Genomic DNA, 72,089 nt, shown 5'->3' with positions numbered 1-72,089 from the left:
TAGCTGCATCAGTTATGAAAGAGAGACATTCTTTACACATGGAATACTACCTGCATCAGTTATGAAAGAGAGACATTTTTTACACATGGAATACTAGCTGCATCAGTTATGAAAGACAGCCACTCTTTACACCTGGAATACTAGCTGCATCAGTTATGAAAGAGAGACATTCTTTACACATGGAATACTAGCTGCATCAGTTATGAAAGAGAGACATTCTTTACACATGGAATACTAGCTGCATCAGTTATGAAAGAGAGACACTCTTTACACCTGGAATACTAGCTGCATCAGTTATGAAAGAGAGACACTCTTTACACATGGAATACTAGCTGCATCAGTTATGAAAGAGAGACACTCTTTACACATGGAATACTAGCTGCATCAGTTATGAAAGAGAGACACTCTTTACACATGGAATACTAGCTGCATCAGTTATGAAAGAGAGACACTCTTTACACATGGAATACTAGCTGCATCAGTTATGAAAGAGAGACATTCTTTACACATGGAATACTAGCTGCATCAGTTATGAAAGAGAGACATTCTTTACACATGGAATACTAGCTGCATCGGTTATGAAAGACAGCCACTCTTTACACCTGGAATACTAGCTGCATCAGTTATGAAAGAGAGACATTCTTTACACATGGAATACTAGCTGCATCGGTTATGAAAGAGAGACATTCTTTACACATGGAATACTAGCTGCATCGGTTATGAAAGACAGCCACTCTTTACACCTGGAATACTAGCTGCATCAGTTATGAAAGAGAGACACTCTTTACACATGGAATACTAGCTGCATCGGTTATGAAAGAGAGACACTCTTTACACATGGAATACTAGCTGCATCGGTTATGAAAGAGAGACACTCTTTACACATGGAATACTAGCTGCATCAGTTATGAAAGAGAGCCACTCTTTACACATGGAATACTAGCTGCATCAGTTATGAAAGAGAGACACTCTTTACACATGGAATACTAGCTGCATCAGTTATGAAAGAGAGACACTCTTTACACATGGAATACTAGCTGCATCAGTTATGAAAGAGAGACACTCTTTACACATGGAATACTAGCTGCATCAGTTATGAAAGAGAGACATTCTTTACACATGGAATACTAGCTGCATCAGTTATGAAAGAGAGACATTCTTTACACATGGAATACTAGCTGCATCAGTTATGAAAGAGAGACATTCTTTACACATGGAATACTAGCTGCATCAGTTATGAAAGAGAGACATTCTTTACACATGGAATACTAGCTGCATCAGTTATGAAAGAAAGACATTCTTTACACATGGAATACTAGCTGCATCAGTTATGAAAGAGAGACATTCTTTACACATGGAATACTAGCTGCATCAGTTATGAAAGAGAGACATTCTTTACACATGGAATACTAGCTGCATCAGTTATGAAAGAGAGACATTCTTTACACATGGAATACTAGCTGCATCAGTTATGAAAGACAGCCACTCTTTACACCTGGAATACTAGCTGCATCAGTTATGAAAGAGAGACATTCTTTACACATGGAATACTAGCTGCATCAGTTATGAAAGAGAGACATTCTTTACACATGGAATACTAGCTGCACCAGTTATGAAAGAGAGACACTCTTTACACCTGGAATACTAGCTGCATCAGTTATGAAAGAGAGACACTCTTTACACATGGAATACTAGCTGCATCAGTTATGAAAGAGAGACACTCTTTACACATGGAATACTAGCTGCATCAGTTATGAAAGAGAGACACTCTTTACACATGGAATACTAGCTGCATCAGTTATGAAAGAGAGACATTCTTTACACATGGAATACTAGCTGCATCAGTTATGAAAGACAGCCACTCTTTACACCTGGAATACTAGCTGCATCAGTTATGAAAGAGAGACACTCTTTACACATGGAATACTAGCTGCATCAGTTATGAAAGACAGCCACTCTTTACACCTGGAATACTAGCTGCATCAGTTATGAAAGAGAGACACTCTTTACACATGGAATACTAGCTGCATCGGTTATGAAAGAGAGACACTCTTTACACATGGAATACTAGCTGCATCGGTTATGAAAGAGAGACACTCTTTACACATGGAATACTAGCTGCATCAGTTATGAAAGAGAGACACTCTTTACACATGGAATACTAGCTGCATCAGTTATGAAAGAGAGACACTCTTTACACATGGAATACTAGCTGCATCAGTTATGAAAGAGAGACATTCTTTACACATGGAATACTAGCTGCATCAGTTATGAAATAGAGACATTCTTTACACATGGAATACTAGCTGCATCAGTTATGAAAGAGAGACATTCTTTACACATGGAATACTAGCTGCATCAGCTATGAAAGAGAGACATTCTTTACACATGGAATACTAGCTGCATCCGTTATGAAAGAGAGACATTCTTTACACCTGGAATACTAGCTGCATCAGTTATGAAAGAGAGACATTCTTTACACATGGAATACTAGCTGCATCAGTTATGAAAGAGAGACATTCTTTACACATGGAATACCAGCTGCATCAGTTATGAAAGACAGCCACTCTTTACACCTGGAATACTAGCTGCATCAGTTATGAAAGAGAGACATTCTTTACACATGGAATACTAGCTGCATCAGTTATGAAAGAGAGACATTCTTTACACATGGAATACTAGCTGCATCAGTTATGAAAGAGAGACACTCTTTACACCTGGAATACTAGCTGCATCAGTTATGAAAGAGAGACACTCTTTACACATGGAATACTAGCTGCATCAGTTATGAAAGAGAGACACTCTTTACACATGGAATACTAGCTGCATCAGTTATGAAAGAGAGACACTCTTTACACATGGAATACTAGCTGCATCAGTTATGAAAGAGAGACACTCTTTACACATGGAATACTAGCTGCATCAGTTATGAAAGAGAGACATTCTTTACACATGGAATACTAGCTGCATCAGTTATGAAAGAGAGACACTCTTTACACATGGAATACTAGCTGCATCAGTTATGAAAGAGAGACACTCTTTACACATGGAATACTAGCTGCATCAGTTATGAAAGAGAGACATTCTTTACACATGGAATACTAGCTGCATCAGTTATGAAAGACAGCCACTCTTTACACCTGGAATACTAGCTGCATCAGTTATGAAAGAGAGACATTCTTTACACATGGAATACTAGCTGCATCGGTTATGAAAGAGAGACATTCTTTACACATGGAATACTAGCTGCATCGGTTATGAAAGACAGCCACTCTTTACACCTGGAATACTAGCTGCATCAGTTATGAAAGAGAGACACTCTTTACACATGGAATACTAGCTGCATCGGTTATGAAAGAGAGACATTCTTTACACATGGAATACTAGCTGCATCGGTTATGAAAGACAGCCACTCTTTACACCTGGAATACTAGCTGCATCGGTTATGAAAGAGAGACACTCTTTACACATGGAATACTAGCTGCATCGGTTATGAAAGAGAGACACTCTTTACACATGGAATACTAGCTGCATCGGTTATGAAAGAGAGACACTCTTTACACATGGAATACTAGCTGCATCAGTTATGAAAGAGAGCCACTCTTTACACATGGAATACTAGCTGCATCAGTTATGAAAGAGAGACACTCTTTACACATGGAATACTAGCTGCATCAGTTATGAAAGAGAGACATTCTTTACACATGGAATACTAGCTGCATCAGTTATGAAAGAGAGACATTCTTTACACATGGAATACTAGCTGCATCAGTTATGAAAGAGAGACATTCTTTACACATGGAATACTAGCTGCATCAGCTATGAAAGAGAGACATTCTTTACACATGGAATACTACCTGCATCAGTTATGAAAGAGAGACATTCTTTACACCTGGAATACTAGCTGCATCAGTTATGAAAGAGAGACATTCTTTACACATGGAATACTAGCTGCATCAGTTATGAAAGAGAGACATTCTTTACACATGGAATACTAGCTGCATCAGTTATGAAAGACAGCCACTCTTTACACCTGGAATACTAGCTGCATCAGTTATGAAAGAGAGACATTCTTTACACATGGAATACTAGCTGCATCAGTTATGAAAGAGAGACATTCTTTACACATGGAATACTAGCTGCATCAGTTATGAAAGAGAGACACTCTTTACACCTGGAATACTAGCTGCATCAGTTATGAAAGAGAGACACTCTTTACACATGGAATACTAGCTGCATCAGTTATGAAAGAGAGACACTCTTTACACATGGAATACTAGCTGCATCAGTTATGAAAGAGAGACACTCTTTACACATGGAATACTAGCTGCATCAGTTATGAAAGAGAGACACTCTTTACACATGGAATACTAGCTGCATCAGTTATGAAAGAGAGACATTCTTTACACATGGAATACTAGCTGCATCAGTTATGAAAGAGAGACATTCTTTACACATGGAATACTAGCTGCATCGGTTATGAAAGACAGCCACTCTTTACACCTGGAATACTAGCTGCATCAGTTATGAAAGAGAGACATTCTTTACACATGGAATACTAGCTGCATCGGTTATGAAAGAGAGACATTCTTTACACATGGAATACTAGCTGCATCGGTTATGAAAGACAGCCACTCTTTACACCTGGAATACTAGCTGCATCAGTTATGAAAGAGAGACACTCTTTACACATGGAATACTAGCTGCATCGGTTATGAAAGAGAGACACTCTTTACACATGGAATACTAGCTGCATCGGTTATGAAAGAGAGACACTCTTTACACATGGAATACTAGCTGCATCAGTTATGAAAGAGAGCCACTCTTTACACATGGAATACTAGCTGCATCAGTTATGAAAGAGAGCCACTCTTTACACATGGAATACTAGCTGCATCAGTTATGAAAGAGAGCCACTCTTTACACATGGAATACTAGCTGCATCAGTTATGAAAGAGAGACACTCTTTACACATGGAATACTAGCTGCATCAGTTATGAAAGAGAGACATTCTTTACACATGGAATACTAGCTGCATCAGTTATGAAAGAGAGACATTCTTTACACATGGAATACTAGCTGCATCAGTTATGAAAGAGAGACATTCTTTACACATGGAATACTAGCTGCATCAGTTATGAAAGAGAGACATTCTTTACACATGGAATACTAGCTGCATCAGTTATGAAAGAAAGACATTCTTTACACATGGAATACTAGCTGCATCAGTTATGAAAGAGAGACATTCTTTACACATGGAATACTAGCTGCATCAGTTATGAAAGAGAGACATTCTTTACACATGGAATACTAGCTGCATCAGTTATGAAAGAGAGACATTCTTTACACATGGAATACTAGCTGCATCAGTTATGAAAGACAGCCACTCTTTACACCTGGAATACTAGCTGCATCAGTTATGAAAGAGAGACATTCTTTACACATGGAATACTAGCTGCATCAGTTATGAAAGAGAGATATTCTTTACACATGGAATACTAGCTGCACCAGTTATGAAAGAGAGACACTCTTTACACCTGGAATACTAGCTGCATCAGTTATGAAAGAGAGACACTCTTTACACATGGAATACTAGCTGCATCAGTTATGAAAGAGAGACACTCTTTACACATGGAATACTAGCTGCATCAGTTATGAAAGAGAGACACTCTTTACACATGGAATACTAGCTGCATCAGTTATGAAAGAGAGACATTCTTTACACATGGAATACTAGCTGCATCAGTTATGAAAGACAGCCACTCTTTACACCTGGAATACTAGCTGCATCAGTTATGAAAGAGAGACACTCTTTACACATGGAATACTAGCTGCATCAGTTATGAAAGACAGCCACTCTTTACACCTGGAATACTAGCTGCATCAGTTATGAAAGAGAGACACTCTTTACACATGGAATACTAGCTGCATCAGTTATGAAAGAGAGACACTCTTTACACATGGAATACTAGCTGCATCAGTTATGAAAGAGAGACACTCTTTACACATGGAATACTAGCTGCATCAGTTATGAAAGAGAGACATTCTTTACACATGGAATACTAGCTGCATCGGTTATGAAAGAGAGACACTCTTTACACATGGAATACTAGCTGCATCGGTTATGAAAGACAGCCACTCTTTACACCTGGAATACTAGCTGCATCGGTTATGAAAGAGAGACATTCTTTACACATGGAATACTAGCTGCATCAGTTATGAAAGAGAGACACTCTTTACACATGGAATACTAGCTGCATCGGTTATGAAAGAGAGACATTCTTTACACATGGAATACTAGCTGCATCGGTTATGAAAGAGAGACACTCTTTACACATGGAATACTAGCTGCATCGGTTATGAAAGACAGACACTCTTTACACATGGAATACTAGCTGCATCGGTTATGAAAGAGAGACACTCTTTACACATGGAATACTAGCTGCATCGGTTATGAAAGAGAGACACTCTTTACACATGGAATACTAGCTGCATCGGTTATGAAAGAGAGACACTCTTTACACATGGAATACGAGCTGCATCAGTTATGAAAGAGAGACACTCTTTACACCTGGAATACTAGCTGCATCAGTTATGAAAGAGAGACACTCTTTACACATGGAATACTAGCTGCATCAGTTATGAAAGAGAGCCACTCTTTACACATGGAATACTAGCTGCATCAGTTATGAAAGAGAGCCACTCTTTACACATGGAATACTAGCTGCATCAGTTATGAAAGAGAGACACTCTTTACACATGGAATACTAGCTGCATCAGTTATGAAAGAGAGACATTCTTTACACATGGAATACTAGCTGCATCAGTTATGAAAGAGAGACACTCTTTACACCTGGAATACTAGCTGCATCAGTTATGAAAGAGAGACACTCTTTACACATGGAATACTAGCTGCATCAGTTATGAAAGAGAGACACTCTTTACACATGGAATACTAGCTGCATCAGTTATGAAAGAGAGACATTCTTTACACATGGAATACTAGCTGCATCAGTTATGAAAGACAGCCACTCTTTACACATGGAATACTAGCTGCATCAGTTATGAAAGAGAGACATTCTTTACACATGGAATACTAGCTGCATCAGTTATGAAAGAGAGACATTCTTTACACATGGAATACTAGCTGCATCGGTTATGAAAGACAGCCACTCTTTACACCTGGAATACTAGCTGCATCAGTTATGAAAGAGAGACACTCTTTACACATGGAATACTAGCTGCATCGGTTATGAAAGAGAGACATTCTTTACACATGGAATACTAGCTGCATCGGTTATGAAAGAGAGACACTCTTTACACATGGAATACTAGCTGCATCAGTTATGAAAGAGAGACACTCTTTACACCTGGAATACTAGCTGCATCAGTTATGAAAGAGAGACACTCTTTACACATGGAATACTAGCTGCATCAGTTATGAAAGAGAGCCACTCTTTACACATGGAATACTAGCTGCATCAGTTATGAAAGAGAGCAACTCTTTACACATGGAATACTAGCTGCATCAGTTATGAAAGAGAGACATTCTTTACACATGGAATACTAGCTGCATCAGTTATGAAAGAGAGACACTCTTTACGCATGGAATACTAGCTGCATCAGTTATGAAAGAGAGACACTCTTTACACATGGAATACTAGCTGCATCAGTTATGAAAGAGAGACACTCTTTACACATGGAATACTAGCTGCATCAGTTATGAAAGACAGCCACTCTTTACACATGGAATACTAGCTGCATCAGTTATGAAAGAGAGACACTCTTTACACATGGAATACTAGCTGCATCGGTTATGAAAGAGAGACACTCTTTACACATGGAATACTAGCTGCATCGGTTATGAAAGAGAGACACTCTTTACACATGGAATACTAGCTGCATCAGTTATGAAAGAGAGACACTCTTTACACATGGAATACTAGCTGCATCAGTTATGAAAGAGAGACACTCTTTACACATGGAATACTAGCTGCATCAGTTATGAAAGAGAGACATTCTTTACACATGGAATACTAGCTGCATCGGTTATGAAAGAGAGACATTCTTTACACATGGAATACTAGCTGCATCGGTTATGAAAGACAGCCGCTCTTTACACATGGAATACTAGCTGCATCAGTTATGAAAGAGAGACACTCTTTACACATGGAATACTAGCTGCATCAGTTATGAAAGAGAGACATTCTTTACACATGGAATACTAGCTGCATCGGTTATGAAAGACAGCCACTCTTTACACCTGGAATACTAGCTGCATCAGTTATGAAAGAGAGACACTCTTTACACATGGAATACTAGCTGCATCGGTTATGAAAGAGAGACACTCTTTACACATGGAATACTAGCTGCATCGGTTATGAAAGAGAGACACTCTTTACACATGGAATACTAGCTGCATCAGTTATGAAAGAGAGCCACTCTTTACACATGGAATACTAGCTGCATCAGTTATGAAAGAGAGACACTCTTTACACATGGAATACTAGCTGCATCAGTTATGAAAGAGAGACATTCTTTACACATGGAATACTAGCTGCATCAGTTATGAAAGAGAGACATTCTTTACACATGGAATACTAGCTGCATCAGTTATGAAAGAGAGACATTCTTTACACATGGAATACTAGCTGCATCAGCTATGAAAGAGAGACATTCTTTACACATGGAATACTACCTGCATCAGTTATGAAAGAGAGACATTCTTTACACCTGGAATACTAGCTGCATCAGTTATGAAAGAGAGACATTCTTTACACCTGGAATACTAGCTGCATCAGTTATGAAAGAGAGACATTCTTTACACATGGAATACTAGCTGCATCAGTTATGAAAGACAGCCACTCTTTACACCTGGAATACTAGCTGCATCAGTTATGAAAGAGAGACATTCTTTACACATGGAATACTAGCTGCATCAGTTATGAAAGAGAGACATTCTTTACACATGGAATACTAGCTGCATCAGTTATGAAAGAGAGACACTCTTTACACCTGGAATACTAGCTGCATCAGTTATGAAAGAGAGACACTCTTTACACATGGAATACTAGCTGCATCAGTTATGAAAGAGAGACACTCTTTACACATGGAATACTAGCGGCATCAGTTATGAAAGAGAGACACTCTTTACACATGGAATACTAGCTGCATCAGTTATGAAAGAGAGACACTCTTTACACATGGAATACTAGCTGCATCAGTTATGAAAGAGAGACATTCTTTACACATGGAATACTAGCTGCATCAGTTATGAAAGAGAGACATTCTTTACACATGGAATACTAGCTGCATCGGTTATGAAAGACAGCCACTCTTTACACCTGGAATACTAGCTGCATCAGTTATGAAAGAGAGACATTCTTTACACATGGAATACTAGCTGCATCGGTTATGAAAGAGAGACATTCTTTACACATGGAATACTAGCTGCATCGGTTATGAAAGACAGCCACTCTTTACACCTGGAATACTAGCTGCATCAGTTATGAAAGAGAGACACTCTTTACACATGGAATACTAGCTGCATCGGTTATGAAAGAGAGACATTCTTTACACATGGAATACTAGCTGCATCGGTTATGAAAGAGAGACACTCTTTACACATGGAATACTAGCTGCATCAGTTATGAAAGAGAGACACTCTTTACACCTGGAATACTAGCTGCATCAGTTATGAAAGAGAGACACTCTTTACACATGGAATACTAGCTGCATCAGTTATGAAAGAGAGCCACTCTTTACACATGGAATACTAGCTGCATCAGTTATGAAAGAGAGCAACTCTTTACACATGGAATACTAGCTGCATCAGTTATGAAAGAGAGACATTCTTTACGCATGGAATACTAGCTGCATCAGTTATGAAAGAGAGACACTCTTTACGCATGGAATACTAGCTGCATCAGTTATGAAAGAGAGACACTCTTTACACATGGAATACTAGCTGCATCAGTTATGAAAGAGAGACACTCTTTACACATGGAATACTAGCTGCATCAGTTATGAAAGACAGCCACTCTTTACACATGGAATACTAGCTGCATCGGTTATGAAAGAGAGACACTCTTTACACATGGAATACTAGCTGCATCGGTTATGAAAGAGAGACACTCTTTACACATGGAATACTAGCTGCATCGGTTATGAAAGAGAGACACTCTTTACACATGGAATACTAGCTGCATCAGTTATGAAAGAGAGACACTCTTTACACATGGAATACTAGCTGCATCAGTTATGAAAGAGAGACACTCTTTACACATGGAATACTAGCTGCATCAGTTATGAAAGAGAGACATTCTTTACACATGGAATACTAGCTGCATCGGTTATGAAAGAGAGACATTCTTTACACATGGAATACTAGCTGCATCGGTTATGAAAGACAGCCGCTCTTTACACATGGAATACTAGCTGCATCAGTTATGAAAGAGAGACACTCTTTACACATGGAATACTAGCTGCATCAGTTATGAAAGAGAGACATTCTTTACACATGGAATACTAGCTGCATCGGTTATGAAAGACAGCCACTCTTTACACCTGGAATACTAGCTGCATCAGTTATGAAAGAGAGACACTCTTTACACATGGAATACTAGCTGCATCGGTTATGAAAGAGAGACACTCTTTACACATGGAATACTAGCTGCATCGGTTATGAAAGAGAGACACTCTTTACACATGGAATACTAGCTGCATCAGTTATGAAAGAGAGCCACTCTTTACACATGGAATACTAGCTGCATCAGTTATGAAAGAGAGACACTCTTTACACATGGAATACTAGCTGCATCAGTTATGAAAGAGAGACATTCTTTACACATGGAATACTAGCTGCATCAGTTATGAAAGAGAGACATTCTTTACACATGGAATACTAGCTGCATCAGTTATGAAAGAGAGACATTCTTTACACATGGAATACTAGCTGCATCAGCTATGAAAGAGAGACATTCTTTACACATGGAATACTACCTGCATCAGTTATGAAAGAGAGACATTCTTTACACCTGGAATACTAGCTGCATCAGTTATGAAAGAGAGACATTCTTTACACATGGAATACTAGCTGCATCAGTTATGAAAGAGAGACATTCTTTACACATGGAATACTAGCTGCATCAGTTATGAAAGACAGCCACTCTTTACACCTGGAATACTAGCTGCATCAGTTATGAAAGAGAGACATTCTTTACACATGGAATACTAGCTGCATCAGTTATGAAAGAGAGACATTCTTTACACATGGAATACTAGCTGCATCAGTTATGAAAGAGAGACACTCTTTACACCTGGAATACTAGCTGCATCAGTTATGAAAGAGAGACACTCTTTACACATGGAATACTAGCTGCATCAGTTATGAAAGAGAGACACTCTTTACACATGGAATACTAGCGGCATCAGTTATGAAAGAGAGACACTCTTTACACATGGAATACTAGCTGCATCAGTTATGAAAGAGAGACACTCTTTACACATGGAATACTAGCTGCATCAGTTATGAAAGAGAGACATTCTTTACACATGGAATACTAGCTGCATCAGTTATGAAAGAGAGACATTCTTTACACATGGAATACTAGCTGCATCGGTTATGAAAGACAGCCACTCTTTACACCTGGAATACTAGCTGCATCAGTTATGAAAGAGAGACATTCTTTACACATGGAATACTAGCTGCATCGGTTATGAAAGAGAGACATTCTTTACACATGGAATACTAGCTGCATCGGTTATGAAAGACAGCCACTCTTTACACCTGGAATACTAGCTGCATCAGTTATGAAAGAGAGACACTCTTTACACATGGAATACTAGCTGCATCGGTTATGAAAGAGAGACACTCTTTACACATGGAATACTAGCTGCATCGGTTATGAAAGAGAGACCCTCTTTACAAATGGAATACTAGCTGCATCAGTTATGAAAGAGAGCCACTCTTTACACATGGAATACTAGCTGCATCAGTTATGAAAGAGAGACACTCTTTACACATGGAATACTAGCTGCATCAGTTATGAAAGAGAGCCACTCTTTACACATGGAATACTAGCTGCATCAGTTATGAAAGAGAGACACTCTTTACACATGGAATACTAGCTGCATCAGTTATGAAAGAGAGACATTCTTTACACATGGAATACTAGCTGCATCAGTTATGAAAGAGAGACATTCTTTACACATGGAATACTAGCTGCATCAGTTATGAAAGAGAGACATTCTTTACACATGGAATACTAGCTGCATCAGTTATGAAAGAGAGACATTCTTTACACATGGAATACTAGCTGCATCAGTTATGAAAGAAAGACATTCTTTACACATGGAATACTAGCTGCATCAGTTATGAAAGAGAGACATTCTTTACACATGGAATACTAGCTGCATCAGTTATGAAAGAGAGACATTCTTTACACATGGAATACTAGCTGCATCAGTTATGAAAGAGAGACATTCTTTACACATGGAATACTAGCTGCATCAGTTATGAAAGACAGCCACTCTTTACACCTGGAATACTAGCTGCATCAGTTATGAAAGAGAGACATTCTTTACACATGGAATACTAGCTGCATCAGTTATGAAAGAGAGACATTCTTTACACATGGAATACTAGCTGCACCAGTTATGAAAGAGAGACACTCTTTACACCTGGAATACTAGCTGCATCAGTTATGAAAGAGAGACACTCTTTACACATGGAATACTAGCTGCATCAGTTATGAAAGAGAGACACTCTTTACACATGGAATACTAGCTGCATCAGTTATGAAAGAGAGACACTCTTTACACATGGAATACTAGCTGCATCAGTTATGAAAGAGAGACATTCTTTACACATGGAATACTAGCTGCATCAGTTATGAAAGACAGCCACTCTTTACACCTGGAATACTAGCTGCATCAGTTATGAAAGAGAGACACTCTTTACACATGGAATACTAGCTGCATCAGTTATGAAAGACAGCCACTCTTTACACCTGGAATACTAGCTGCATCAGTTATGAAAGAGAGACACTCTTTACACATGGAATACTAGCTGCATCAGTTATGAAAGAGAGACACTCTTTACACATGGAATACTAGCTGCATCAGTTATGAAAGAGAGACACTCTTTACACATGGAATACTAGCTGCATCAGTTATGAAAGAGAGACATTCTTTACACATGGAATACTAGCTGCATCGGTTATGAAAGAGAGACACTCTTTACACATGGAATACTAGCTGCATCGGTTATGAAAGACAGCCACTCTTTACACCTGGAATACTAGCTGCATCGGTTATGAAAGAGAGACATTCTTTACACATGGAATACTAGCTGCATCAGTTATGAAAGAGAGACACTCTTTACACATGGAATACTAGCTGCATCGGTTATGAAAGAGAGACATTCTTTACACATGGAATACTAGCTGCATCGGTTATGAAAGAGAGACACTCTTTACACATGGAATACTAGCTGCATCGGTTATGAAAGACAGACACTCTTTACACATGGAATACTAGCTGCATCGGTTATGAAAGAGAGACACTCTTTACACATGGAATACTAGCTGCATCGGTTATGAAAGAGAGACACTCTTTACACATGGAATACTAGCTGCATCGGTTATGAAAGAGAGACACTCTTTACACATGGAATACGAGCTGCATCAGTTATGAAAGAGAGACACTCTTTACACCTGGAATACTAGCTGCATCAGTTATGAAAGAGAGACACTCTTTACACATGGAATACTAGCTGCATCAGTTATGAAAGAGAGCCACTCTTTACACATGGAATACTAGCTGCATCAGTTATGAAAGAGAGCCACTCTTTACACATGGAATACTAGCTGCATCAGTTATGAAAGAGAGACATTCTTTACACATGGAATACTAGCTGCATCAGTTATGAAAGAGAGACACTCTTTACACCTGGAATACTAGCTGCATCAGTTATGAAAGAGAGACACTCTTTACACATGGAATACTAGCTGCATCAGTTATGAAAGAGAGACACTCTTTACACATGGAATACTAGCTGCATCAGTTATGAAAGAGAGACATTCTTTACACATGGAATACTAGCTGCATCAGTTATGAAAGACAGCCACTCTTTACACCTGGAATACTAGCTGCATCAGTTATGAAAGAGAGACATTCTTTACACATGGAATACTAGCTGCATCAGTTATGAAAGAGAGACATTCTTTACACATGGAATACTAGCTGCATCGGTTATGAAAGACAGCCACTCTTTACACCTGGAATACTAGCTGCATCAGTTATGAAAGAGAGACACTCTTTACACATGGAATACTAGCTGCATCAGTTATGAAAGAGAGACATTCTTTACACATGGAATACTAGCTGCATCGGTTATGAAAGAGAGACACTCTTTACACATGGAATACTAGCTGCATCAGTTATGAAAGAGAGACACTCTTTACACCTGGAATACTAGCTGCATCAGTTATGAAAGAGAGACACTCTTTACACATGGAATACTAGCTGCATCAGTTATGAAAGAGAGCCACTCTTTACACATGGAATACTAGCTGCATCAGTTATGAAAGAGAGCAACTCTTTACACATGGAATACTAGCTGCATCAGTTATGAAAGAGAGACATTCTTTACACATGGAATACTAGCTGCATCAGTTATGAAAGAGAGACACTCTTTACACCTGGAATACTAGCTGCATCAGTTATGAAAGAGAGACACTCTTTACACATGGAATACTAGCTGCATCAGTTATGAAAGAGAGACACTCTTTACACATGGAATACTAGCTGCATCAGTTATGAAAGACAGCCACTCTTTACACCTGGAATACTAGCTGCATCGGTTATGAAAGAGAGACACTCTTTACACATGGAATACTAGCTGCATCGGTTATGAAAGAGAGACACTCTTTACACATGGAATACTAGCTGCATCGGTTATGAAAGAGAGACACTCTTTACACATGGAATACTAGCTGCATCAGTTATGAAAGAGAGACACTCTTTACACATGGAATACTAGCTGCATCAGTTATGAAAGAGAGACACTCTTTACACATGGAATACTAGCTGCATCAGTTATGAAAGAGAGACATTCTTTACACATGGAATACTAGCTGCATCAGTTATGAAAGAGAGACATTCTTTACACATGGAATACTAGCTGCATCAGTTATGAAAGAGAGACATTCTTTACACATGGAATACTAGCTGCATCAGCTATGAAAGAGAGACATTCTTTACACATGGAATACTAGCTGCATCAGTTATGAAAGAGAGACATTCTTTACACCTAGAATACTAGCTGCATCAGTTATGAAAGAGAGACATTCTTTACACATGGAATACTAGCTGCATCAGTTATGAAAGAGAGACATTCTTTACACATGGAATACTAGCTGCATCAGTTATGAAAGACAGCCACTCTTTACACCTGGAATACTAGCTGCATCAGTTATGAAAGAGAGACATTCTTTACACATGGAATACTAGCTGCATCAGTTATGAAAGAGAGACATTCTTTACACATGGAATACTAGCTGCATCAGTTATGAAAGAGAGACACTCTTTACACCTGGAATACTAGCTGCATCAGTTATGAAAGAGAGACACTCTTTACACATGAAATACTAGCTGCATCAGTTATGAAAGAGAGACACTCTTTACACATGGAATACTAGCTGCATCAGTTATGAAAGAGAGACACTCTTTACACATGGAATACTAGCTGCATCAGTTATGAAAGAGAGACATTCTTTACACATGGAATACTAGCTGCATCAGTTATGAAAGAGAGACATTCTTTACACATGGAATACTAGCTGCATCGGTTATGAAAGACAGCCACTCTTTACACCTGGATTACTAGCTGCATCAGTTATGAAAGAGAGACATTCTTTACACATGGAATACTAGCTGCATCGGTTATGAAAGAGAGACATTCTTTACACATGGAATGCTAGCTGCATCGGTTATGAAAGACAGCCACTCTTTACACCTGGAATACTAGCTGCATCAGTTATGAAAGAGAGACACTCTTTACACATGGAATACTAGCTGCATCGGTTATGAAAGAGAGACACTCTTTACACATGGAATACTAGCTGCATCAGTTATGAAAGAGAGCCACTCTTTACACATGGAATACTAGCTGCATCAGTTATGAAAGAGAGACACTCTTTACACATGGAATACTAGCTGCATCAGTTATGAAAGAGAGACATTCTTTACACATGGAATACTAGCTGCATCAGTTATGAAAGAGAGACATTCTTTACACATGGAATACTAGCTGCATCAGTTATGAAAGAGAGACATTCTTTACACATGGAATACTAGCTGCATCAGTTATGAAAGAGAGACATTCTTTACACATGGAATACTAGCTGCATCAGTTATGAAAGAGAGACATTCTTTACACATGGAATACTAGCTGCATCAGTTATGAAAGAGAGACATTCTTTACACATGGAATACTAGCTGCATCAGTTATGAAAGAGAGACATTCTTTACACATGGAATACTAGCTGCATCAGTTATGAAAGAGAGACATTCTTTACACCTGGAATACTAGCTGCATCAGTTATGAAAGAGAGACATTCTTTACACCTGGAATACTAGCTGCATCAGTTATGAAAGACAGCCACTCTTTACACCTGGAATACTAGCTGCATCAGTTATGAAAGAGAGACATTCTTTACACATGGAATACTAGCTGCATCAGTTATGAAAGAGAGACATTCTTTACACATGGAATACTAGCTGCATCAGTTATGAAAGAGAGACACTCTTTACACATGGAATACTAGCTGCATCAGTTATGAAAGAGAGACATTCTTTACACATGGAATACTAGCTGCATCAGTTATGAAAGAGAGACATTCTTTACACATGGAATACTAGCTGCATCAGTTATGAAAGACAGCCACTCTTTACACCTGGAATACTAGCTGCATCAGTTATGAAAGAGAGACACTCTTTACACATGGAATACTAGCTGCATCAGTTATGAAAGACAGCCACTCTTTACACCTGGAATACTAGCTGCATCAGTTATGAAAGAGAGACACTCTTTACACATGGAATACTAGCTGCATCAGTTATGAAAGAGAGACACTCTTTACACATGGAATACTAGCTGCATCAGTTATGAAAGAGAGACACTCTTTACACATGGAATACTAGCTGCATCGGTTATGAAAGAGAGACATTCTTTACACATGGAATACTAGCTGCATCGGTTATGAAAGAGAGACACTCTTTACACATGGAATACTAGCTGCATCGGTTATGAAAGACAGCCACTCTTTACACCTGGAATACTAGCTGCATCGGTTATGAAAGAGAGACATTCTTTACACATGGAATACTAGCTGCATCGGTTATGAAAGAGAGACACTCTTTACACATGGAATACTAGCTGCATCGGTTATGAAAGAGAGACATTCTTTACACATGGAATACTAGCTGCATCAGTTATGAAAGAGAGACACTCTTTACACATGGAATACTAGCTGCATCGGTTATGAAAGAGAGACATTCTTTACACATGGAATACTAGCTGCATCGGTTATGAAAGAGAGACACTCTTTACACATGGAATACTAGCTGCATCGGTTATGAAAGACAGACACTCTTTACACATGGAATACTAGCTGCATCGGTTATGAAAGAGAGACACTCTTTACACATGGAATACTAGCTGCATCGGTTATGAAAGAGAGACACTCTTTACACATGGAATACTAGCTGCATCAGTTATGAAAGAGAGACACTCTTTACACCTGGAATACTAGCTGCATCAGTTATGAAAGAGAGACACTCTTTACACATGGAATACTAGCTGCATCAGTTATGAAAGAGAGCCACTCTTTACACATGGAATACTAGCTGCATCAGTTATGAAAGAGAGCCACTCTTTACACATGGAATACTAGCTGCATCAGTTATGAAAGAGAGACATTCTTTACACATGGAATACTAGCTGCATCAGTTATGAAAGAGAGACACTCTTTACACCTGGAATACTAGCTGCATCAGTTATGAAAGAGAGACACTCTTTACACATGGAATACTAGCTGCATCAGTTATGAAAGAGAGACACTCTTTACACATGGAATACTAGCTGCATCAGTTATGAAAGAGAGACACTCTTTACACATGGAATACTAGCTGCATCAGTTATGAAAGAGAGACATTCTTTACACATGGAATACTAGCTGCATCAGTTATGAAAGAGAGACATTCTTTACACATGGAATACTAGCTGCATCAGTTATGAAAGACAGCCACTCTTTACACATGGAATACTAGCTGCATCAGTTATGAAAGACAGCCACTCTTTACACATGGAATACTAGCTGCATCAGTTATGAAAGAGAGACATTCTTTACACATGGAATACTAGCTGCATCAGTTATGAAAGACAGCCACTCTTTACACCTGGAATACTAGCTGCATCAGTTATGAAAGAGAGACATTCTTTACACATGGAATACTAGCTGCATCAGTTATGAAAGAGAGACATTCTTTACACATGGAATACTAGCTGCATCGGTTATGAAAGACAGCCACTCTTTACACCTGGAATACTAGCTGCATCAGTTATGAAAGAGAGACACTCTTTACACATGGAATACTAGCTGCATCAGTTATGAAAGAGAGACATTCTTTACACATGGAATACTAGCTGCATCGGTTATGAAAGACAGCCACTCTTTACACCTGGAATACTAGCTGCATCAGTTATGAAAGAGAGCCACTCTTTACACATGGAATACTAGCTGCATCAGTTATGAAAGAGAGACATTCTTTACACATGGAATACTAGCTGCATCAGTTATGAAAGAGAGACACTCTTTACACCTGGAATACTAGCTGCATCAGTTATGAAAGAGAGACACTCTTTACACATGGAATACTAGCTGCATCAGTTATGAAAGAGAGACACTCTTTACACATGGAATACTAGCTGCATCAGTTATGAAAGAGAGACACTCTTTACACATGGAATACTAGCTGCATCAGTTATGAAAGAGAGACATTCTTTACACATGGAATACTAGCTGCATCAGTTATGAAAGAGAGACATTCTTTACACATGGAATACTAGCTGCATCAGTTATGAAAGACAGCCACTCTTTACACCTGGAATACTAGCTGCATCAGTTATGAAAGAGAGACATTCTTTACACATGGAATACTAGCTGCATCAGTTATGAAAGAGAGACATTCTTTACACATGGAATACTAGCTGCATCAGTTATGAAAGACAGCCACTCTTTACACCTGGAATACTAGCTGCATCAGTTATGAAAGAGAGACATTCTTTACACATGGAATACTAGCTGCATCAGTTATGAAAGAGAGACATTCTTTACACATGGAATACTAGCTGCATCAGTTATGAAAGAGAGACACTCTTTACACCTGGAATACTAGCTGCATCAGTTATGAAAGAGAGACACTCTTTACACATGAAATACTAGCTGCATCAGTTATGAAAGAGAGACACTCTTTACACATGGAATACTAGCTGCATCAGTTATGAAAGAGAGACACTCTTTACACATGGAATACTAGCTGCATCAGTTATGAAAGAGAGACATTCTTTACACATGGAATACTAGCTGCATCAGTTATGAAAGAGAGACATTCTTTACACATGGAATACTAGCTGCATCGGTTATGAAAGACAGCCACTCTTTACACCTGGAATACTAGCTGCATCAGTTATGAAAGAGAGACATTCTTTACACATGGAATACTAGCTGCATCGGTTATGAAAGAGAGACATTCTTTACACATGGAATACTAGCTGCATCGGTTATGAAAGACAGCCACTCTTTACACCTGGAATACTAGCTGCATCAGTTATGAAAGAGAGACACTCTTTACACATGGAATACTAGCTGCATCGGTTATGAAAGAGAGACACTCTTTACACATGGAATACTAGCTGCATCGGTTATGAAAGAGAGACACTCTTTACACATGGAATACTAGCTGCATCAGTTATGAAAGAGAGCCACTCTTTACACATGGAATACTAGCTGCATCAGTTATGAAAGAGAGACACTCTTTACACATGGAATACTAGCTGCATCAGTTTTGAAAGAGAGACACTCTTTACACATGGAATACTAGCTGCATCAGTTATGAAAGAGAGACATTCTTTACACATGGAATACTAGCTGCATCAGTTATGAAAGAGAGACATTCTTTACACATGGAATACTAGCTGCATCAGTTATGAAAGAGAGACATTCTTTACACATGGAATACTAGCTGCATCAGTTATGAAAGAGAGACATTCTTTACACATGGAATACTAGCTGCATCAGTTATGAAAGAGAGACATTCTTTACACATGGAATACTAGCTGCATCAGTTATGAAAGAGAGACATTCTTTACACATGGAATACTAGCTGCATCAGTTATGAAAGAGAGACATTCTTTACACCTGGAATACTAGCTGCATCAGTTATGAAAGAGAGACATTCTTTACACCTGGAATACTAGCTGCATCAGTTATGAAAGACAGCCACTCTTTACACCTGGAATACTAGCTGCATCAGTTATGAAAGAGAGACATTCTTTACACATGGAATACTAGCTGCATCAGTTATGAAAGAGAGACATTCTTTACACATGGAAAACTAGCTGCATCAGTTATGAAAGAGAGACACTCTTTACACATGGAATACTAGCTGCATCAGTTATGAAAGAGAGACATTCTTTACACATGGAATACTAGCTGCATCGGTTATGAAAGAGAGACATTCTTTACACATGGAATACTAGCTGCATCAGTTATGAAAGACAGCCACTCTTTACACCTGGAATACTAGCTGCATCAGTTATGAAAGAGAGACACTCTTTACACATGGAATACTAGCTGCATCAGTTATGAAAGACAGCCACTCTTTACACCTGGAATACTAGCTGCATCAGTTATGAAAGAGAGACACTCTTTACACATGGAATACTAGCTGCATCAGTTATGAAAGAGAGACACTCTTTACACATGGAATACTAGCTGCATCAGTTATGAAAGAGAGACACTCTTTACACATGGAATACTAGCTGCATCGGTTATGAAAGAGAGACATTCTTTACACATGGAATACTAGCTGCATCGGTTATGAAAGAGAGACACTCTTTACACATGGAATACTAGCTGCATCGGTTATGAAAGACAGCCACTCTTTACACCTGGAATACTAGCTGCATCGGTTATGAAAGAGAGACATTCTTTACACATGGAATACTAGCTGCATCGGTTATGAAAGAGAGACACTCTTTACACATGGAATACTAGCTGCATCGGTTATGAAAGAGAGACATTCTTTACACATGGAATACTAGCTGCATCAGTTATGAAAGAGAGACACTCTTTACACATGGAATACTAGCTGCATCGGTTATGAAAGAGAGACATTCTTTACACATGGAATACTAGCTGCATCGGTTATGAAAGATAGACACTCTTTACACATGGAATACTAGCGGCATCGGTTATGAAAGACAGACACTCTTTACACATGGAATACTAGCTGCATCGGTTATGAAAGAGAGACACTCTTTACACATGGAATACTAGCTGCATCGGTTATGAAAGAGAGACACTCTTTACACATGGAATACTAGCTGCATCAGTTATGAAAGAGAGACACTCTTTACACCTGGAATACTAGCTGCATCAGTTATGAAAGAGAGACACTCTTTACACATGGAATACTAGCTGCATCAGTTATGAAAGAGAGCCACTCTTTACACATGGAATACTAGCTGCATCAGTTATGAAAGAGAGCCACTCTTTACACATGGAATACTAGCTGCATCAGTTATGAAAGAGAGACATTCTTTACACATGGAATACTAGCTGCATCAGTTATGAAAGAGAGACACTCTTTACACCTGGAATACTATCTGCATCAGTTATGAAAGAGAGACACTCTTTACACATGGAATACTAGCTGCATCAGTTATGAAAGAGAGACACTCTTTACACATGGAATACTAGCTGCATCAGTTATGAAAGAGAGACACTCTTTACACATGGAATACTAGCTGCATCAGTTATGAAAGAGAGACACTCTTTACACATGGAATACTAGCTGCATCAGTTATGAAAGAGAGACATTCTTTACACATGGAATACTAGCTGCATCAGTTATGAAAGAGAGACATTCTTTACACATGGAATACTAGCTGCATCAGTTATGAAAGACAGCCACTCTTTACACATGGAATACTAGCTGCATCAGTTATGAAAGACAGCCACTCTTTACACATGGAATACTAGCTGCATCAGTTATGAAAGAGAGACATTCTTTACACATGGAATACTAGCTGCATCAGTTATGAAAGACAGCCACTCTTTACACCTGGAATACTAGCTGCATCAGTTATGAAAGAGAGACATTCTTTACACATGGAATACTAGCTGCATCAGTTATGAAAGAGAGACATTCTTTACACATGGAATACTAGCTGCATCGGTTATGAAAGACAGCCACTCTTTACACCTGGAATACTAGCTGCATCAGTTATGAAAGAGAGACACTCTTTACACATGGAATACTAGCTGCATCAGTTATGAAAGAGAGACATTCTTTACACATGGAATACTAGCTGCATCGGTTATGAAAGACAGCCACTCTTTACACCTGGAATACTAGCTGCATCAGTTATGAAAGAGAGACACTCTTTACACATGGAATACTAGCTGCATCGGTTATGAAAGAGAGACACTCTTTACACATGGAATACTAGCTGCATCGGTTATGAAAGAGAGACACTCTTTACACATGGAATACTAGCTGCATCAGTTATGAAAGAGAGACACTCTTTACACATGGAATACTAGCTGCATCAGTTATGAAAGAGAGACACTCTTTACACATGGAATACTAGCTGCATCAGTTATGAAAGAGAGACATTCTTTACACATGGAATACTAGCTGCATCAGTTATGAAAGAGAGACATTCTTTACACATGGAATACTAGCTGCATCAGTTATGAAAGAGAGACATTCTTTACACATGGAATACTAGCTGCATCAGCTATGAAAGAGAGACATTCTTTACACATGGAATACTAGCTGCATCAGTTATGAAAGAGAGACATTCTTTACACCTAGAATACTAGCTGCATCAGTTATGAAAGAGAGACATTCTTTACACATGGAATACTAGCTGCATCAGTTATGAAAGAGAGACATTCTTTACACATGGAATACTAGCTGCATCAGTTATGAAAGACAGCCACTCTTTACACCTGGAATACTAGCTGCATCAGTTATGAAAGAGAGACATTCTTTACACATGGAATACTAGCTGCATCAGTTATGAAAGAGAGACATTCTTTACACATGGAATACTAGCTGCATCAGTTATGAAAGAGAGACACTCTTTACACCTGGAATACTAGCTGCATCAGTTATGAAAGAGAGACACTCTTTACACATGAAATACTAGCTGCATCAGTTATGAAAGAGAGACACTCTTTACACATGGAATACTAGCTGCATCAGTTATGAAAGAGAGACACTCTTTACACATGGAATACTAGCTGCATCAGTTATGAAAGAGAGACATTCTTTACACATGGAATACTAGCTGCATCGGTTATGAAAGAGAGACATTCTTTACACATGGAATACTAGCTGCATCGGTTATGAAAGACAGCCACTCTTTACACCTGGAATACTAGCTGCATCAGTTATGAAAGAGAGACATTCTTTACACATGGAATACTAGCTGCATCGGTTATGAAAGAGAGACATTCTTTACACATGGAATACTAGCTGCATCGGTTATGAAAGACAGCCACTCTTTACACCTGGAATACTAGCTGCATCGGTTATGAAAGAGAGACACTCTTTACACATGGAATACTAGCTGCATCGGTTATGAAAGAGAGACACTCTTTACACATGGAATACTAGCTGCATCGGTTATGAAAGAGAGACACTCTTTACACATGGAATACTAGCTGCATCAGTTATGAAAGAGAGCCACTCTTTACACATGGAATACTAGCTGCATCAGTTATGAAAGAGAGACACTCTTTACACATGGAATACTAGCTGCATCAGTTATGAAAGAGAGACATTCTTTACACATGGAATACTAGCTGCATCAGTTATGAAAGAGAGACATTCTTTACACATGGAATACTAGCTGCATCAGTTATGAAAGAGAGACATTCTTTACACATGGAATACTAGCTGCATCAGTTATAAAAGAGAGACATTCTTTACACATGGAATACTAGCTGCATCAGTTATGAAAGAGAGACATTCTTTACACATGGAATACTAGCTGCATCAGTTATGAAAGAGAGACATTCTTTACACATGGAATACTAGCTGCATCAGTTATGAAAGAGAGACATTCTTTACACATGGAATACTAGCTGCATCAGTTATGAAAGAGAGACATTCTTTACACCTGGAATACTAGCTGCATCAGTTATGAAAGAGAGACATTCTTTACACCTGGAATACTAGCTGCATCAGTTATGAAAGACAGCCACTCTTTACACCTGGAATACTAGCTGCATCAGTTATGAAAGAGAGACATTCTTTACACATGGAATACTAGCTGCATCAGTTATGAAAGAGAGACATTCTTTACACATGGAATACTAGCTGCACCAGTTATGAAAGAGAGACACTCTTTACACATGGAATACTAGCTGCATCAGTTATGAAAGAGAGACACTCTTTACACATGGAATACTAGCTGCATCAGTTATGAAAGAGAGACACTCTTTACACATGGAATACTAGCTGCATCAGTTATGAAAGAGAGACACTCTTTACACATGGAATACTAGCTGCATCAGTTATGAAAGAGAGACATTCTTTACACATGGAATACTAGCTGCATCAGTTATGAAAGAGAGACACTGTTTACACATGGAATACTAGCTGCATCAGTTATGAAAGACAGCCACTCTTTACACCTGGAATACTAGCTGCATCAGTTATGAAAGAGAGACACTCTTTACACATGGAATACTAGCTGCATCAGTTATGAAAGAGAGACACTCTTTACACATGGAATACTAGCTGCATCAGTTATGAAAGAGAGACACTCTTTACACATGGAATACTAGCTGCATCGGTTATGAAAGAGAGACATTCTTTACACATGGAATACTAGCTGCATCGGTTATGAAAGAGAGACACTCTTTACACATGGAATACTAGCTGCATCGGTTATGAAAGACAGCCACTCTTTACACCTGGAATACTAGCTGCATCGGTTATGAAAGAGAGACATTCTTTACACATGGAATACTAGCTGCATCGGTTATGAAAGAGAGACACTCTTTACACATGGAATACTAGCTGCATCGGTTATGAAAGAGAGACATTCTTTACACATGGAATACTAGCTGCATCGGTTATGAAAGAGAGACACTCTTTACACATGGAATACTAGCTGCATCGGTTATGAAAGACAGACACTCTTTACACATGGAATACTAGCTGCATCGGTTATGAAAGAGAGACACTCTTTACACATGGAATACTAGCTGCATCGGTTATGAAAGAGAGACACTCTTTACACATGGAATACTAGCTGCATCAGTTATGAAAGAGAGACACTCTTTACACCTGGAATACTAGCTGCATCAGTTATGAAAGAGAGACACTCTTTACACATGGAATACTAGCTGCATCAGTTATGAAAGAGAGCCACTCTTTACACATGGAATACTAGCTGCATCAGTTATGAAAGAGAGACACTCTTTACACATGGAATACTAGCTGCATCAGTTATGAAAGAGAGACATTCTTTACACATGGAATACTAGCTGCATCAGTTATGAAAGAGAGACATTCTTTACACATGGAATACTAGCTCCATCGGTTATGAAAGACAGCCACTCTTTACACCTGGAATACTAGCTGCATCAGTTATGAAAGAGAGACACTCTTTACACATGGAATACTAGCTGCATCAGTTATGAAAGAGAGACATTCTTTACACATGGAATACTAGCTGCATCGGTTATGAAAGACAGCCACTCTTTACACCTGGAATACTAGCTGCATCAGTTATGAAAGAGAGACACTCTTTACACATGGAATACTAGCTGCATCGGTTATAAAAGAGAGACACTCTTTACACATGGAATACTAGCTGCATCGGTTATGAAAGAGAGACACTCTTTACACATGGAATACTAGCTGCATCAGTTATGAAAGAGAGACACTCTTTACACATGGAATACTAGCTGCATCAGTTATGAAAGAGAGACACTCTTTACACATGGAATACTAGCTGCATCAGTTATGAAAGAGAGACATTCTTTACACATGGAATACGAGCTGCATCAGTTATGAAAGAGAGACATTCTTTACACATGGAATACTAGCTGCATCAGTTATGAAAGAGAGACATTCTTTACACATGGAATACTAGCTGCATCAGCTATGAAAGAGAGACATTCTTTACACATGGAATACTAGCTGCATCAGTTATGAAAGAGAGACATTCTTTACACCTAGAATACTAGCTGCATCAGTTATGAAAGAGAGACATTCTTTACACATGGAATACTAGCTGCATCAGTTATGAAAGAGAGACATTCTTTACACATGGAATACTAGCTGCATCAGTTATGAAAGACAGCCACTCTTTACACCTGGAATACTAGCTGCATCAGTTATGAAAGAGAGACATTCTTTACACATGGAATACTAGCTGCATCAGTTATGAAAGAGAGACATTCTTTACACATGGAATACTAGCTGCATCAGTTATGAAAGAGAGACACTCTTTACACCTGGAATACTAGCTGCATCAGTTATGAAAGAGAGACACTCTTTACACATGAAATACTAGCTGCATCAGTTATGAAAGAGAGACACTCTTTACACATGGAATACTAGCTGCATCGGTTATGAAAGAGAGACACTCTTTACACATGGAATACTAGCTGCATCAGTTATGAAAGAGAGACACTCTTTACACATGGAATACTAGCTGCATCAGTTATGAAAGAGAGACATTCTTTACACATGGAATACTAGCTGCATCGGTTATGAAAGACAGCCACTCTTTACACCTGGAATACTAGCTGCATCAGTTATGAAAGAGAGACATTCTTTACACATGGAATACTAGCTGCATCGGTTATGAAAGAGAGACATTCTTTACACATGGAATACTAGCTGCATCGGTTATGAAAGAGAGACATTCTTTACACCTGGAATACTAGCTGCATCAGTTATGAAAGAGAGACACTCTTTACACATGGAATACTAGCTGCATCGGTTATGAAAGAGAGACACTCTTTACACATGGAATACTAGCTGCATCGGTTATGAAAGAGAGACACTCTTTACACATGGAATACTAGCTGCATCAGTTATGAAAGAGAGCCACTCTTTACACATGGAATACTAGCTGCATCAGTTATGAAAGAGAGACACTCTTTACACATGGAATACTAGCTGCATCAGTTATGAAAGAGAGACATTCTTTACACATGGAATACTAGCTGCATCAGTTATGAAAGAGAGACATTCTTTACACATGGAATACTAGCTGCATCAGTTATGAAAGAGAGACATTCTTTACACATGGAATACTAGCTGCATCAGTTATGAAAGAGAGACATTCTTTACACATGGAATACTAGCTGCATCAGTTATGAAAGAGAGACATTCTTTACACATGGAATACTAGCTGCATCAGTTATGAAAGAGAGACATTCTTTACACCTGGAATACTAGCTGCATCAGTTATGAAAGAGAGACATTCTTTACACCTGGAATACTAGCTGCATCAGTTATGAAAGACAGCCACTCTTTACACCTGGAATACTAGCTGCATCAGTTATGAAAGAGAGACATTCTTTACACATGGAATACTAGCTGCATCAGTTATGAAAGAGAGACATTCTTTACACATGGAATACTAGCTGCACCAGTTATGAAAGAGAGACACTCTTTACACCTGGAATACTAGCTGCATCAGTTATGAAAGAGAGACACTCTTTACACATGGAATACTAGCTGCATCAGTTATGAAAGAGAGACACTCTTTACACATGGAATACTAGCTGCATCAGTTATGAAAGAGTGACACTCTTTACACATGGAATACTAGCTGCATCAGTTATGAAAGAGAGACACTCTTTACACATGGAATACTAGCTGCATCAGTTATGAAAGAGAGACATTCTTTACACATGGAATACTAGCTGCATCAGTTATGAAAGAGAGACATTCTTTACACATGGAATACTAGCTGCATCAGTTATGAAAGACAGCCACTCTTTACACCTGGAATACTAGCTGCATCAGTTATGAAAGAGAGACACTCTTTACACATGGAATACTAGCTGCATCAGTTATGAAAGACAGCCACTCTTTACACCTGGAATACTAGCTGCATCAGTTATGAAAGAGAGACACTCTTTACACATGGAATACTAGCTGCATCAGTTATGAAAGAGAGACACTCTTTACACATGGAATACTAGCTGCATCAGTTATGAAAGAGAGACACTCTTTACACATGGAATACTAGCTGCATCGGTTATGAAAGGGAGACATTCTTTACACATGGAATACTAGCTGCATCGGTTATGAAAGAGAGACACTCTTTACACATGGAATACTAGCTGCATCGGTTATGAAAGACAGCCACTCTTTACACCTGGAATACTAGCTGCATCGGTTATGAAAGAGAGACATTCTTTACACATGGAATACTAGCTGCATCGGTTATGAAAGAGAGACACTCTTTACACATGGAATACTAGCTGCATCGGTTATGAAAGAGAGACATTCTTTACACATGGAATACTAGCTGCATCGGTTATGAAAGAGAGACACTCTTTACACATGGAATACTAGCTGCATCGGTTATGAAAGACAGACACTCTTTACACATGGAATACTAGCTGCATCGGTTATGAAAGAGAGACACTCTTTACACATGGAATACTAGCTGCATCGGTTATGAAAGAGAGACACTCTTTACACATGGAATACTAGCTGCATCAGTTATGAAAGAGAGACACTCTTTACACCTGGAATACTAGCTGCATCAGTTATGAAAGAGAGACACTCTTTACACATGGAATACTAGCTGCATCAGTTATGAAAGAGAGCCACTCTTTACACCTGGAATACTAGCTGCATCAGTTATGAAAGAGAGACACTCTTTACACATGGAATACTAGCTGCATCAGTTATGAAAGAGAGACACTCTTTACACATGGAATACTAGCTGCATCAGTTATGAAAGAGAGACACTCTTTACACCTGGAATACTAGCTGCATCAGTTATGAAAGAGAGACACTCTTTACACATGGAATACTAGCTGCATCAGTTATGAAAGAGAGACACTCTTTACACATGGAATACTAGCTGCATCAGTTATGAAAGAGAGACACTCTTTACACATGGAATACTAGCTGCATCAGTTATGAAAGAGAGACACTCTTTACACATGGAATACTAGCTGCATCAGTTATGAAAGAGAGACATTCTTTACACATGGAATACTAGCTGCATCAGTTATGAAAGAGAGACATTCTTTACACATGGAATACTAGCTGCATCAGTTATGAAATACAGACACTCTTTACACCTGGAATACTAGCTGCATCAGTTATGAAAGAGAGACACTCTTTACACATGGAATACTAGCTGCATCAGTTATGAAAGACAGCCACTCTTTACACCTGGAATACTAGCTGCATCAGTTATGAAAGAGAGACACTCTTTACACATGGAATACTAGCTGCATCAGTTATGAAAGAGAGACACTCTTTACACATGGAATACTAGCTGCATCAGTTATGAAAGAGAGACACTCTTTACACATGGAATACTAGCTGCATCAGTTATGAAAGAGAGACATTCTTTACACTACACCTGGAATACTAGCTGCATCGGTTATGAAAGAGAGACATTCTTTACACATGGAATACTAGCTGCATCGGTTATGAAAGAGAGACACTCTTTACACATGGAATACTAGCTGCATCGGTTATGAAAGAGAGACATTCTTTACACATGGAATACTAGCTGCATCGGTTATGAAAGAGAGACACTCTTTACACATGGAATACTAGCTGCATCGGTTATGAAAGAGAGACACTCTTTACACATGGAATACTAGCTGCATCGGTTATGAAAGAGAGACACTCTTTACACATGGAATACTAGCTGCATCGGTTATGAAAGAGAGACACTCTTTACACATGGAATACTAGCTGCATCAGTTATGAAAGAGAGCCACTCTTTACACATGGAATACTAGCTGCATCAGTTATGAAAGAGAGACACTCTTTACACATGGAATACTAGCTGCATCAGTTATGAAAGAGAGACATTCTTTACACATGGAATACTAGCTGCATCAGTTATGAAAGAGAGACATTCTTTACACATGGAATACTAGCTGCATCAGTTATGAAAGAGAGACACTCTTTACACCGGTGATCTATGTTACAAAAGCAGAGGAAATGTACAAACAATATCAGCCCATGAGTCCATAATATTGATTTGTTTTTTAGAACCCTTTATGTGCCATTGGCTGGAGTTGGTAGGCAAAGCAAGTAATATTTGCTAGTTTTATGGCATCCAGAGTGTCACCCTCAGACGGATGGACTCAAACACATGGCGTGCAAGGCACTCATGGATCTTGCAAGAAAAGTATCATGTCTGAAGCTATTCTGCCCGTTGATGGCTGTGTGAACATGGATTTCTTGTCATTCAAAGTACTTATCACGCTCCACTTTACTTTGATGCAGCCAAATCTTTCTGACAAAGAAATGGAAAAGACCTCCAATCAGTGTTAGGCTGTGGGGACAGCATCATCGTCACCGCAATGCAGCCTGACTAAGGCTATCCTCATTAGAAAATGACTGGTGGGCTCGAAAAAGCAAGCATAAAGACACCATTGTAATAGCCCCTCCCCCCATGAAAGAGATGGTCAATGTAGCAATGCCTCATACAAGTCCTGCCTAGCAACCATTCTGCCCTATAAACAAACATCCCTATTGGAATAAATATGCATTGCAGAGAGATTGTTATTGCTTACAACTCCACTAATGCCACCACACATAATTGCGCAACCAATTACATCAGGTGCTGGGCGGGTGTTTTGCAGGACCAACATGGATTCCTGATCCACTTTCCTAATCCCTATGTGTGTTGAAACACCACAACTACAGAGAAGGACAAGGCTAGGATGGGAGAAGGAAGGAGTTAAGAGAATACTGCTCACCCTTTGTACTTTGTCATTCTGTGGGATGAGCTTGTAACTGTTCATGGCTCTTCAATGACATCCTGTTGGGACAGTAATATTTCCCTTCAGGGCTAGTAAGCATGCATCAATGCCGAGAGTTCCCTCTTGCAGTATGTTCTGTAGGTTTTGATATGTTCCTGGAATGTGAGTGACGACCATGTGGGTTCTTCACTTACATCATGCACAAAGTGGCTGGAGATCCAGAGCTGGGTGTGATATCTAGCTAAGGAAGTGTGATGTAATTAGCTCCATGGAACAGAGAACATGGAATGTAGAATACTATTCATGTAAGGCAGAGGCAGTTGCCGGTGAGACGCGATGGATGAGGGGTTTTATTAAATTCTACTTACTTCATCATCAGCATGTGTTGTGTGTCCTTTCTACACATTACACTGGTGACGAGCGAGGGATTGGCTAGTGGTGTGAAGTGGTTTGGCTAGTGTGTAAATCAACACAAAAATGCAGAATGTGACACCGCCACCATTTTTCTTAAGCAGTCCAGGAAAACCGCCAATAAAATGGAGCAAATGGAAAAAAATATTTGGACATTATGTGGATCTAATTTAAGTGCTGACGGAAGTATTCCTTGTTAATGCACTGTCTGGGAGGTGAGGGACAGGGAGTGTTAGAAAATCCTCCAGACCTAAGTGTGGAAGAATAAAGAGGGTTAAATGAGTTTGAAACTTTCATTGTGCAACTTGACCTTCATTATTTGCCAAGAGTCAGTACCATTATGGAAAGGTATCATTTTGGGTTACGAGAGCAGGGTAAAGATGAGACAGTTGAAGATTATTTAAGTAGTCTTAGGAAGCTTGCATCCATGTGTCAGTTTGGTGGTTCCAATGAGGAACGCATAAGCGATTAACTTTGTTTTAAGGTGCAGGGATGAAAAAATAAGAGAATAATTGTGGCTGAAAGATGAACCACCATTAGAAGAAGTAATCTTAGAGGCAAAAAGGGTTGGGGATATGGTAACATGTGTAACTGAATTGAAAGGTGAAACAAGTAAATCTCATTCTAGCTCAGTAAAGAATGAAGAGAATATATGTATTATAATAAGTAATAAGGAGACACCTAAAGAAGTAGTGAAAGAAAATCAGGTGAAACATATGAGTTGAATGTTTTCATTGCTGGAGTAGTGGACATAAAACAAATACAAGAATATGTCCAGCTTTGGGTGTAATCTTCCAACGATGTGAGAAGAAGGGACATTTATTAAAATTTTGTAGGAATAATCAAAAGAGAGATCAGAACAAGGAGGCAAAGGAGAACACCCACAACATTGTATTTAAGGTTGAAGGTACTGAACGACAAGATCACCCAACTGGTGTAGTGAAAGTTGATGGGGTTGAATTGAAAATTAAATTTGACTAGTTTCCACATCTAACAATTATTTCTAAAGAAAGGTATGGTCAATAGTTCCAAGAGAAGAACAAATTACATAGTATGGATGTGCATCCTGGGGGATTTGGGGAACAACCTATAAGTATGCTGGGTACTTTAATGTATGTATTGAATTGGGAAAGTAATTAATGGTTGGGAAAATGTATGTGTCCAAGAGAGGGGATGATTTGTTTGGTTGGCCACATTAGCAACTGTTGGGAGTTACATTGAATCCTAATGCAGAACCTCAAGTGCAAGTACAGGAGGTTAAAGCAAAGTATGGTGATTTCGTATCCAAATTTCCTTCATTGTTCAAAGAGGGTGTAGGATGCTTGAAGGGCTATACACATTGCACAAACCTAAAGAATGGAATTGGGCCATCAATGGCTAAAGTAAGAAGAATCCCTGTTTCATTACAAGGTAAAGTTGAACAGGAATTAAAGAAGCTCATAAGTCAACAAATCATAACACCAGTGGAAGCCTCAGAACGGTTGGCTCCGATTGTTGTGGTCAAGAAGGCTAATGGCAATATCAGATTATGTGTGGACCTCAGAGCATTAAATAAAGAAGTGGTTATATACTGGTTTCCTCAGCCAAATATAGATGAGATAGTTTCATCTGTAGCAGGGGCAAAATTATTCACTATCCTTGATCTCACTCAGACACATCATCAAATGCAATTGACAGAGAGTTCACGAGAATTAACAGCCTTCATAACTACCACGGGTGCATTCAAGTTTAAGTGGATGTAACTTGGATTCGTGTCAGCAGCCTCTGTTTTCCAGAGAGTAATAGCTTTGATTCTCAAAGGAGTGAAAGGTGCTAAATGTTATCAGGACGGTCTACTGATATTTGAAGAGCCACAAGCAGCGCATGATGCAAGGGTAAGGATAGTATTAGAGAAGTTATGAAATGCAGGTTTGACATTAAAGAAAGAAAAGTGCACATTTTCTATTCAAGAAATTTATTATTTATGACATCTGATCACCGGAAGAAGTATTGCACCAAAGAAGGAATTGGTACATAATGTTATAAAATTAGCAAAATCATGTGAAAAAGAGGAGGTTGTTTGGTTTTTAGTTATGGTGGAATATTATGGGCAGAATATAAAAAAAAATGGCAAGTAAATCCAACAACATGAGGTTGTTACTTAGTAAAAACAAAGAGTTCAAATGGACTCAAGAATGTCAACAAAAATTTGAGGGATTAAAAAATTAATTGAAAGATACACCAATTTTGCTGGTATTTGTTCCTGGTGTTGAAATGATAGTAGTTACTGATGCCAGCTCAACAGGTTTGGGGGCAATTTTGAAACAAAAAAGGGATGGTGAAGAGCAACTCATTGAGTGTGCATTGAGAAGTTTGAGAGGGGCAGAGCTGAATTACTCGGCAGCGGAAAGAGAGGTGTTGGCAATTAACTGGGCATTGAATACTTTTTGGAATTTTATCTGGGGGACCTATTTTAAGGTGCGCTCAGATCATAAACCCATTACAGAAAATTTTCAAAAGAAAGGACTGGACTTTATTTCCTCAAGAATAAGGCGATGGCCGGTTGCATTACAGGATTTTCATTTTACTGTTGAACATTTACCTGGAGTTACAAATCTTTCAGCAGATTGTTTATCTCGATTGGTTTCAAGGGAGGTGGAATAAAAGTTAGTTCAAGAAGTACAGGAGGAGGATGTTGATGTTTGTGAAGTCAAATTAGGAGCTACAACAGAAGTAGAGTGGAAAGAGGAGATTTTAAAGGATAGTGAGTTGATAGAAATCGTAAACAAAATACAGTCTGGATTGGCTCAGATGGAGACTTTGTCTAAGGCTTGGCTAGTGATATCTGATGAATTAGCTGTTGAAAGGGGCATGTTACTGAGAGGAACAAAATGAGTTCCACCCATAACTTTGAGGAGGAAGTTGATAGATGAAGCCCATCAAGGACATTTAGGAATTGTTAAAACTGAGGAGAGATTAAGAGCAAGTTTTTGGTGGCCAGGAAAGGATTTAGGAATTGAGCGAGTCATTAGAGAATGTGTGTAATGTAAGAACAGTGCCAACATTTTGACACCGCATATTTATTTATTTGTTTATATAGCACCTGAATCGACCCCCAAAGGGGTATCTCTGCGCTTTGGACGGGTGGCAAAACATGAGGCTGAGTTGCAGCATCGCTGACGGAAAAGAGTGGTTTTAAGCTGCTTTCTAAATTGTAGGTGATCTGAACATTGTCTTAGATGCAGAGGAAGTTGGTTCCGGTAAAGGGGGCCGAGATGGGAAAGAACCTTCCCACCTAGTCTGGCTTTCCTGACTCGAGGAACCACAAGAAGAGACTTAGATCCCGAGTGGAGGGACCTGGAAGGTAGATAAGGTGTAAATTTCTCTGCGAGATAGGCGGGGCCAAGGTTAAATAAAGCCTTGTGGATGGTAAAGCAGAGTTTGAACTTAACCTGCTCGCGTATGGGAAGCCAGTGCAGCTGGCAAAGAAGGGGGCGGGAGGCAGTCCTGAGAGGGTCATTGAGGACCAATCGTGCCACAGCGTTCTGGACTACCTGCAGTCTGCTGAGCAAGGACTCATTAGCAGAAATCAACAATCATTGCAGTAGTGCAGACGGCTTAATATAAGTGCCTGAGTCAAGGTCTTCCGCGTTGGGTCAGGAAGAAAAGGAAAGACTCTGCGTAGTAGGCCCATTGTGTGGAAACAGGAACCGGCTGTCTGAGCGGCATGCTCCTTTAAAGTAAGAGCCTGATCGAGATGAATGCCTAAGTCTTTGACCAGGAATTTTGGATCAGGGGGAACCCCGAGATCAGCTGGCCACCAATCCGGAGTACATAGTAGGGGAGCCTCCCCGAAGAGCAAAATCTCCGTCTTCCCAACATTACATTGAAGGAAGTTGCTTTTCATCCAGTTTGAAATAGTTCTCATCCCAGAGGAGAAGGTCGCCTGTACTGTTGGAGGAAATTTGTCAAATAGGAAAAGCAGTTGTGTGTCATCGGCGTAAGAAATGGGAATGAACCCGCACGCCCTAAGGAGGTTGGCCAAGGGAGAAACATAGATATTAAACAAGGTGGGGCTCAAACAAGAGCCCTGGGGTACTCCCTTGGCACTGAACAGTACGGGCCAACGGATGACGGTCTGAGAACGAGAGGATAGAAAACTCGTCATCCACTGCAGAGCTGAATCTCTGAGTTCAGCCGCCTTCAGTCTCCTGAGCAATATCTGATGTGAAACCGTGTCGAACGCGGCTGATAGGTCCAACAGCACCAGAATCATATATTGGCCCCTATCTAGGGCCATCATGATGTTATCCGTGACTGCAAGCAGAGCCGATTCTGTGCTGTATTTGGGCCTGAAGCCTGACTGAGAGGAGTCTAGGCAACTGGCCTGTTCGACATGGTTGGAGAGATGTTTATTTATGTGCTTCTCCAAAAGCTTGCTCAGGAAGGGAAGGAGCGAGATGGGGCAGAGATTAGAGAGATCCGTTAGTGGAGCCTTGTTGTTCTTGCAGATAGGCATGACCTGTGCTGCTTACATTCTCACGGGACGCGACCCTCTCTCAGTGAGAGACTGAGAAGACCCTGAATGAGAGGAGACAGATGGCAGGCCAGAGAGGTAACAACTTTGGCCGGATTGGTATCTAGGGGAGAACCTGATTTAACCATGCGAAGAAGAGTGTCTACATCTGTCAGAGTCACAGGAGGAAAATTCTTTAGCAACCGAGAGGTTGCCTGGACTGGCAGATCGGGTGACAAGGAATCCGCGAGCTGGCTCCCTGACGGGACTATTTATTGGCAGATAAGCTCTATTTTCTGGGAGAAGTAATGGGTGATATTGTTGCAAAGCATTTGCGTAGGGACCACTAAATTCTCACAGGCCTATGGATTGATAAGGGATTGGAGGATACGATATAGAATGTTTGGAGCATTACCAGCCTGGGATAGTTGAGATGCAATGTGGCCTTTACTCGCTGCTTTTATGTTTCTGTGGTAACTAGACAGAGTGGCCAAGAACCGGTCTTCATCCTTCTCATTATGTGTACTGCGCCAACGTCTTTCCTGTTTTCTACAAAGTTGTTTCTGAGCACGAAGCTGGGGAGAAAACCAGACAGTCTGAGGGTGTTTCGAGAGGCTGGTGAGTGATTTCAGTAGTGCTAGTTGATCAATAGCACCGGAGACAGCAGTATTGTATTTGTCGAGAGTATCCTCTATGTTGTCTGATATGGTGTTGCAAGGCAACAAAAAGGAAGCTAGAAAGCACTCCGGGGTGACTTTATTCCACTGTCTACGGGTGTAACAGGTGACTGGGTTAGGACCCCTCATCTCCCTTGGGCCTTGAATGGCGAATTCAATGGATGCATGATCTGACCATGTTAGTTGCTGCGGAGGCGCACAGAGAACAGTAGGAGAGTTGGAGAATATAATGCCTGCTGCATGGGTAGGGTCTTTGTTGAGTTTAGATAGGCCCAAGAGGGCGAGATCTGACAGGAGCGTTGATGCGTCAGCATAAGAAGTGCATTCACTATGAATATGGAAATCGCCAAGCAGCAAAAAATTGCTGCTCAAAATCACATGGGGAGCTATTAGTTTGGTGAGTAGCAGTGAGAATTCGGCTAAAGGGCCTGGAGGTCGGTAGACTAAGGCCCCCTTCCAGCTAAGTTTAGAGGAGAAATCTATTCGAAATACCATAACTTCCATGAAGGCGTTGCAGCGTTGTTCTAGTGCGGTAACTTTAACCTTGTCTCTATGTGCAATAGCAATTCCACCCCCTACTTTTAGTTGTTTGTCCATCCGGATGAACCTGTAGCCTTCAGGCAGGGCTAGGGGGATGGACGGGACTGAATGAGGTTTAAGCCATGTTTCAGTAAAAAGCTCAAGCTGTACTGAGGAAAGAAGGTCCCAAACCTTGGTGGAGTGCTTAGGCAGGGATCTAATATTGCATAACAGACTTTTCCACTCCCACTGAGGAATATTGAGGAGTTTGCTTGTATCAAATCTGGTGGAAGGGGCAGATTGGGACCAAGGGAGTGAGTGTTAAGGGAGACACGGCAGGGTGCTGCATAGACAGAGTCCACTACAACAGGGGTACTTTGAAACCGACAGACTCGAATGCGAAAGGGCCCTCTGAATTTGGCCAGGTCTCCAGATGGAAGGGGGGTATGAGGACTGTCCTCATCTCCAACAGCTCCTCACCAGAGTATGTCAGATGCACAGTAAGGTCCTGTTTGGGAGTGAAATGACCAGGGTACCTGGCGACGGACGGGCGCAGACGGGCTTGCCTTTAACGCGCCACTGGCGTGTCTGCTGTGTGGCGGAAAGAGCATCCGGTTAAGTAGAGGGGGCTGGAGCACTAGAGCTCCAACCTCCCTCGTAACCAGAAGTGGAACCAGGTCCAGGCTCCCTCCACAACAATCGAGCTAGTCTTGCGGTGGACCGGGGAGAATGCCACAGGAAAGTGCCAAGTAAAAGTGGTGCAACAATGAGCAACAAAACGTAAGTTTTAAAAGTTTTAAAAAGTTAAAACTGTGCAACGCTAAATTAAATGTACCAGGACACAGTGACAGTCAGCCGAGCAACCTCTGTGCCAGCACACGTCCACCATACCATGCCCATGGTTTGTTACAAGTTACCAGATAACCCTTGGCAAGAGGTGACCATTGATATTGTTGTTCCGCTGAGAGGTGAGCACAATACACCTCATTTGATTGTCATGTTAGACTTATACACCAGTGTGAGCCAGTCTAGAATGGTTGACACAACACAGCTTTATTAGAGGACTTATTTTGTTGTCTTTTTATTCTCCAATCCTCAGAAAAATACCAAGAGAAGACTTAGAGTTCAAATTCAACGAAACGTCTTCTTTTCTTTTGAAGGGCCTTTGGAGTTCCTGTCCGCCGTTACCCCCGACAGAAAGAAGAAATCAGGTAAGTCACTCTTTTATCAGGCTTTTATAGTATAGCGTGAGTTGGAATGGTGGTCTCTTTTCTTTCTTCCTGTGTTTTGTGGGATAGTAGGAAGGGGGTATACCCTTAAACAAAGGACCCTTGCTCCCCTTGAAAGAACAACAAACACACAAAAAAAAAGGATTCAGTAACGGACCCCAACAACCTGGAATAATGAGGCAAAAAAGAAGTACTGGGTCTAGAAGTTAAAAATCCTTATCTCAGCTTTGGCAAGAATAGCATTGCTTCAGAGTGCCTAATATCTGCTTTTCCTTCTACCCCAGCCTGAACCCCTCTCACTCATGATTTATTCTCTCTCTTATGGGCTCGTCTTAGGAGCCATGCACGCACCTGGTTAAGCCACGTCCCTCCTGGGTCATGGCGAGGATCAGGACCCAACCGGCAGACAGGGGACATTGGCTCTTCCTCAGTTGTCCTTGTGGTTTTCCCCGACTCTGGCTCTTCTGTGATTCCCTTCTCCGGCTCTTCAGATTCTTTGGGATCCTTTTTCCAAGCTGTCTCCTCATCCAGCTTCCTGTGACGCATTTCTCTGTTCTCCCCTCCTCCTTCTGACGATGAGGTCCTCTTGTCGCTTCCTTTCTGTGTCCTGACACTCTGCAGAGGTCTTTGCCCCCCCCCCTTCAGCCTGGCTTCCTGCTTCTATGGGGCGGGCCAGGAAAGCGTAGTCGGCTCCAGCTTCGATGCTCCCAGGTTCGTGACATCCAGGTGTGTGGTGGTCTCTTGTGTAAGGGATGTTACCACAGAGAGTGTTCTACATTTTTTTACAGGAAGTGTTCAAAAGAGAACATTTTTCCAAATCTCTTTTATCTGATAATAGTTCCAAGTCTTGTTCAAAACAAAGGGCAGATTTTTTAATATCATTTGGAATAGAACACAAGAGGAGTTCTATTTATCACGCCGAGACAAATGGAGCAGTAGAGAGATTCAATAGCGTAATGAAAGAGAACATCCAATTATCCAGGGTAAATGTTTTAGATTGGAAAGAGAAGTTGCAGAAATGTATCACAGCTCATCACATGACACCACATAACATGACTCATAAGTCACCCTTTGAATTGTTTAAGGGTAGATCACCCAATACTGTGTTATGTCCAGGTTAGATGAATTGGGATAAAGGCATCGAATATAATGGTATTGGAGAATGGAGAAATGGAGAGAAGTTGCAGCAAATGAATAAAGACTATTTTGACAAGAGAAAAAAACTAAGCAGGTTGTGGTAGGTGTAGGAGATTGGGTGCATGTGAAAGCGCCAGTGGGTGCCATGTCGTGGTTGAAGTATTAGACACCTACACAAGTGATAACTGGCCATATGTAGGTAGCCTCACATTTACCGATTCATAAATACCGAATTTTACCGATTCGGTATTTATGAATCGGTAAATGTGATGTAGGTAATGATTCGGTAAAGTTTACCGAATCGGAAAAATTCGGTAATTATGAATCGGTATTTACCGATTCGGTAATGAGGCATACCTTCCCATTGATTCCTATGGGCCTGGAGGCCCATAGGAATCAATGGGAAGGTATGTCTCATTACCGAATCGGTAAATACCGATTCGGTAATGGGGGGAGCATATACAAGGGTGGCAGGGTGTCACATTGACACCCTGTTGCACCCCTGAATCTTGCATGTGTGCACATGTGGCGCACATACATGCCCTAAGGGCATGTATGTCTGCCACATGGCACTCTTTTTTTTGAGTTTAGAAAGCTTTATTAAATATCATAATCCAAGTAAAACATCAGTACAAAAAAAAAGACCAAGGCAATGTAATAGAACAATAGAGAAAAAACTAAATCGTACAATCTGAAAAAAGTGCCATAGGAAGGTAGAGAATATACATATGTAAAAAGCATTTTAAGGTTTTGAGTAATGGGTAGGGAAGGTAGAGAAGAGAAGAGGAAAAAAGGAGGGGGAGGGGGGAAAAATGTAACCATTATACAGAATAAACATCATATAAGTACAGTAAGCTAATAAATGAATAAACATATTAGAAGAAGCTGTATCTATAACCTGAACAAAAGAAAAAAAAAAGAAATAAAAACAGCTGTTTAAGGAACAGTTTGGGAAAGAAAATTGGTTAATGGCAACCATAACAAATCCTTTTTAATCAAAAGAGGTACAATGGTGGCAAAAGCACGATCCAATCGGTGATGATGACATAATAGATTCCACCATGCATTATATGAGATCTTGGAGGCATCTTTCCAATTGGTCGTAATTATCTGTAGAGTAATGGCTATATACAGGTCTATAAATTTACGTACATTAGCAGAAACATTCCATATAGGAGCCATACCACCTAGAAAGATATGAACAATCTCAAAAGTGTGGTCAGTAGCTAAGATATCGTTCAGTTTAGACCAAATACGGGACCAGAGGGATTTAACCAACGGGCAGTGAAAAAACATATGCAAAAAATCACTATTCTCAGAGGGGCAAGACCAGCATTTTTTAGAGTCAATCAATTTGAAGCTATATAAATCAGAAGGAGTAAAAAAAAGTTTATTATAAAAAAAATACAAAGTCTGTGTGGTGCTAGCAGAACGTGAAGCAGTGTGCAACTTTAACCATAAAGAGTTCCAGACTTGAAGAGGAAACTCTTGGGCTAGATCCAATTCCCAGGAGAGTTCAAGTTTGGACTTGGTTCTTGCTACAGGAGAACAAGAAAGAAACTTGTAAATAGCAGCAGCTTTAAGGGGAATAGAGAAGTCCGGGAGGGGGAAAATGGTTGAGTCAGCAGTAGAAAGTGAAGCGCCCTGAGAAATAAAGAGAGCTAAAGAGTTCTTCAGCAAGGGATACTGGGAAGAATGGACATTAGAGAGGTGAAAAGAATCGTGAATATCGGAGAAGTCGCGCAGGGAATTATTACTAAGTAAGGAATCAAAAGTAATGATGCCTTTATCTATCCATTCTTTCCAAAAAAGTGCTCTGTGATTAATCTTAATGGATTTGTTGTATCAAATTGGGATTGAGGAATGAAATTCCAACTGCGAGAGGGAGGAGCGAAAGACAGAGAGGGCGAGTGCCTTAGAGTGTCTAAAAATAGGAGTAAGAAAACGTTGCGGAGGATGAGATAACCGGGCAGCCGTAACGAATGAAAAAGGCGAGAGCTGCGCAAGTTCTATAGCACTCCAGGCTGTTAGAGGGGGGTCAGACAAGTCAGATAAAAAAGGCCAAATCTGCTTCAGAGTAAAAGCTGAGTGAAACCGAACAATGTTGGGGAAATTCACTCCACCCAGATCTTTAGGTTGTTGAAGACGAGAGAGAGAAATCCTTGCCTTACGTTTATTCCATAAAAAGGAGGTAAAAATACGGTTTATAGTTTTAAAAAAATAGAGTGGAAGGGAAATTGGAAGCATTGAAAGATAAAAATTGACTATAGGGAGAAGCATCATTTTAATAGTGGCGAGCCTCCCCCACCAGGATAAAAAAAGGGGGGACCAACGTTCTATAAGGGAAGAGAGTTTTTTAACAATATCCTTCTGGTTAAGCTTAATCGTATCTCTAATGGTGCTGGCATACAGAATACCTAGACATTTAATATTACCTGAGTTCCATTCAAAACCCGAACCCTGAAACATATGAGGAAGGCAAAATGTATTAAGTGGCAAAACCTCAGATTTATCTATATTGAGTTTATACCCAGAAACCAGAGAGTATTCTTGTAACAGGGAAAAGAGTGCGGGCAAAGAGGTGGACGGGTTAGAAATATAAAGCAAAATATCGTCAGCATAGGCCGTAAACTTAATATCCATGTTTTGAAATATGAAGCCAGTATACAATGATGAACGTCGAATTTTTTCCAAAAAGGGCTCTAACGCAAGAATGAAAAGAAGAGGAGAGAGAGGACAACCCTGTCTAGTGCCTCTAAGCAAAGAAAAATAAGAGGATTGAGACCCGTTAACCCAAATAGAAGTGGAGGGAGCAGAATATAATAACTTAACATAACGAATAAAGGGAGGACTAAAGCCATGCCACCGCAAAGCACCAAACATAAAATCCCAACAGACTCTATCGAACGCTTTCTCAGCATCTAAGGTAATGGCAGCGATTGGGGAGTCCATCTTTGAGGCCAGGTGAATAATGTTAAGGAAGGTTCTCGAGTTATCAGTGATGGATCTACCTTTAACAAACCCAGATTGATAGATGTTGGTAAGATCAGGGATAACTTTGTTAATACGAGAGGCCAAGACTTTAGCATAAATTTTACAGTCCGTATTAATCAAGGAGATGGGTCGATAATTTATGCAAAGGGAGGGATCTTTATCTTTTTTAGGGATTAAGCATAGCATAGCCTGAGTGAAAGAACCTTGGGACCTCTCTTGAGCCACAAAGGAAGTAATCAAAGAAAATAAATGAGGTAAAAGGATATCCTTAAAATGGAGATAAAAGCGAACCGTGAAACCATCTGGGCCCGGAGTTTTATCTTTGGGAAGAAGAGTAATAGCATTAAGTAGCTCCTTTTCTGAAGGAGGAACGTCCAGTGAAGAGAGATCCACAGACCTATCCGAGGACCAGGGGAGGGACTGAAAGAAGGAGTCTATTTGAGAAGGCGAGGGAACAGATTCAGGCGTATAAAGTGTGGAATAATATTGAACAAAACAATCAAGAATTTTGTCATCAGTATGCTGAGGAATTCCATGCGAGTCGGTAATAGTTATTATTTTAGATTTTTGTTTTTTTAATTTTTAGATAAGTAGCGAGAGACTTACCAGCTTTATTGCGTCCGCCATACATTTTGGAGTGAAAATTGAGGAGGGTAGTACTCGCAGAATCCCAAGAGTGCTTGTTAAATTGCATTTTTGCTTTGATGAGGGAAGAGAGTGATTCTGAGGAATTAGTGGTGAAGTAGAGATGCTCTAGGTCTTTAATTTGTTTAAGAATTTGGGCCGACTTTGAAAGAGCTGTTTTCTTTTTTCGTGAGACAAAAGCAATAATAAAACCTCTGGCAGCAGCCTTGAAGGAGTCCCAAATAGAGTGAAAGTGAGGAGTAGAGTGAAGATTATTTATAAAAAAATCCTTTGCAAAAAATATAAATTGCTCGACAAACTGTGAATCTAGGAGGAGCGAATTATTGAAGCGCCACCGCCTAGAAGTGGGAGTAGGTGAGGGAAAGTCCAGATCAGTAATAACCGGAGCATGGTCAGATATAAGAATTGAGCCTATTTCTGAATTAGTCATAAATTGGAATGAATGCTGTGTGAGAAAAATATAGTCTATACGGGAATGTGAGGAGTGTACTGGAGAAAAAAAGGAAAATTCTAAAGTATCGGGGTGGGAAAGTCTCCATGAGTCAATAAGACCTCTAGAGGAGATAGCATTAAAAAAGGACTTTTGCATTTTATTGGGGACATATCTGGTGTGTGATTTACGATCTAAAAATGGGTCCATTAGTTGGTTACAGTCACCACCTACAATCAAATTATCACTTGCATGAGAGGATAGAAGCTTAGAGAAATCCCTCCAAAAGGTTAAATCTACACCGTTAGGGCCATAAACATTACAAAAGGAAAATTGTGAATTATTAACAGTAACATCTAAAAATAGCCATCTACCACAAGTGTCATGAAATTCATTGTGCAATTGAACAGATAATGACTTATGAAACAAAATAAGAACACCATTTTTACCATTAACTGCTGGAGAACAAAATGCCTCTCCAACCCATTGTCTACGCAACGAAGACAAATCTTGAGAGTTAAGGTGGGTCTCTTGTAACAGTGCAACATGACATTTCAACCTTGCTAAATGAGATAAGACACGTTGTTTTTTTACAGGGTTGCGAACTCCTTTAACATTCCAAGAAATGACACGAAGACCATTCATTTGTGTAAAGAAAGTAAGGATAAGCAGAAAGGAGTATGGAATTTAAGACAGGGTAGAGAAAGAGAAGTAAACTGAAAATAAAAATGAAATGCGCATATGCCTGAATAGATAGTAAGAGACAGAAAAATTAAAGCAGGCAACAGCCGCAAATACATTGGTGAAGATATAAAAGAGAAGAAAGACAACGAAGTACCATGAACAGAAAAAGGAAGTATGGTGTGTATCCGATAGTGAAGAGGTTGCCAAAAGAATAGAGATGACAGGGAAAAAGAAGTATGAGGAAAGGGAGGACAAACAGCAAAAAGAGGGAAGAAGCAAAAAGGAGAAGGGGAAAGATAGAGAGAAGGGTGCAGGGGTACAGAAACCCCCAAAAGGCATCCAAAGGAGGGTGACAAAAAGCCAATAGACTTTAGCCACGGAAAGCAATTGAACAGAAAACATTACTGTGAGAGGGGGGCGACGAAGACCAAAACAGACGCGCTAAGAGGAGAATATAGGAGAACAAACCACCATAGAGATAGAAAAAGAAACTGAGAGACGAAAGACTATAAATCGGAAAACTAGAACAATATAAAAATCAAATAGGACAAGCGAAGGAACTTACCAAACATCTAGGGAAAGAGACGGCAACAGAAGGGGTAAACACTGTAAACAGCAGGATGGGACAAAAGGGTGACCTTGACAAGAACACCACAAAGGGGAATCCTGCAAAACAAAAGGAAAAACAAGGAATGAGCACAAGAAGTACAGGAACTATCCAACTTCTAACTAAACATTTAAGCAAAACAGAATAATCCTATACTTTTAAAAAGAAAGAAAAACAACTAGGATTTGCTCAATTCCATAAGTTCTCCCTTGTGAGTATGAATGAACTTCCGCAGGTCAGCAGGATCCTCAAGCTATAAGTTCTTTCCTTATAGGTCACTTTGAAAAAACAAGGGTGTATTAAACCATAGCGTGCGTTCATAGATCTCAAAGCCGGTCTGAGGTCCAAAAATTCCTTTCGGCGGGAAGCCGTAGGCTTGGAGACATCCTGAGTGAAAAAGACCATGTGCCCAGACCAGATCACTTGCTTCTGTTGCTTGGCGGCCTGGAGAATCATCATAAGATCTGAGTAGAGGAGGAAATATGCTATGATTCCACGAGGTTTAGATGCAGAAGATGCGTTTCTTAGCCCCAGACGATGAGCACGTTGTATATTAAAATCTGAGGATTTCGGGAGGCCAACAATTTGAAGAACTTGAGATTTAAGGAATTGAATCATGTCCGACCCCTCTGATCCTTCCGGAATACCATAAATGCGCAGATTGTTGCGCCTATTGCGGTTTTCCAAATCTTCCGCCACTTTCTTGAGCTGGCCAACTTCTTTGGTGAGGGTGTCAACTTTAGTGACAACATCCTGTGCATCACTGATCCTCTGCTCCACCTCAGACAGGCTCGTATCCATACTAGACCATTTATCATCTAACCTCTGAAGCGTGGCAACAGTGTCCATGATAAAAGGACGAATAAGGCGCAACTCCTCCATAATATCCTCAAGAGTGAGAGGCAGTGGAGATTTATTTGGGGAAGGCGGGTCCTTTTTGGTGCGTTTGACTGAAGGGTTGCTTGAATCCTTCCTTCCCCCAGTAGAGGCTCCGTGAGGCTTGGTAGAGTGTACGCCCTCCATACTGACAGTGCCGCAACCAATTATGGCAGAAATGAACAATGGCAGAATACAGCAAAAAAAAATTGCGTAGTCAGCAGCAAGAGGAGGCGTAGCAGACGATGATAGTACCAAGATATAACACAGCGGAGGGTACTGGGACACCGGAAACACAACTGGCTCCCTCTTAAATAATTACTAGGAGAGACAATCTGAGGAATCCACAGAAGCCACCAAAGAGACCAAGCGCTAGCAAATAATTGCTCAGAAAGATGGCAAAAGGTAAGCTAACGCAGCCACCGCCGTAATACCACCAAAAAACATCAGAAAACTGGCATAAAGATTCAGTGGCAGCGAAAAAATAGAAGAAAAACGCTGGAGAAAAAACAAAATGGCGGCCGACATCTGAGGGAAGCAAAAAATACGCAAATACGGTAACAAAAAGACCGCATTACGGTCAACAAAACTTGCCAAAGCAGTCTCTGCAATGTCCCAAAACCGAATCCATGCTCGAAGCGAAGATTCGTTGCCTTAAAGAGGTGTCTTCATGCTCGAATCGGCATTGTTCGAGCGGAGCTCCTCACCCGGCGGCCATCTTGGATCGTCGCGCCGCGCGCTCCCCGCCACATGGCACTCTAAAATCAGCAAAATATCGCTTTTTGCAAGGTATTCGTTATTTATCACCAACCTGTATTTGGTGGTAAATAACGAATTTCTCATACTAATTTTCACTCTTTAGAGTGCTCCCTACATCTGATTTCAGGATTCGGTATTTACCGATTCGGTATATTACCGATTTCTTAATTTCAGATTCGGTAAATCCAGAAATCAGCCCCCTACATCGCAAATGCCTAAATATCGGTCGGTAACGGGATATTTACCGAATTTCGGCCGTTACCGACCGGTATTTGGCTTCCTACATGAGGCCCAACATGTTTTAAGAATGCCATTAAGGTGAAAGATGGATTTGGAAGAAGAGTCGGGTGGTTGCACTCAGGTCAAATATGGAAAAGAGTTGGAGCTTTACAGAGTAGAACAGAATTCTGTTTGGTAAAAAAATTGATCAGAGTTATCTTGAGAATCCATCAGATCAGTACAGGAGAAGAAGTATGTGCAAAAGTACTACTCCATCCTATCTTAAGGACTTTGTTAAATAATTTATTTTATTGAATACAATTGTCATTTGTAAAGTGATATTAATCTTGAGTAAATTCTGTAGGGTAAATTGTTTTGTAGTTAAATAAGTTCATCATTTAGAAAATGTGCAATGTTGGTTATTCATTTAAACTATGGATATGTTCTATGTAGAGGGGAGAAGTGTGATATCTAGCTAAGAAAGGTTATGATGTATTTAGTTCCATGGAACAGAGAAGATGGAATGTAGAATACTATTCATGTAAGGCAGGGGCAGTTGCCAGTGAGATGCGATGGATGAGGTGCTTTATTAAATCCCACTTACTTCATCATCGTGTGTTGTGTGTCCTTTCTACTGGTTACACAGGGCTCTTTGGTATACCGAGACACCCAGGCCTGATTCACAAAGGGCCTCTATTCTCATGGCAGAGGCCACACAGTTATGGCTTATGGGGAGTCTCTACACTCGTGGCGGAATCGCCACAAAGAAAATTCTCATTGCGTATACTCCCCCACGACTGCGGTTCATTCAGCACGAGTACGGAGGCCCTTTATGAATCAGGCCCCCAGATTGCAGCCTCCTTAGGAGAGTGACTACTCTCATCTCAGGTTGGGAAAAGCTGACAGTGGTGACATCATGATGTATTTTGAGGGAAGACAGGCCTTTTCCCTGTTACTTTCAGTGGGAGAGGTCATACCGACCTCTCCTATTTAATCTGGTCTGTTCATGGTCTTCAGTTGGGTCCTTCGCTACATCCATGTGGAACATAGATGGCAAGTGGGTCCACTTTGCATGTATTAGGTTTTGGAATTCCTGTTTGCAAGTGATCAACAAGATGGAGCTGAACCTTGCCAATGTTCAGAACTGGAAGCTGAGAAGGTCTATCAAGTTGAAGTTCCGTCTTGATTTCCCAAAGAAAGTGTTGCGGTGCCACCCTGCACTTAACAGTACAAGTAAAAGGTGTCAAGTAAGTCCTTAAGGGTGTCCCAGTTAGGTGGAAAAAGCCACAACATGCTAAATTACCCCGGTGCAATCTTGTATTTCCTGGTTATAGATAATTATTTACGCAGAAGCGGATAAGGCACAAAATACTCCCTCTTGGAAAAGACAAGTGAGTACATCCATAAGAAGATTCAAAGGCATCTGGCTGCAAGGGAGGAAAAATTAGGGAAACAAGAACTGACGCCACCGAAAAAGACTTAACTCCATCTTGAATTGTTAGGTTTAGGCAGTAATCTCTGAACAGATACAGGAGCGTAGCTCCAGGGAATGTATTTGTGGTGTTACACCCCCCCAAACAAATGTATTCCGTAGTAAATGGTTGGGTACAACTGCTTCAAGAGGGTAACAGGAAGTGTCTGTCGGATTTCACCTGAGATTTTTACATGCCTACACTTACAACAACACACCAACTCTCTCTCTGTTGATTTTAGTACACCTAACAATCCACACTCCTTTCTCTTTCCACTGCCCCTTAAACCTCCCTCTTATAATGTGCTTTAACAAGCTGACCCAGTGTGATTGGTGGGAAATCTGTAGCTCACACCTTCCCAATCAAACTGACAAAGCTACGCCTAGAACAGATGTCTATCTTGGAAAGAGACATTCAGAATGCTTGGCCACACTTTTTTCTACCAAGACATGGCCTCGACTAGGCACAAGAAATAGAACCCCAAGCTTGACATCTCTCCGTCGACCCACAAAGTAGTGCATCTACTACATCACCTTCAACTTTAAAAAAAAAAACTGTTTTATTGATTTTTTAAACATAAAAGGAAAGTACAGTTGACAGTATAGCATGGCAGAGAACCCTTTCCATACAGAGTCATTGTGACATATGTCATGGACTACTTAACATGTAAGTCTAGCATATAAATACAGTGGGATTAATCGTACGCATGACAGGCACTGTCGTTTTCATATAGGCACCTGTCGGACTGTCGTAGCAAAGGGTTTAACATGAGAACTGGGGGAAAACGGGGTAGAGGAGGAAGGGTTTTTTCTCAGGGAGGGAACGGCTGGATTTGTTTTATCTATGGTATCTGAGATAAGAAAGAGGCAGTTGCAGAGCAGGCGAAATCTACCAGCGAGGAAGGTGTAATGTAGTGTGTAAAATATATGCGAAGGGGGATAAATGACAGCGGATAGCAGTAGGTGAGAAGCATTCGCTGGGCCTCTATGGAGGAAGGTCGCCAATCCTAGTGTATTGCACAAACTCTGAGAAGAGAGTGGGCCATTAGGGGGAGATGGGTCTTTTGCAAAGGCCTCATATTTCCTCGTAGAGGAGGGTGTCCTCATCTGTCGTGCCCCACTTACGGAAGGCTCCATACCAGGCTTCTACTGGGGGAGCTGTCGGGATCGCCAATGCAAGGTGAGGGTGTGTGGGGGGGGCTGAGTCTGGCCACCGGCTGAAATGGCTGCCTCTGAGTAGAGCTGGGAGGGGAGAATTCGTCAATTCAGCTGTCAACAGGTGTCCTTGGAGCCAGAATGAAAGCAACATGAATGGGACAACAGTGCCATAACTTTGTGGCTATTTTTCACATGAGAAATTTCAGTTAACCAGCTCTTCCATGAAAATGAAATTCTGGTCTTTTACTTCAGCTGAGATTCACAAATCATTCTGTCAGGAAACAGACACCTGCTCAAGAGATAAGTGACTTTCCTTGATTTTAAACACAGAGGCAACTTCAGGGGAATTTAATTACTCTTGAACTTTGGTTGACCTCTTCACACTGGTAGAGGGGAAGGGCAGGTGTTTTCCTGTCAGTGGAGCAGAGGGTGTGGAGGGAAAATTAGAGAACCATTTCTGTAGCTGAGAGTCTGTGAAAAACAACTCATTCTGTCAGGAAACAGCTTGATTCTAAAGAGTTAACAGAAATTCCCTTTCTTGAAGTGGAAAGACTGCTGTGTGTTTTTGAATTGCTGTTGTATTTCTCACAGAAGCAGGAGAAGCATAGACTCTGTTACATAACATGGGAATTCCTGTCAGCAGAGTGTGTAGAGGGAATTTGGCTAAAAAGGGGAAAGCTGAGTGGCATTTATGACACACTGTTTTTCTGCAACCCCTGTTTGAAAACATGCAGCCATAATTTTTAGAATCCCAGAATTCTGTGAAAAAATGACTCATTCTGTCAGGAAACTGTCTGATTCTAAAGAGAAATTCCCTTTCTTGAAGTGGAAAGACTGCTGCCTGTTTTTGAATTGTTTTTTAATTGCTCACATGACACTGGAGAAGCATATAAGAACTTTCAACTCTTAGGTATTTATCTCTCTCCATTTGATAGCTTAGTCTCTGCTACGTAACATGGGATTCCTATTAGCAGAGAGCGTAGAGGAAATTTGGCTAGGCAGGGGAAAGCTGTGTGGCATTTCTGATACCCTGTTTTTTAGCACCCCTTGTTTGAAAACATGAAGCCATCATTTTTTTAGAATCCCAGAAGTCTGTGGATAAAACAACTCATTCTGTCAGGAAACACAGCAGGGGAAAGCTGTGTGACATTTCTGATTGTCCAGTGACTGTTTTTCAGCAATCCCTGTTTTAAAGACATGCAGTAATAATTTGTTAGAATCCCAAAAGTCTGTGAAAAATTACTCATTCTGTCAGGAAACACATCCTGATTCTGAAGAGTTAAGTGGAATTCCCTTTCTTGAAGTGGAAAGGCTGCTGTGTGTTTTTGCATTACTCTTGTACTTGTCACAGGGCGCAGGGGAAGCATATGAGAACTTTCAAACCTAAAGTATTTTTCTTAATTTGACAGCTTAGCCTCTGCTACATATTTAAGAAGACAAGGAAAGTCCTACCAACAAAAGGTGCAGAGCGAACTTAGATAAACAGGGGAAAGCAGAGTGACATTTCTAATAGACTGTTTTTCAGCACCCCCTGTTTGAAAACATGCAGCCATAAGTTTTTGAGAATCCCAGAAGCCTGTCCATATCTAAATATGTATTTGTGCTTATAGTGTTACTACCCAACTGCTTTTCGAGGCGACTGAATATCATATTTGGTTAGTAGGCAGCACTTATTTCTTGTTTTCTCTAACACTGAAGTATAACAGTATGGCCCGTGGAAAACCTAATAGAAAGCCTTTGTTTACACAACTAGTAGGGAACACTACCTTCGGGCACTTCTACTACTGTCTCACAAGATACTGCTTCTATGGACCTTATTTTAAAAGAGACCTTTGCTGTGGGACAACGATTGGGATCTATGGATGTCAAAATCTCAGATCTCCCAACAGAAATGAAGTCTATGAGGATGGACCTAAACTCTTTTCATACCAAAGTGGAAACTCTAGATAAACGAACCACCCTTTTGGAAGAAAGATTAGATAATGCAGAGTGTTGGGGTCCAGATATCTGGCATTTAAAACAAAAAGTAATAGATTTGGAAGACAGGGCCCGAAGAAATAATGTTCGTTTTTATGGAATTCCAGAAAAAATGGAAATTAATAATGATGTGAAGAGCTTGCTACTAACCTTGATACCGCGGCTACTGAACATATCTTTTGAGCATCCCCTTGAGTTAAAGAGAGCTCACAGGATTCGGTCAAGAACTTCAACATCAACCCTTGAATCTAGACTTAGACCAATAATTGCAAGCCTCCTGCGTCATGAACAGGTCTGTCAAATACTAACAGCTGCTGATAAACATGGTCCTTATGACTTAGGAGACTATAAAGTATTTATTGCTGCGTCTTTTCCACTGAAACCATTGCCAAACGAAAAGCGTTCCTGCCCCTTAGGCCAAGACTTCGGAAATGGGATATTAAATATGGTCTTTTAGAACCTGCTACAATGTGGATCACAATGGATGGGAAATCAAGAGATTACACAGAGCCTGAAGATCTGGTACGCTTCCTGGACAGTTTAGAGGACCAACACATGGACTTAACACCGCCACCCCTGACAAAACAACTATGAACAGTCAACTTCAATTACAGAATGATCCTCAAACCCACCGTACTGGTAGATTACACGTCTGTACCTTTAAGAAACAGTCTGACAGGGATGTATGACATTACAACGCATGCTTTTACAACTCAAAATCTGTTACAACGCATTTTTTACAACGCAAAATCTGTTACAACGCAAGTCTTTACAACGCAAGTCTTTACATCGACTTGCAGTAGATGGCGTGCTAACATTAAAAAAGGGTAATTTACTATTCTAACTCCAGTCCACGTTGCAGTAGGGAAGGTGTTTGGATAGTAAACTACCTTATTTTGAATGTTAGCACGCCATCTAGTGCAAGTCGATGTAAAGACTTGCGTTGTAATGGCATGCGTTGTAACAGATTTTGCGTTGTAATAGTTTCTTTGTAATGGTAGTGCGTTGTAAAAGTTGCGTTGTAAAGGTTGTTCCCCGTCTGACAGAGATAGAGTGGTCCACTGTGTTGAAGTACTCACACAGTAAAACACCAGGGACAAATCGAGATCACCTCTGAAGTGATCCACGTCTTTTGATAAAGTATCTGATGCTAAACCTTCCACTGTTGCTTCTTCCAGCTAGATGAGTATATATGCATGCTGCGAATTAATATAATGTTATTACTGTTTTACTCCAGTTATTACCTCTGATGGATATGATTCATTTCCTTTTCTCCTACATTGTTGTTCAATACACCATGTATATCTCATACTGTATTTGTATATACAAATCTCCTAGATGGATTTTATAACTCCATGGCTTGGTTCTCTGCATAATCTGTTTACCACGTGTGGTTTTCTCCCCTGCGGAGTCTGCGTCTTGCATTGAGGTTTAGACCCACCGACGAAAGATATACATTGTTTGATCCGTCGTGTTCTTTTCCTTTCTAGCAGGTAGAACGGTGTACTTACACCAATTGAAGTTTAGTATTAACAATATTTTGTGATCATATTTGCACAAATTGGTTTCAGGTTAATTATGATTATTATTATTTTGTTTTTTTCTCTCTACCTCGCTTCAGTAATTTTCGATTATCATATTCCCACATCATTTATCAATCTTCCTTTCCCTTTTTATCCTCTTCGATACATTCTTAGACAATACAAACATACTCTAACATTTCCAATCAGCATCATAACAACTAGTCCTATGCACATTGTGTCTATCAATGTCAATGGCCTTACTAATTACAATAAAAGAAAGAAAATTATTTCCTATTTAGCCTCCAAACATACAGATATTGCTCTCATTCAAGAGACACATCTATCCGGTATAGAATCAGAAAAATTAAAACGAGATTGGGTAGGCCAGATTCTTTACAGCTGCAAACCTCCTTCTCACGCGTCAGGAGATCCTATGTCCCATACTATTACTAGAAAATGTGGTGTAGCCATTCTGATACGGAAAACACTGCAATGTCAAATACTACAGTCCTGGTCAGATGAAGATGGTCAGTTTTTTTTAGTCAAGCTTAAAATCGGTAATAACATCTTAGGAGTGGGGTCCATTTATGCCCCCGTTGGAAACAAAGCTCCTTTTTTCCTTCATCTAAACAGAATTCTAACAGAGATGGAAATTTCCCAAATACCTCTAGGGGATGACTGGAATCTTGCCCCAGATGTGATTTTAGACAGAACGGGCCCCCTAGACACAACACGTGGCAGATAAAGAGCGATACTGGGAGACATCCGTGAAGCTCATGGGTTGACTGACATTTGGCGTTTATTACATCCTTCAGATAAGGGGTTTACATATCACTCTGCAGTACATGATTGCTATTCTAGAATAGACTATTTCCTTATTTCACATTCTATCATACCACATGTACTTGATTGTGATATTTTAGAAATTGCACTTTCAGACCATGCTCCTATCAGTCTGCAGCTTGATTTGGGTCTGAAACGTCCTTATAGGAAACCATGGCGTTTAAACATATCCCGATACAAACTACCAACAGAAAAATCACAATTACAATCACATTTGACTAATTATATGAAAGACAACAAAGGTTCAGTTTCTTCTCTACACATTTTATGGGCAGCTGCAAAAGCCACCATTAGAGGGCAAATTATGAGAGATTCTCCAATAGCCAATAAACGTAGAACAGAACAACAGACTATTTTAGAAAATGATATCAAAACCCTGACACATGCTCATTTTACCAATCCAACCGAAGCTTCCAGATGTAGATTGGAAAAGGCTAAAATGGAGCTTAATACACTATATACTTTGAAAGCAGAATATATGTTAGATAGACTTAAGGCTCGAAATTACGATCAAGGAGAAAAAGACGGTTGTTTACTAGCGGCACGATTAAAACAGAGAGTAGCTATGACAGCTATTCCAGCTATTTATAATTCTGAAGGTAAGCTAATAACTGAGACTCAGGAAATAGCTAATACATTTGCAGATTATTATGAGAAGTTATATAGCTCAGAGGTTGATGATGATCACCACAAAGATCAGGAATTTTTTGATAAAATAATACTTCCCCGCCTCAATGAACAGGATCGGCTCATACTGGCAGGCGAAATAAGAAAAGATTAAATTTCCCAAGCAATCTCTAATCTTGCATACAATAAAGCACCGGGAGAAGATGGTTTTCCTGGGGAATTTACTGTTGGGTAAAACCAGAAGCAATAGACGCCCTTTATGAGACCTATAAAGAAGCAGAGGAAACTGGTAGCCTCTCCTCTCTCACAAATAAAGCTATCATAACGGTCATTCCCAAACCTGAGAAAGATCCATTATAGTGCAGTAACTATTGTCCAATTTCCCTTCTGAATACAGATTCAAAGATATTAGCTACCATTCTCGCCACAAGACTCAAACAAGTTATCGCTAAACTCATACATAATTCTCAAGTGGGATTCATGCCAGGCAGAAATTCTCGTAACCATCTACGGACTTTGGCTCACATACTCTGGCTTTCCAAGGATGCTGGAGAAGACAGAGTAGCCTTATCCTTAGATGCCGAGAAGCCCTTTGACCGTATTGAATGGAGCTATATGTTCCGTACACTACATAGGCTGGGGTTAGGCAATGAATATATCTCTAAGGTCAAATGGTTATATGAGACACCATCCGCACAAGTGAATTGTGGGGGTTTCCTTTCAAAATCTTTTTTAGTGCAAAGAGGTACCCGCCAGGGTTGCCCTTTATTGCCCCTTTTGTTCCTTCTTGCACTTGAACTGCTGGCTGCGGCAATAAGACAGTGTTCACAAATAGCCGGCATTCCTACACCAGCAGGGATCTCAAAAATACTTCTTTATGCAGATGACATATTGCTCACACTTACTGATCTGCCTACTTCACTCCCTAGACTCATGTCTACCATTTCTCACTTCTTGATCATTTCTGGCTACAAAGTCAATTGGAATAAGAGTGAAGCTCTACCATTGTCCAGGGGTACAACAAAAGCAGCTATTTTGGGCTATAATTTTCAATGGAAAGTGGACCGCCTGAAGTATTTAGGTATTTACATCAACACAGGTTTAGAACGTATGAGTCAAGATAACTTAGATCCACTTATTGCCAAAACGAAGTCAGAGTATCAAAAATGGTCCCATCTTAACTTGTCTTTTTGGGGTAGAGTACAGGCAGTGAAAATGATTATAGTGCTTCGTTTCACTTGTTTTAGGTATGTTGCCTTTGACAGTTAAAATATCAATATTGCGAGATATTGACAAATGTATTAAAACCTTTATTTGGGGATCCCTGAGACCTAGACTTAAAATCTCAAAATTGATTGCTCACAGGCGATATGGGGGTTTTAGTTTACCGTGTATTGAGCATTACTATACAGCCCTCCATTTATCTCAATTGGTTTATCTTTGGCCCAGACAGGATGATCCCCCACTATGGGTTCTCATTGTAAGACAAACTGTACAGGCAACTTCAGGTTTGCACATGTTTTACACTCATAAATCACCTGCTTTACAAACTTCCAACCCTATTATTCAATATATACTTAAGATGTGGATACATGCCCGCAAACTCCTTAAGAGTGACCCAAGACTGCATGGAAAGGCCCCCATAAACACTGATATTAGAATAGGTAAACAGACTATATCCTGGGATATATGGGAGAGAGCAGGTATTTTACCGTTGGATCACTTACTCACTTTAGAAGGTGAGTTTAAAACCTTTGAAATGCTTAAGATAGAATTTCAACTCCCTGCCTCCCAAGAGGGGAAATACTTACAACTAAAACAAGCCCTATTTCGTAGACTAGGACCATTTCCTTGGATAGTTGAGGATTCACCAGTGTTACAATACTTACAAATTTGGGGGAAATTCAAAGGGGCAGTCTCTGGATTTTATAATCTCATAGTGCATAAATTACACTCATACCCATTACTTGCACAGCTTCATGTAAAATGGCAAGGGTTAATTACTGTAGCTTATTCCGATGAGGAATAGGAGGATATTATTATGAACATGGATAAGGGAATCAGAGAGGCCAGAATTAAATTTACTCTTTTCAAAATTCTTCACAACTGGTACTGGTCACCACAAAAACTCAAGTCAGCAGGTTTACTACTCCGATCAACCTGTTGGAGGTGCCCAGAGGAGGACTGAGATATACTACACATTTTATTCCGATGCCCAATTTTGAAGGAATATTGGTCTTCCATAACTGCCTCTCTACACAGAGCTATACAAGTGTCCATTCCTTTAACGGAAAAATTAGTTCTATTACATGATGTTACTGATCTCCCAAATCTCACAAACCATACAAGACGATTGATAGCTATTGCACTCACTGTAGGAAACATTTGTATATTAAGACATTGGAGAACACCACAATGCCCTACATATGATGAATGGCTTATTGAAATGTATAAAATAGCATCATATGAAAAACTCATTTATAGATTGCAGGACAATGTTGGAACTTTCATCCACATTTGGAACCCCTTTCTAGCTAATAAATGTTCTAATTCTGGTAATATTTCAGATTTATCCTTATTAATTCATTACCATCATTATTTATATTCATGCTGTTGATGTTATCATTAGGACTGTTGACGCTTTAGCCAGTAACAATGTTATTTGAATTAGGACTTACTGTTCGCCGATTGGAAATTGTTGAGTTAGTGGGACTATCTTCACTTTAAATATTATATTTGTATGATATTATCGCTACTATCTTCCAACTATCTATAATACATGGTTTACTACATATTGTATACTATATTTAATCATCTCCTCCCTAGTCCACCTTTCCTATTTCTTCCTTTCCAGGTTTTATGAGTACCTCAACTATTGTATCTTTTGATATCTGTATTATCAGTTTTATATTTAAAAATCTGAGAAGGTAACATTTCATAGTAAATTATTGTGTGGCCATAATTTGATTTGTTTATACTCCTTTTTTTAAATGTATTGTTTATAAACTGACATGTACAAAAAAAAAAAAAAGGTGAGGGTGTGCCTGGCAAGGAGTATCGCTAGAGAGATGAAACATGAGCGTATTTTGTGGGGTTTGCAGTGCTTGAAAATAGCAAGTGAGCATACCTTTCATGAGCGGATATCGGAGAGCTCAGTGACTTGACGTAAGATATTGTGTACCTTCTCCCAGAATTGGTACATGGTTGGGCAGGACCAAATCATGTGCTGTAAGTCTGAGCCGGGAGCCAGGCATCTGGGCCAGCTTTAATTGGGCCGGGGTGCGGTATGTGCGGCGCAACATAAAGAACTGCAAGTTTTTAAAGCGAGAGTTACGGGACACTTTGGGAACTGCAAGGCTATTTCTCACTCCTTATCCCTCAGTGCACACCCAAACTCCTCCTCCGACCTTTGCCAGAGAGTGTCTACGGGAAGCATGGTTAACTTGCATATAGCTTTATAAAGTGAGGTAATTAGATGACGGCCAGGACCCGTCATTAAAATTGTCTGCAATACAGTGTGTTACAGACTCTTTCACTGTGACGTTCCACAGGGTATGGTAGGTATTGGTGAGCCAACTGTGAAAGAGGAATTGCCCCGGGGTAAACCATCTGTTACTAGCTGATCAAATTAGAGAAATTGACCATTGAGGTCAAGATCCCCTGCTGTGTGGCTCGAGCGTTCTGTCCAGAGGGTCAAGTTGAGTCTCGTATAGAACCCACTAATTGTTTGGGAAGACCAAACAGGGCCAGCGCAGGAGCATGTGTCAGCGAGTTCGGGGTCATGCGGTATATGCGTGTCATACAGTTGCAGGCCACAGCCACTTGTATGGGTGGTGAGGTGGGAGGTATTGTATTAGGAAGCAGCAAATGATGGTTCGCTGGGGATTTACCAGAGAATCCTTTTATGTAAACAATTTCCCCCCCAAAGTAGCATCAGTAAATATACATGTGTTAATCAACATCGACGATGTGATACTCTTTGATCTTACCCCGTTGGGCTAACAGAGGAATATAGATGCACTCATTAAATATTCAGAAGAGAACTACCTAAAGGTTAACATCTCTAAGACTAAGGTAGTCTCCTTTAGAGGAAGGAAACATTATACTCATTATAAATGGTAATTAGGTGGTAATACACAATCGAGGTGGTAAAAGCTTACATCTTGGGTGAGTTTTTTGACAAACTGTACAAGTACAATACCACCTACAACAGATTAAACAAAAAGCAGTAGTACATATAAATGCCCTAAGGAAATTCTACTCCTCTTTGGGCAAGAAGCACTTTAATTCTCTTTTAGAAATATATACCATATCCAACCATCACCTACGCCATAGAGTATATTCCAATGGGAAACAGCCTTTACCCTGCATGCGTTACTCCGCATGCCATTACCCTGCATTTTTTACTCTGCAAAATCTTTTACAACAGAGGACTTTACACTGCAAACTATTACAATGCAGTCCCCAAAGTAACGCCTCCGTGGAGTTCGAATAGTAAATTGCGTTGGAATGGCGAATGCGTTGTAATGGATTGCATTGTAAAGCCCTGCGTTGTAAAAGATTTTGTGGTGTAAAGACTGTGGGGTAATGGCATGCAGAGTAAAAGTGTGCGGGATAAAGTGTCCTATTCTATTCCAATAGCAAGATGGAACATATTGAATATTAGTGTAGGCAAATTTTTATGTAAAATAACGTTGTTGAGCCAAGCCATCCCGGTACAGATCCTTCGGTTAGAATTTGCTACTGTAAGTGCATTCTCAATAGCTTTAGCCAACATAATCAGATGGGCTTTTAAACTCTTGCGCGCTTAAGCAGGCACTTTAAGCGCCTTACTGAAGCATGAAACGTTTAAGTCAGAGAAAAAAAAAGACACGTTTAGAACAAATCTTAAGACTGCTTCAGCGTACTTTCAATGTACTGCAAGCATCCTCCAATCCTGGTCCCCAGCATATTTGAAGCTCTTTTGAAAAATATGACTCCCCGATTAAGCTATGAGCTTGATAAGGCATAATGCAGTCAGCTATCCCATTATAAATCTCTCACCCCTACTATAGGGTTTAGGCCCCCCCTTAACAGTATGTGTAATTTTCCAATGGAGCATAGTATCCGCAGATGTATCATCATGCTTCGACTAGGTATACTCCCTTAAAAGGTTCATACAAGAAGATGGAATGACCTAGATGGAGATAGTAGGGTATGCGACAAATGCAATAATGGAATCCAGAATTTAATACATGTTTTATATTTATGTTCCAATAAGGAGGTAGTAGAGGCTATAAATCGTTTTATAAAACTTATTGTTTTTAGATATAATCTCTCCTCCTCTACCGACTTGATTGCCTTTTTGAAATCCCCACCAAATTAATTTGTTTGCTATAAATTGCACAAATTCATGAAATCTGTTTTATTCATGTTTTAAATGAGATTTTTATAATATGTTTGTAAAAGAATGTTATAAAAAGTGATGGAATCATGTATTTAGCTTAATTGTTGATCTCGTAAGAAATCTAAATCAAAAAAATAAATTGAAATAGCTGGGGTTGACATCACGCCCGATCTCCCCAACGTATCTCCAAGCAGTGCAACATGATACCCACTGCAATTGTGCCGCCACATAATGCACCTCAAAAGACAGGAGACACAACCTGCCCCGGTCCATCAGGAGTTGTAACTAGCGGAGTGCTACACGACGCCATCCATTGCCCCAGCTAATATCACCTTAGAGGGAGTCGAGCTCTCGGAAGAAGGAGCAGGCAGGATCACAGGGAGGTTAGTAAAGTGATAAAGTAGGTGAGGCAGTATGATCAATTTCAAAAGTGCAATCTTCGCTATCGAGGCGAGAGGTAACGAGAGCCAGAAATGTATTTGTGCCTTGATGCCCTGCAGTGCTAGTTGAAGGTTCCCATCGAATATATCCGAGGGAGTGTGGCAAAGATGGACCCCCTAATAGTGAGTGGCTGTACCCTGCCAGCGTAGAGGAGTAGTGCCCATATGTATGGACCAAGGTGGTTGGCCAGTGTGGAGGGGAGGTTTCGCTGATTTGCCCCAATTGACCTGGAGTCCAGTGGCTGTCACAAACTTCCGTGTGGTGCAAAGCGGGGTACGATATGAAGTGATGTCTTTTAAATAGACGGAAGCAGATGGCTCGGGGTTCCGCCGCAAGGGCGAATTGCGATGGGGAAAGAGGACAGCCCTGTTCAGTTCTACTGCTAACTGGGAATGGGGCAGAGATGAGGCAACCTAGACGGACCCAAGAAGTCAGATTGGTGTAAAAGAGTCAAGTGTATGCAAGAAGCCGGTGACCAAAGCCAAGTTGAGTCAGGACCTGGAAAAGGCAGCTACTTGTTTGTGAATATAACGCCTTCGCCAGGTCTAATATCAGACAGGCTGCTCTCGATAACGTCCTCTAATTCGATCTTGTATATGGAACAATGGGCAAGTATTTTGAGAAGTGCTGTGTCCCAATACAAATCCATTCTGATCTATATGGATGAGATCTGAGAGTATCTGGGCACAGCGGTCTGCTAGCGTCTTGCCCAACAGGTTTAAAATTTGCCTCCAGAATGGCAATAGGTCCATACAATGTGGGTTTGACTCCCGGAACGACAGTGGAAGTTCACCTGCAGCCAGTGTCGCTTTATACATGTTGGTCAATTTGGGTGCTAGTCGTGAGGAAAAAGTGCTGCAATACTCGAGTGGTAGGCCGTCAAGACCTGGGATTTTGTTACAGGATAAGTCTCTGATTGCTGGTAGCAAGTACTCAGTGGTAATTTTAGAGTGCAACGTGAGTTTGGATGCAGTGGGGATGCGGGGGAGTATGATGTCCTTAAGAAAGGCACTGGAATGGTATTCTGTGAGGTCAGCTGAGGCCTGATATAATGAGGAATAGAAGGTTTAAAACAGATTCAGTATAGTCTCTCTGGAATAAATAAGGCTACCAGAGGGTGAGATTAGTTCAGTAATGGGGGCTGGGTTTGTCTCCTGTCACGCAAGACAGGCTAGAAGTAGGCCAGAATTGTCGCCCTCTCGTGGGACTTTTGCTGCATGAGCTGTGAAATTAAAGCGCCTGAGGTGCTCTAAGAGTTGGGCATAGGCAGTCTTCGCTGTAGTTAGCTGTGCAATCTTCCCTGGTTCCTGGTCTGCTTCGTTACTCAATTGTGCAAGGCACTTCTCGGAGGCCTGCATTTCACCATCAAGAGTCCTATGAACCCCCACCACCTGCTGTATGCAGCAGCCCCGCATCACTGTTTTAAATGCGTACCATGCCACCATCCACAAAGAGGCGGTGTTATGGTTCTCCGCAAAATATTCTCGGATATGCTCGCCCTGCTCCTTCCTGAACGTTGGGTCATCAAGGCAACCTCTTTGGAGATGCCAAGTGGAAACCGGTGGTCTGGAGGATGCCCATCTGAGGTCGATGAAGTGGGCATCATGATCCGAGACCACGCATCCTAAATAGTCAGAGCGATGTACGAGAGGAGTCAATGATGCTCTGCACATGAAGTAGTCAAGTCGCACATGGAGCCCGTGTGGTAAGGAGTACAATGAATACAGTTTGTGAGTAGGATTATGTAGTCACCAGACATCCACGAGGGGCCATTGTTATGTCCAGCTGCATAAGTGCGCTGTTTGTGTATAAAGAGGGAAGCTAGGGAGGGGGGTGTAGGACCTGTTGAGTTGGAGATCTACAGCACAATTACAATCCCCACCAAGGATCCAAGGGAATGCAGTTTTATGGGCGAGAATGGAGGAGAGGGTGTCCCAGAAGTCAGCCTTCCCGAGTTAGGGGCGTAAATTCTGCCAAGGAATAGGGGGCGGGCATCCAGGTGTCCCTCTAAGAGAAGAAAGTGGCAGTCAAGATCGATGATGGCGACTAGAACCCGATAGGAGACCCCGGGTCTCAGCCAGATTAGAGTGCCACAAGCATACGCTGAGTAAGTAGTGGCATAAAAGTGCTCTCTCCAGCGCTTGCGTAAGTGTTCTACCTCATTTGTCTAGTGTGGGTCTCCTGTTAGAGGACCACATGTGCATGCTGTCTTTTGACCTTCGGAGTATACCTCCTACCTCTTATGGGCAGTGTGCATGCCTCATACATTCAGTGTGAGTATGTGAAGAGTGTCAAAAGAAAACTACATGTTGAATGTGGTACGTTGGATTCACCGGGTGGTGGACCCTCGCTCTGTCTGTCATTACCCTTCCCCATTCACGGTGTACAAGTGGGGTTGGTGCTGAGAATCCGCCATGATGCGGATGCAGTACTGGGAAAGGGCAAAGTAGGGAATCATATATAACTAGGTAAGTAGAACGGGGGGGCTTCTGTAACTACGGTATGCCCAAACAATTTCATGTATGCAACTCGAAGAGTGGGGGGGGTGAGCAACTGTGGAGGGGGAATATCAAGTTGCGATTGTCCTGATGACACAAAGGCCTGTGGGGGCTTCTGTGACCACCCGGGGGGGTGAAGGGATGTGGGTAGTCTAAATTCAGGAAATCAAAATGTATGTGGTCTAATCTGGATATATAAATTGCATCGCATGACCCCGAGAGCTCCTCCCGAGAGGAACTAGACAGGTCATTGCATCGGGGTCGAAGGAGGAGGGATGGCGGCGCGGTGTTGCAAGTTCAGTATTCACATTGAAATGTGAGGTAGACTGAGAGTGGGGTCAGGAGGAAAGCGAGAAGGAGAGAACAATGTAGCGTTGGCATGAAAATGAGACATCAAGATATATTGACAAAACGTAGCGATAAACAACAGTTCATCTCAATCAAATAGGAGCATCTGCTGATGTTGGTGGCAGCATGTTAGCGGTTCAGGGAGCTACGCTGAGAGTCATCAAAGAGGAGGGTATCATCATCGGTTGCAAAGAGGTGGGGGCCTTTTACGTCATCAGTACTAGCGTTGTTAGGTGCAATGTGCGCACCTCACAATGCGGTGCCTGTCCTGCTCAAGATCTGAGGGTGCTGCCATGGACAAATGTTGGGTACGTCGGGCGCAGGAACATTGGTGCTTCTTTTGCCTCTGCTTAGGGAGAGACCGGGTGGTCCGCTGTAATCAGCTGTTTTGGAACCATATTGCTGGCCCACCCAGTCCCAAGTCTCCTTCCAGTCACTAAAGCAAATAGTGGTATCGTTCACAATGATCTTCAATCGAGCTGGAAAGAGGAGTGAATACTGGGCCCCCTTGTAGGAGAGTAGGATCTGCTTCACATGGGTACCCCACTTTTTGCTGGTGTTTCACTGTTTTTCGACTTTATTCTGGCTGTGGCCCTGGTAATCAGTACCACAGCCTAGCTGCTTCCTCTCCAAAATGGTTTCCATGTACATTAGGTACATATCTAATTGGATTCTGGAGTGCCTTACAAGCCCCTAGTATATGGTATACTATGTATCTAGGGCATAGGTACCTCAGAGGTCTACCAGGGGCTGCAGCATGTATTATGCCACCCCTGGGAAGCACTCCAAAATGACACCATAGGTCTTTTACTGCAACCTGGGTAAAGGTGTGCTTGCACCCCTTACTGTGGTATAGGCTACCTATATCACTACCTTATACAGACACATATAAACCTATAAGCCACTCCTATGGCAGGCCTTGACAATCCTGAAGGCAGAGAGCTTGGTTTCATGTGAGAGGGTGCACAAGCATGAGCTGAGCCCCTCTGCAGCATTCGGAAATACTTCCTTATGCCTGTTCTGTGATACAGCCATACCATATACTCTTGAGTGCATTATAACCTCGCGGTAAATGCTAACTTTGGAATGGCTGCATCAAAACATGTCATGTTTGGTGTCAAACGCTTTGGAATACTACCCCCCCCCCCCCCGCCAGTCCTGGCGGCGGGGGTAGCATTCCACCTTTCTAGAGGGAGAGACATGTTCACACTGGCTTAACCAGCTTAAATCCTTTCAAAGCCCTGGCATCACAAAATGGATGCCACTGCCACAGACACGAGTCTGGCCTCCTGCTGCTGACCGAAACTCCGGCAGGGGAGGCCGGGACAATAGGTTTCCTGTCACAGGGAGGTGTAACCACCTCCCCAGACAGGCTTATGTGTATTGGGGCAGGGTGGGAGCATTCACAGAATGCTTTTGAGACAATGCCTGGGGCACACAAGGTGTCCCTGTGCATAGCCCGGTTCAAACTGGTTGCAGGGGCACTTAGCCCCTGCTCTGGCGCGAAACTGGACAAAGGGGAAGGGGTGTAACCCCCCCCCCCACCCCAGGCCCACCCATAGGTGGAGCCTTAGAGTTAGTCCATCCCCTAAACGTAGTATAAGTATAGGAATCCAGTCCCTAGGACTTTAGATTACCCTGGATGAACCTCTGAAACATATATCCTGGACCTTCGACTTTCTATCATGACTAGAAGACGGAAGACATCTCCCTTGGGGTCAAGGAGTGACTTCCCTGCTTGGCAGGCACCAAAGAAGCAACTGACCGGTCTGCATTGCTGAAGCCCATGGCTATCGTGGGTAAGGTGGAACCATGACCCCTGGACACTGTGAACGTTTGCAGCAAAAACACCTTCCGGGTCATCCTCGAAGTTGTGCTTTGGGCTCCAAGTAGCCCCAGCCTTGAGCACTTTCTGCACCGAAGATTGTTGGCCTTCACTCCACGAGTGACCCGTGGGCCAGCTCCAAGTGCGACCGCTTGAGGCTCCTTTGCGATCACTAGCCCTTTGGCTAGCAGGTCCCCATGAAGGCAACTCCACTTCTACTTGTGCTTTTCTGGTTGCTCCAGACTTGCTCTTACTTACCTTTGCTGGGTGAGTCCATCAGACCTTGCTGGTCTGCACCGCAGTCCTTTCTCTGATTTCCTGAGACTTGCCGTTGCCAAGGCTTATTGGGACCTTTCTGGTTGCCGACACCGCAGCACTCGACAGACTTTGTGGGAAAGCTCGAATCTGGCTCGTGGACTTCGTTGACGCCTCCTGGACCTCGTGGCTGAAGAGTCAAGACACTCGACAACACACCTGAAGCACCCGACATCTGTGGGCATTGGTCCATCCTGCCCTAGGTCACTGGCAAGTGACCCAGACTCTGTCCCCTCTGCTTTCAGGTTCCTTACATCCTAGATCCAGGCTTGGATCTCTCCAGACACTTCTCCTCTCCACGGCAGCAGCAGTTCTTTACAGGCTTCCATTGGAATCGACGATGCGACCCGACACCAAAAGACACCTATGCACCCGGCCTCCCTGGGTGAGGTAACTCAAGTACTCCGGTACTCTCGAGGGTGCTAGCCCTAGAACTGTCTAAGTCCAAAAGGGTTTGGTCCTAGTTCGATTTAAAGTGTCCCTAATCTTTAAAATTCCAACCGCGACATTCCCCATAGAAAGTAATAGGAACCCACGGTTGTGTTTCCGCACTGCATACGGCTCCCGTGGGTCCCCTGTGTCACTACCTTGGGTGGTTCCTTGGGGTCCCAGCGATTCTAGAGGTAATAGGCACCTTGCCTATTTCAGTCGTGGTTCTTATACTACTATTTTAGTATATGGTTTAGTACTCCCCTAGGGCCCAAACGTGTATTTGTGCTTTTACTGATGCTTAAACACTCTTAACTGAAGTACTTCGAACTCCAGTCTCATAAAGAGACTAGAGGGGGGTGTGTTATCTTAAATACATATATTTTGAATATATACCTGGTGTGGTTGTCTTTTCATTTGATCATTCAAGAGATTATAGACTGGTAAAACAAGCTGCTTTACATTCCTTCAAGACTTAGCCTGAAGGCTGCTCTCCATAGCTACCACTAGGATAGCTTTCACATAAGGTTGTTGTAGGAGAGTAGGGTCTGCTATCCTATGGTCACCCCAAAGTTTTGCTTTTGCTTCACTGGTTTTTGACATATTGAGGCTGTGGGCCTGCTAATCAGACCCCCAGCCTGCTGTTCTCTCTAACTAAATTGACACTATGCACCCCAGGTGCATAACCAATTGGAAGTGGATCACCCTGTGAGCCCCTGTACCAGTGTACACTAGGTACCCAGGGCATTGGTGTATCTAAGGCCTACCAGGGGCTGAAGCATGTATTGTGCCACCCCTGGCCTGGCCTAACAAATTTGACACAACTGGCTGATCACTCAGCTGGGGTAAGTTGGTGTTACCACCTCTTACTTAGGTGTAGTATACCTATACCTAACCTTAAATGGGACACATGTTAACCTATAAGTCACTCCTATGGCAGGCCTTGACAATCCTGAAGGCAGAGTGCTTGGTTCCATGTGAGATGGTGCTCTGGCATGAGATGAGCCTGTCTGCAGTGGTCGGAACCACTTCCTTCTACTGTTTCCAGATATCGTCATACCATATACTCTTAAGTGCATTATGAACCTCGCGGTTAAATGCTATCTTTGGTTTGGCTTTATCAAAACATGTCGAGTAAGGTGTCATACGAATTGGAATACTAACCCCTCGCCAATTCTGGCGACGGGGTTAGCATTCCACCCTTCTAGAGGGACACGACATGTACAGTACCTGAAACCCGGGTAAAATCAGACATAGCCTCAGCTCCACAAAATGGATGCTGCCACCACAGACACGAGTCTGCCCTCCTGCTGCTGGGAGTCCTTCCAGCTTGGGAGGTGTGGACAAAGGGTTTCCTGCCAGGGGAGGTGCGTGCACCACCCCAGACAGGATTTTGTGTATTGGTCAGGTAGAGCTTGAAAGAAACCAGACATGCCTGAGGCTCACAAGGAGCCTCGGTGCATATGCCAGTTCAATCCGGTCCTGGGGCACACCAGCCCTGGACCTGGGGAGAGCTGGACAAAGGATTGGGGGTGTAACCACCCCCCTTCCTGGTCCCACCCTTAGGGAGGGACCTAGCAGGTAGTCCGGCCCCTAGAATCCGCTTAAAGGTAGGAGCTGTGTCCTAAGACTTCAGACATCCTGGAATCAACTTAACCACAAGAAGACGACGGGAACTTCGACGCTCTGCTGCACAGAGGACTGAAGGAAATCTCCCCTATGGTCAGGGAGTGACCATCTTGCTAACGCAAGCACCAACCAGCTATTGAACGTCTGCTTTGCCGCCGCCTCCTGCCGGAGCCCGAGCCCAGAGCCCAGAGCCCGACAAGACCTGGACCTCCAGACCTCTCCCCGCCCGATCCACAGTCCCTACAAAGAAGGAAACCGTGGAGGCACCGAGACACGTGGAGCCAGCCATCTTGAAAGACCGACGACAAGCTGCAAGCGCAGCGACAAAGGCTCCCTCCAAGTTATGCTTTGGGTCCTGAGAAGCCCAACCATCGAGCAGCATCTGCACCAAAGGTGAGCCCTCCAGCATCTCCACGATCTGCGTGGGGCCCCTCTGCACTTTGCATCACGACGCGCCTGCCCGGTCCCTGGCCCGTTGGCTAGTGGCCATTTTGGCGACGAAACCTAAAATCAACGATGCTGGTCTGGTTGCTCCAGACTGGCCCTAGCTGCTCTCCAAAAAAGCAGCCCCTCTGACCTTGCTGGTCAGAACAATCAGCTTTCCTCTCTTTCCACGACTCCTGCCTTTGCCAAGGCTTGTTTGCTTCTTTTGAGTCGCCGACACCGCCGACAGCGAGAGCCTGCGTGGGACAGCTCGTGAACCGACTCCTGGACGTCGTCGACCTTCAGGGACCACGTGGCTGCGGAGACAAGCTACCCTTCACCACCTGTTTGCACCCGACATCGCCTGGTAACTACCTGGTGCCACGCCCGTCACTGGCTAGTGACTGTGAACACTGTCCCCTCTGCTTTCAGGTCTTCTACAACTCCGATCCACTCTTGGATCCACCGCATCTCTTCTGGACCGACCGCCTGCAGCATCTTTGCCGACAGGCTCCATTGAATCGATAGAAGAAACCCGACGCACTTCGAGACCTATGCACCCGCTTCCTGTGGGTGAGGTAAAGCTGGCACTCCGGTGCCCAAGTGAAGAGAATCATCTCTAGTGTCTGTGTTTCAAATCTTAAGATCGTAGTCCATTCAGAAGACCCTTTCTGCAGTAACTTTGTAACTTTTACGCACCCATTGAAAACCTATGGGAGCCCGCGTGTAACTTTCCTCACTGCACACGCGACCCGTGGACCTCCTGGTCACTAACTGGAGTTAGCTCCTTGTAGGCCCAGCGATTCTAGAGGCCCTAGGCCTTTTCACTTTCCTGTTCGTGGTACTTATACCACTATTTTAGTATATGGTTTGAGTGGCCACCAGGGCCCATCCATATAAAGTGCAACTTCTGTATATTATCGCATTGTCTTGTTTAACGATTTGTGCTCCCGTGCTCATAAAGCGTCTAGGGGATACTTTGAGAAATAAATACATATATATTTTCAATATATATCTGTGTGGTGTCCTTTCATTGGTATACAGGGGGGTTGCATTTGGTAAAACAGCCTGCTTAACACGCTTTAACGAGTTTAGCCTCAAAGACTGCTTAGCCTACGCTACCACTAGGGCAGCTAGTCCGAAAAGGTTGACTTACAACCACACCATAAGGGTTGCATGGCATGGTACAAGGTGGTCACTTTAACTAGTGAACATCATATACCAGGCCAACTTCTCACATTGGTGAGCAGCGGTTGGATTTGAGCTTGCTGTGTTTTACCATTGTAATCTCTTGGTTACCAATTGAAAGATCACATAGGTACCTGTAGGTACATATAAAACAAGATAGATATACTTAAGTTCTACTGAACTTAGTTGTTGTAGAGCAAAGGGAGTAGCACACCCTGACTACAACTACTAGATAGGTTTAGTAGGTAAACCCAAGTGTAGGTAGATTGCAACACATCCACCCACACTTAAGAGCAATGGAGGGGGCAGAGGGGTCAAAGGTACCCATCTCTGTCGAGAGTGACCCCCAGAGGGCCCCAACTCTCTTTGCTACCCTAAATCAAAATGAGCTCAGGCAGTTGGAAAATATCAGGGGCCTTAAACAGCCCAAGAACCCTACTTCTGCTGAACTCAGGGAGCTTTTACAAGCTGATGAAGATCAGAAAGCTCTCAAGAAAGCCTCCCAGTTAGGCCCCTTAGGGACTAGAATAGGAGGCCCCCCTTCTGAAGATGCTACTGAGGTACCCCTTTCCAATAGTCACCCCTTAGATGAGATTCATACTACAGAGGATGAAAGTGAGAAGGGTACTGATACAGAAGGTAGTGAGGATGAAGGGAGAACTAGCCCAGTGCCAAGTGTTATACGTGGCCCAGCTAACCTAAGGCTATTGGGGACTGACAATGGGATCATCCCATTGGATCTCCCCAGTGGACTTAACCAGGGGCTTGGGAGGCAAAGGAATCACTCAGGTGAATCTAATGCTTCTCATGCCTCTAGAGGCTCTCAAGGTCACTCCAGGAGAAGGATGACCACCCCTCAGAGGAGGGAACATGAGCCCCGAATGCAGGAAGCTCAGCTGAGAATCAGGAAACAGGAGCTAGAAGTAGCTCTGATGGAAGAGAAACTGAGTAAGGCTAGGCAACCTAAAGAGAGTGGGTCTATACCCACTGGTGGCAGCATTGTCCCTAAGGACAAAGATAGGGTCTTTGATAATAGGAACCTGTCCAAGGTTGTGCCCCCCTACAAAAGTGGGGATGACATCCACAAATGGATGACTGCTCTTGAGAGAGCCTGCAAAGTGCAGCAGGTTCCTGAAGACCAGTGGGCAGCAATCTTATGGCCCTCCTTTGAAGGAAGAGGCAGAGATAGACTCCTCACAGTTAGGGAGGAGGATGTCAGAAACTACAGAGCCCTGAAGAGTGTCCTAGTTGATGGGTTAGGCTTAACCACTGAACAGTACAGGTTAATGTTCAGAGACACCCAGAAGACACAGACTCAGGACTGGTCTGAATACATTGAATGTGCCACTAAGGCTTTGGAGGGTTGGTTGCTGGGAAGTAAGGTATCTGATTATACAGGATTGTACCATTTGATGATGAGAGAACAGATTTTAAATAACTGTCAGAACCAGCAACTGCATCAACACTTGGTTGACTCAGATCTGACCTCTCCCCAAGAATTGGGAAAGAAGGCAGACAAATGGGTCAGAACCAGGGTTAAGCAAAAGAACCAGAACCAGGGCCAAGGGGGTGATCAGAAGAAAACAGACCAAAAGGGTGGAGATCAGAAATCTAAAGACCAGAAGTCTTCAACAGGGCCCCAAACTAGTACTAACGAGGGTGGGTCCCAGCCAAAAGGGAAGAAGAAAGAAGGTCCAAAGAAACCCTGGTGCAAATTTTGCAAGAATACAACTCACTGGACCAGTGATTGTAAGAAGGGTGGAGCCCCCAACACTGTTGCCCCCAAGGCACCTGCTCCCAGTACTACTGTTAGCAGTGTTGGTCCCCAAACAAAGGGTGTAGTGGGAATCACTATGGGAACTGAAGGAGATTCTGACTTAGACAGAACCCTGACACAGGCAGTCTTGATCTGTGATGGGGACATGGATTTGTCCCTAACTGTGAGCCCCAGTAACCTGGGCAAGTACAGACAGACTCCTTTAATTAATGAAAAAGTGGCTCAAGCCTACAGGGACACATGTGCCAGTGTCACTATGGTGACACCAGGCTTTGTGGACCCTGGACAGTACATACCAGGTGAGAATTACCTGGTGACCAATGCCAGCAATGCCACTACTTCACATAGTGTGGCAGTTGTTAACTTCTCATGGGGAGGGGTAACTGGCCTCAAAAGGGTTGTGGTTAGTGCAGACCTCCCAGTAGAATGTTTGTTGGGCAATGACCTAGAGAGTTCTCTATGGTCAGAAGTGGAGTACAGGACACATGCAGAGATGTTAGGTATATCACCACATGTCCTTGCTGTGACCAGGTCACAGGCCAAAACAAAAAGTGCCTTACTGAACCACAGGTCTTGGATCCTGGAACAATGGACCAAGCACCTACCAAGAAGAAGAACAGGAGGGTTAAGGCTGTGCCTTCCCCCCTGCCTCAAGGTGATGATCAGCCTTCCCAGGAAGATGATCTAGAGGACCCTGAAGGAACTGTCCCTGAAGAGCTTGAACCTGATCAGGTTGAGTTTCTGGGGACAGGGGGACCTTCCAGGGGTGACTTGGGGCAGGCTCAGTTATCCTGTCCCTCTCTTGAACCCCTCAGACAGCTGGCTGCTGCTGAGGCTGCTGGGAATGCTCAAGGTACCCATAAAGTGTATTGGGATGATGGGCTCCTTTATTCAGAGGCTAGAGACCCAAAACCTGGTGCAACCAGGAGGTTGGTTATACCTCTGCAATTTAGGGGCTTCCTTCTTACCTTGGCCCATGATATTCCTTTAGCAGGACACTTAGGCCAGAATAAGACTTGGGACAGACTTGTCCCTCACTTTCACTGGCCTCACATGAATGAAGATACCAAGGAGTTTTGTCGCTCCTGTGTGACCTGCCAAGCCAGTGGCAAATCAGGTGGCACAACAAAGGCCCCCCTAATACCACTACCTGTGGTGGGGGTCCCCTTTGAAAGAGTGGGAATAGATATAGTGGGTCCCATGGATCCTCCCACTGCATCTGGGCACAGATTTATACTGGTGGTAGTGGATCAT

This window comes from Triturus cristatus, chromosome 3_2, assembly GCF_964204655.1.
Source record: "Triturus cristatus chromosome 3_2, aTriCri1.1, whole genome shotgun sequence".
Taxonomy (NCBI): Eukaryota; Metazoa; Chordata; class Amphibia; order Caudata; family Salamandridae; genus Triturus; species Triturus cristatus.
This window is presented reverse-complemented; position numbering follows the sequence as displayed.